Below are 72,089 nucleotides of genomic sequence, written 5' to 3' on the forward strand. Positions count from 1 at the left end.
TTTTTACATACTTTAGCCATAGATTAATCATGGTTCGAGACTCCGAAACGTCAACATTTTATATAGAACTCGATATTTTTTCTCGCGTACTGTAATGTAAGCTCGATACATCAAGGATACGTAAACGTTCGGATCGTCGTTTTAGGGGTTGAAAAGGTGTGATTTTGTTTGAAAAAACTTAGTGTTTTTTACCTACTTTAGCCATAGATTAATCATGCTTCGAGACTCAGAAACGTCAACATTTTATATAGAACTCCGATATTTTTTCGCGTACTATAATGTATTTCTCTCGCGTACTATAATGTGTGTACATCAAGGATACGTAAACGTTCGGATCGTCGTTTTAGGGTTGAAAAGGTGCCCGAAGTAAGTTTTGTTTGAAAAAACTTAGTGTTTTTTATATTATTGATCTTACTTGACCAAGCGGTATGTGTGATATTGACCGCCGGATACTTGACCGCGGTATGTGTGATGTTGACCGCCGGATATTTGACCGCGTATGTGTATATGTGGTATGTGATATGTGATAATATGATGATATGATCTTATACACCGAGTCCCTCGCTAGAGGCGGGACGCGTTTATACACCGAGTCCCTCACTGTAGGGCGGGACACGCTATATGTATACATGGTGATGATATAATGATTACGTTCACCGAGTCCCCTCGGCCGGAGGGCCGGACACGTTATATGTTATATGTGTGTGTATTAAAGTCCGATGTGTATTCAAGTATGAGGTGCATTCTGAAGTATGATATGTATTTCGAAATACGATGTGACACGAAGTCTGATATGATATGTGATAACATGATGGTATGATGATTATTTACTCATGGTTCTAAGTTCCCTGATGATTCGGATATGATATGGATATGCACGAATTAGGTTTTAAAAGTAAGTCTTGGTTTAAATTGCACTATTTTTTCGTAACTTACTTGGTTATGATCTCGTTTCGTATTTCCTTATATTTCCGTTTCCTTCGGCCGCGTCATGCCGCGCAGTACCCACACAGATGAGTAGATGATGTTAGCGTAAGATATTACTGATCTCGTTTCAAGGATACGTAAACGTTCGGATCGCGTTTTAGGGGTTGAAAAGGTGCTCGAAGTGTTTTGTTTCGAAAAAACTTAATGTTTTTTTACATATTTAACCATAATTAATCATGTTGAGACTCCGAAACGTCGGCATTTTATATAGAGCCCATATTTTTTCTCGCGTACTATAATGTGGCTCGATACATCAAGGATACGTAAACGTTCGATGTTAGCGAGTTAAAAATGTTCCGAAGTAGTTTTGTTTGAAAAAATTTATTTTTTTTCATATTTTAGCCATAGATTAATCATGCTTTTGACTATGGTTTTATATAGAACAAGTTTTTAGAGACTATAATGTAGGCTCGATACATCAAGGATACGTAAACGTTCGGATCGTCGTTTTTAGGGGTTGAAAAGGTGCCGAAGTAAGTTTTGTTTGAAAAAACTTAATGTTTTTTACATATTTTAGCCATAGATTAATCGTAGCCGAGACCTCGAAACGTCAACATTTTATATAGAACCTGATATTTTTTTCTAACTCATAATGTAGGCTCGATACATCAAGGATACGTAAACGTTCGGATCGTTGTTTTAGGGGTTGAAAAGGTGCCGAAGTAAGTTTTGTTTGAAAAAATTTAGTGTTTTTTTCCATATTTTAGCCATAGATTAATCATGCTTCGAGACTCCGAAACGTCAACATTTTATATAGAACCTGATATTTTTTTTTGCGTACTATAATGTAGGCTCGATACATCAAGGATACGTAAACGTTCGGATCGTCGTTTTAGGGGTTGAAAAGGTGCCCGAAGTAAGTTTTGTTTGAAAAAATTTAGTGTTTTTTTTCATATTTTAGCCATAGATTAATCATGCTTCGAGACTCCGAAACGTCAGCATTTTATATAGAACACGATATTTTTTTTCGTACTATAATGTAGGCTCGATACATCAAGGATACGTAAACGTTCGGATCGTCGTTTTAGGGGTTGAAAAGGTGCCGAAGTAAGTTTTGTTTGAAAAAACTTAGTGTTTTTTACCTACTTTAGCCATAGATTAATCATGCTTCGAGACTAAAACGACAATATTTTATATAGAACCCGATATTTTTTTTTAAATACTATAATGTAGGCTCGATACATCAAGGATACGTAAACGTTCGGATCGTTGTTTTAGGGGTTGAAAAGGTGCCGTAAGTTTTGTTTGAAAAAACTTAGTGTTTTTTACATACTTTAGCCATAGATTAATCATGCTTCGAGACTCCGAAACGTCAACATTTTATATAGAACGATATTTTTTTTTGCGTACTATAATGTAGGCTCGATACATCAAGGATACGTAAACGTTCGGATCGTCGTTTTAGGGGTTGAAAAGGTGCCCGAAGTAAGTTTTGTTTGAAAAACTTAGTGCTTTTTACATATTTTAGCCATAGATTAATCATGCTTCGAGACTCGAAACGTCAACATTTTATATAGAACACGATATTTTTTAAATACTATAATGTATTTACTGGCTCGATACATCAAGGATACGTAAACGTTCGGATTGTCGTTTTAGGGGTTGAAAAGGTGCAGTAAGTTTTGTTTGAAAAAACTTAGTGTGTTTTACATACTTTAGCCATAGATTAATCATGCTTGAGCCGAGACATTTTATATAGAACTTTGATATTTTTTGCGTACTATAATGTAGGCTCGATACATCAAGGATACGTAAACGGGATCGTCGTTTTAGGGGTTAAATGCCATAAAATGTTTTTTTTTCATGACGTAGATTAATCATGCTTGAGACCTCTCATAATGTAGGCTCGATATGGATAAATGCTTGGTCGGATCGTCGTTTTAGGGGTTGAAAAGGTGCCAGTAGTTTTGTTTTGAAAAAACTTAGTGTTTTTTACCTACTTTAGCCATAGATTAATCAAACTTCAAAACTCAACAATTTATATAGAACACGATATTTTTTGCGTACTATAATGGGCGCTCGATACATCGAGGATAAGTAAGCGTTCGGATCGTCGTTTTAGGGGTTGAAAAGGTGCCGAAAAGAGTAAGTTTTATGCACAGAAAAAACTTAGTGTTTTTTACATACCCATGGAATTAATCATGCTTGAGACTCCAAAACGTCAACATTTTATATAGAACACGATATTTTTTTCTGAAATGTAATGTAGGTCGATACATCAAGGATACGTAAACGTTCGGATCGTTGTTTTAGGGGTTGAAAAGGTGCCCGAAACGTTTGAAAAAACTTAGTGTTTTTTACCTACTACTTTAGCCATAGATTAATCATCTTGTTCTATATAAAATGTTGACGTTTAGTCTCGAAGTATGATTAATCTATGGCTAAAGTATATAAAACACTAAGTTTTTTCAAACAAAACTTACTTCGGCACCTTTTCAACCCCTAAAACAACGATCCGAACGTTTACGTATCCTTGATGTATGGAGCCTACATTATAGTACGCAAAAAAAATATCGTGTTCTATATAAAATGTTGACGTTTGAGTCTCGGCATGATTAATCTATGGTTAAAATATGTAAAAACATTAAGTTTTTTCAAACAAAACTTACTTAGCACCTTTTCAACCCCTAAAACGACGATCCGAACGTTTACGTATCCTTGATGTATCGAGCCTACATTATAGTACGCAAAAAAATATCGTGTTCTATATAAAATGTTGACGTTTCGAGTCTCGATTAATCTATGGCTAAAGTAGGTAAAAAACACTAAGTTTTTTCAAACAAAACTTACTTCGGCACCTTTTCAACCCCTAAAACGACGATCCGAACGTTTACGTATCCTTGATGTATGAGCCTACATTATAGTAGAAAAAAATATCGGTTCTATATAAAATGCTGACCTTTCGGAGTCTCGAAGCATGATTAATCTATGGCTAAAGTATGGAAAAAACACTAAATTTTTTCAAACAAAACTTACTTCGGGCACCTTTTCAACCCCTAAAATGACGATCCGAACTTTTACGTATCCTTGATGTATCGAGCCTACATTATAGTACGCAGAAAAAAATATTAGGTTCTATATAAAATGTTGACGTTTCTAGTCTCGAAGATGATTAATCTATAGCTAAAGTATGTAAAAAAGTGTGAAAGAAAGGAAAAAGGAAAGAAAGAAAGAAAGAAAAAAAAAAACACAATCCAATAACGCATGAAAATAGTGCATTATTGGGTTGAAATTATTGAACAGTCAATAACGCATGAAAATAGTGCGTTAAAGGACTTAACGGGTCCGTCTCCGTTAAGTCCTTTAACGTACGAAAATCATGCGTTAAAGTCTTTTTGTACTTTTTTTTCCCCAAGTTATTTTCGTTCATACCCTTTTTTTTGGGGTTATTTTTGTTCCGGTAAAGCACAGCACAGGAGATCAGGATATAGGCAGACCTTTGAGACCCGACTGATATGTTCCCAATAATCATTCTAGGGCTCCAATAAGATCGTGAAATAATTTCTTGTAAGGCTGTTAAAGAGGAAGCACAGGAAAATCCAAACTTAGGAAGACCTTCGAGAACCGATTAATACATTCATGTTTTTTATTTTTATTTTTCTCCCGATATCCAGAACTCACTTCGAGACTCGACTAATTTAAATTTGTGGCGAAAAGTTCCACCTTCAAACTGAGAAATATTTTGAAATAATGTCATATCTCAAAGAGAAAATCATAAAGTTTTTACATTTGTCATTTGGATGTGGAGATAAAAACACGTTTTGCTTTGTCATGTATGAAAATTTGATAGGTTATAATCAAAGATGCAACAACTGTTAGGTGATTAGATGTCCTTAAGTTGATTTAGTTGTTTAGGATGATGTAATTCTAGCCCGAGTCACAATCTAAGAATCATCTCTCTATTTTATATTATATCACAGACCTCAATCAACAAATAAAAAAAGTTTCTTATATTAATTTCAATAATATATTGGATATTAACAGATAACTGACAGACAATCATGAAGATGAAAAAGAAAAAGAATATATTTCATTTTATTATTATAAAGATTATTATGTAGGTTTTTTTTTTCCTTTCCAAAGATTGTGGCAAAATAACTTGGAGCAAATGACCATGTTTGATAATATCAAAAAAATTACGATTAGATATTTTTTTTTTGGCCAAATGAAAAAGATTTTATTTAACCACGTATAAAGTTATGTGCCTTATAAATGAATAATTTTAAAAGAAATGAACTTATATAAAATTTATTGAGAACTTATATAGTTGATCTCAAATTAATTTGAGATTCAAATGCACTTAATTGCTTGATCTATAAAGACATAAAATGTTGATCTATAATGACATAAAATGTATTTATTCTTGTGGAAGGGATTAATGGAAGAGTCAAGTGTAATGAATAGTGTCCCCAGTGATCAATAGTTTTATGCCACAAATGGTGTAATGCTGTCTGATGTTTTAGTAATATGTCCAAACATGAGAATAATCAAATTGCTTTGACAGTTATTGACACAAAAAAATAAATAATAAAAATTATGAAGAAGAATATAAAAACATAATATAAAGAAAAGAAGTATATCAAATTTAGGCATCCAAATTAAAGAAATGATCTAGTGTCAATGAAACTGGACCGAAGATTATTAGATAACAAGGTTCAAATTATTAAAACTAAAACTGTTAAGTAATATTTATCCTGATAAAATAGGTAACAAAAGATAATTCAACCACTATTGTTACAGTTTCGTCTCGATAGGAAACTACATGATCTTCACTCGTTAGGAATGTGATTCGGTTCGCGCCGGGAAGTCTCACATTTTTTTGGGGGGTGGGAGGGGGTGGGGTGGGTGGGTGGCGCTTAAAGCGCTCCCTAATAAACGCGATTCGATGCTTACAGGCTACTATTATAAAAACCGCTTCTTCTGAACTTTCCTCGAACTCTCGTACCTAAGAAAGAAGAAGCACTTACCACTCAACCACAACACTTGTTGGTATTAAAATGTGATTCATCCACTTACAGTCTTGCTACTATTATAAAAAACCGCTTCTTCTACTGATATATAATCTTTCCTCGGGTTTGTAGAGTTCAGTTTCTCGTTTATCTCCAACTTAAGAGCAACCATACAAACTTGTATGCCATTATTATAAAAAAACGGAGGAAAATCCAAATTTACGTCTTTACAATACAAAATAACATCTCTTAATTTTACTGTCGTATTTTGAAGTCATTCATACCCTTGATGTCAACAAATAATCTCGCATTTGCCCTTGACTCTAATGAAATTTCATCATGGATTGAACAGATTTCAAACCTTAAAATATTTCAAGAAAAATGTTCAAACTATTCCCTCTACTTTTGATTATGGTTTTATATTACTCTTTAGAGCATTCAACGATACGGTCAATTGGTCAATGAAGTGAGGGAGAATCATGACATTTCAGGTTCAAATCTCAATCGAGTAAAAAAATACCAGGTCCACTGCCTAAGTCTCACCCAATACATATACTGGTGGAAAATACTCAGTAACATAAAACTGACTTGAATACCATCATAAAAAAGAAATTCTTTGTAATGCTTTACGTTGTAGCCAGAGGTTGACCTACCTCTAGAGTAGGGAGGTCACGTGACCCCAGTAACTTCGAAAAAAAAATAGATGTATATATGGGTATATATCTTAAATATGAGGTATATATTTTGATTGAGACCCTCATTCAGAAAGGTCGGGAAGCTGCACTTGTTGATCCTTTAGTGTGTAGAGCTGGGCTAGATTCCCACTCCAACATCCACATAATAAATTTTTTCCGATATCTTGTAGCCACAAACGTGTCTACACTATTTTCAAATTTTGAGTTCGCCTATAATTGTAGCTCCATTAAAATTGAAAAGCAATAAATTTTAATTTATAGTGACAATAAGATATTTTGTATGATAAAGAAATATTTTTGACCTTTTTCCTTTTAAAAAATTATTAATATATATATATATATCTGTGTGTGTGTGTGAAAGTGAGCATAACAACTCTCCATCAAGGAAACATTTTCCATTTCCTTAAGTCCCGCTGTCACCTTTTTGGACTCTCAAAAATTCCACACACAACAAAATCAACAAACCAAAAGACCAAATCAAAACATCTCCTCAAAGTCTCCATTTTTCTCTTTTTTCTTTCCATTTCTCTCAATTTCTTCAATTTAGAAAGACCAAAAAAATTCTTACATGTTGTTTACATTTTTTCCAGTCGATATCTATACTGGCAGGGAATAGTAGCAAATATTTAATATCATAATCGATATTCGCACAAACTAACCGGGATACCGCCATCATAGTATAATCGAAGCAAATGATTTTTTTTTGTTATAATGACAATAAGATACTTCGTATGCACTACAACCAAATGATGTGGTGCAACGAATGAGACCGCTATTATTAAGTGCTCGGGTTCGTAAGACTCTTGTCTGGTGAATGATATAGAAAAGTCCCTGGAGTGGAGCGCTTCCCACACCCCCCCCCCCCCCCCCCCCCCCCCAAAAGGCCCCAAGTACGCGCGAATCCGGATATATTCTCTAATACCGATATCGAACACCGGATGAAAAAAATAAAAACAATAAAAAAATATTTCATAGGCTAGATAAATATTTTTGTCTTTTTTTCTTTAAAAGAATTATTTTTATCTATATTATATTACAAAGTATACCAGTAGTATTTATATGCAAGACAGCACAACAACATATAGACAACTCATCATGAAGAAAACTAAAACTTTCCTTTTCTGGACTCTAAAAAATTCCACACACAGAGAGAAAAAAACAAATTCAACAAACCAAAAGTCCAAATCAAACACATCTCCTCAAAGTCTCCATTTTTCTTTCCATTTCTTTAAATTTTCCTATCAATTTCTTCAATTCAGGAATACCCAAATAAAATCTTGGATGTTGATTTCTTTTTTTGCAATTTCTCTCACATCGGCGAGAAATAGACCATTAACGAATAGAGTTATTCGATATCTATATTGACAGAAAATAACAAATACCCGATATCATAATCGACATACTTACAACTAACCTTGACAACACCATCATAGTATAATCAAAGAAAGCTAACCTATCTTTTCTTTGGACTCTCAAAAATTCCACACAAATTCAACAAACCAAAAGACCAAATCAAAACATCTACTCAAAAAGTCTCCATTTTTTTTTTTGTTATGCTAGATAAATAAATATTTTTTGAGCTTTTACCTTACAAAATTATTTTTTATTTATAGTATTATATTAAAAGGTAAGTATACTATTAGTAGTTATATCCAAGACAAGCACAACAATATATAAACAAACTCATCATCAAGAAAACTAAAAAACTACCCCTTTTTTGAACTCTCAAAAAAATTCCCCCACACAACAAAATCAAACACATCTCCTCAAAAAGTCTCCAATTTTTCTTTCAATTTTGAATGTTAGTTCCATTTTTCTCACTTTCTCTCACATCACGTGCATAGCACGTGCCTACCCAAGATCTCACTGGCTTCAACCGGTGATACTTTCCGGCGACACCCTTTACCTTCCTCTTTAATGGGTCTTAACCCGATTGTCATTTCCGGGTCGACCCGGATCCGACCCGGAAGCAACAAGAACAAGAATGATCTTCTTTGTTGTGGTGGTGTTAGTACATATGGGGTTGTGTTTTTTATTGTGATGTTTGTAGTTTTGGGTTCAATTTCGGGTCTTTATGTTCGGTTTATGATGACCCGAAATGTTCATTCGGGTCTATCGGATATTGGTTGTAAAGAAGATGATGAAGGTTCTTGGTCAATTGGTGTTTATTATGGTGATTCTCCTTTTAATCTCAAACCTATTGAAGATGTAAGCTTTGCTTTTCACATTTTTTTTTGAGGTTATTAGTTAAATGGCTATTTGTTAAATGATCTTAAGTTGTTTTTTTTTTGGCTCAAATTTTCAATTTTGTACTGTTTTTGGTTTAAAGTTTGAATCTTTTAAGGTTATGGGTTTGATGGGTATTTGTTAAATGTGCAAATCCTGGTGATTAATTTGAATATTGTTGTACATGGATATCCTTATTACTATGGTGATTCTCTTTTTAATCTCAAACCCATTGAAGATGTCAGCTTTGCTTTTCACATTATATGATTTGTTTTTTTTTTTCTTTCATTTTTTGCTGAATTTTGGGTGAATGGGGTGATCTTTTTATGCTTAACTTTCAGTTTTGTGCTGTTTTGGTTTGAATTTTGGGTAAATGGGGTGTTTTTTATTGCTCAAATTTCAGTTTTGTGCTCTTTTGGTTTGAATTTTGGGTAAATGGGGTGTTTTTTTTATGCTCAAAGTTCAGTTTTGTGCTGTTTTGGTTTGAATTTTGGGTAAATGGGGTGTTTTTTTAATGCTCAAAGTTCAGTTTTGTGCTGTTTTGGTTTGAATTTTGGGTAAATGGGGTGTTTTTTCATGCTCAAAGTTCAGTTTTGGTTTGAATTTTGGGTAAATGGATTTTTTTTATGCTCAAAGTTCAGTTTTGTGCTGTTTAGGTTTGAATTTTGGGTAAATGGGGTGTTTTTTAATGCTCAAAGTTCAGTTTTGGTTTGAATTTTGGGTAAATGGGGTGTTTTTTTAATGCTCAAAGTTCAGTTAAGTGCTGTTTTGGTTTCTATTTTGGGTAAATGGGGTGTTTTTTTATGCTCAAAGTTCAGTTTTGTGCTGTTTTGGTTTGTATTTTGAGTTTTTTGAGGTTATAGGTGATGGGTATTTGTTAAATGGGCAAATCCTGGTGTGATTAATTTGAATATAATTGGAAAAGTCTGGATGACTGCATGTAGAGATATAACTTTTTGCTTAATTTGTGATGTAAGCTTGCTTTTCACATTGTATAATTTGTTCTTCTTTTCATTTTTGTTGAATTTTGGGTAAATGGGGTTTTTTAAGATGATCTTAAGTTGCTTCGTTGCTCAGATTTTCAATTTTGTACTGTTTTTGGTTTAAAGTTTGAACCTTTTGAGGTTATGGGTATTTGTTAAATATAATTGGTGTTTATTTTGGTGATTTTCCTTTTAATCTCAAACCAATTGAAGATGTAAGCTTTTTTTTTTTTTTTTTTTTTTTTTCTTTCCACATTGTATGATTTTTAAGATAATTTTAAGTTGCTTTTTTGCTTATATTTTCAATTTTGTACTGTTTTTGGTTTGAGGTTTGAATCTTTTGAGGTTATGGGTTTGATGGGTAGTTGTTAAATGAGCAAATCCTGGTGATTAATTTGAATATTGTTGTACAAGGATATCCTTATTAGAATGGTGATTCTCCCTTTTTTTTTTTTCCTCAAACCAATTGAAGATGTAAGCTTGCTTTTTCACGTTGTATGATTTTTTTTTTCTTTTCATTTTTGCTGAATTTTGGGTGAATGGGGGTGTTTCTTTTAATGCTCAAATTTCAGTTTGTGCTGTTTTGGTTTGACTTTTGGGTAAATGGGGTGTTTTTTTGGGCTCAAAGTTCAGTTTTGTGCTGTTTTGGGTAAATGGGGTTTTTTTTTTATGCTCAAATTTCAGTTTTGTACTGTTTTGGTTTGTATTTTGAGTTTTTTGAGGTTATGGGTTTGATGGGTATTTGTTAACTGGGCAAATCCTGTTGATTAATTTGAATATAATTGGAAAGTTTCTGGACGGTTGCATGTAGAGATGAGTGTACTCTACAACTTTTTGCTCAAAGTTATAAGCTTTCACATTGTATGATTTGTTCTCCTTTTCATTTGTTGCTGATTTTTGGGTAAAAGATGTTTTTTTCAGATGGTCTTAAGTTGCTTTTTTGGGTTGGGTTTCATTTTTGCTAAAATTTTCAATTTTGTGCTGTTTTGGTTTGAATTTTGAATTTTTTGAGGTTATTAGTTTGATGGGTATTTGTTAAATGAGCAAATTCTGGTGATTAGTTTGAACATTGTTGGAAAAATTCTGGATGGTTGAAACTTTTTGCTTAAAGTTTTACGCTTTTCATTTTGGCTCAAAGTTTCAGTTTTGTGCTGTTTTGGTTTAACATTTTAATCTTTTGAGGTAAAGGGTTTGATGGATATTTGGTAAATGGGCAAATCTGGTTATTATAGAATATTGTTGAAAATTTCTCACATAGATATGAGTGTACTCTACAACTTCTTTCTCAAAGTTTAAGCCTTCCATTTTGACTCAAGCTTCAGTTTTGTACTGTTTTGTTTTGAATTTTGAATTTTTTGAGGTTATGGGTTTGATGGGTATTTGTTAAATGTGCAAATCCTGGTGATTAATTTGAATATTCTTGGAAAATTTCTGGATGGTTGCACATACTTTATAGCTTTTTGCTCAAACTTTTAACCTTTTATTTTAGCTGAAATTTCAGTTTTGTACTGTTTTGTTTTGAATTTTGAATTGTTTGAGGTTATGGAGTTTTCGGGTATTTGTTAAATGCGCAAATCCTGGTGATTAATTTGATTATAATTGGAAAATTTCTGGAGGCTTGCACATAGAGATGAGTGTCCTTTGCCTTTAATTTTTGCGCAAATTATCAGTTTTGTGGTTTGAATTTTGAATCTTGTGAGGTTATGGGGTTTTCAGGTATTTGTTAAATGTGCAAATCCTGGTGATTAGTTTGAATATTGTTGGAAAATTTCTGGATTGTTGCACGTAGAGATGAGTTTCCTCTATAACTTTTTGCTCAAAAGTTTTAAGTCTTTCATTTGGCTCAAAATTTCAGTTTCGTGCTGGTTTGAATTTTGAATCTTTTAAGCTTCTATGATTTCGGGTATTTGTTAAATGTGCAAATCATGGTGATTATTTCGAATATAATTGGAAAGTTTCTGGATGGTTGCACACAGAGATGACTGATGAGACTCTACTCTTGTAACTTTTTGCTCAAAGTTTCAATCTTTTTTAAGGCTTAAGGTTTCTTGGAATTTATTGGTGTATGACTTTTGTGTCTGGAAATGTTTGGCAGATGAATATATGGAGGGACAAGAGTGCGGCATGGCCAGTAGCCAATCCTATTATGACCTGTTCTTCAGCCTCTGTGGCTGGCTTCTCCAGTAATTTTGTTGCTGACCCCTTTCTTTATGTTCAGGTAATCTTTAAGTCCTTGATTATGACTGGTGTAGTAAGTAATTAGTAGTAAACGTTACTCTACTGTAAGTTTGTTTTGTTGATTTGTGATATGGGATTAGCATGAAGCATCTTTAGCTCTTTTTATCATGCATGTAATCAAGATGAAATTATGGATGAGACCTGTCTGGATGAGGATTTAAATTAATCCTCTGTAATTATTAGCATCTTATAGTTAGTTGATGGGACGTTATGGAACTTGTCAGTTTAATCACCGCTGAAACGGATGATTTATAATCTTCTGTGTGTATAGCCTAAAAAAAAGGGCAGCCCGGTGCACTAAGCTCCCGCTATGCGTGGGGACCGGGGAAGGCCTGGACCACAAGGTTCTATTGTACGCAGCCTTACCCTGCATTTCTGCAGGAGGCTGTTTCCACGGTTCGAACCTGTGACCTCCTGGTCACATGGCAGCAACTTTACCAGCTATGCCAAGGCTCCCCTTCAATGTGTATAGCCTATAACAATGATTTAAGCTGGTGCTTGGCTATATTTTACATTTATCCTACTGTGAGTATACCAAGAGCTTATCAAAAAAATAAAAAGGAGAAGTATCCGAATTTTAAATTATAGCCGAATGTATCCAATCTTTCATGCACCACTTAAAGGCAAGGTTTTAATCTCATTAAATCCTCATCCTTCTGTTACATTGTAATGCTCCACTATTGACCGGTCTCATCTCAAAACAGCAGCATTTCATAAGAGTCAAAATTGTGGGACCCCATGTTTTTTTTTTTTTGGTTAACTGTTCAGTATCTTGAACTCACTAACCCGACTGGTCCAGATTTGCACTGCGTGGGGTGGAATATTTAGATTTCTCTGCTTTTCTGCCTACAGGATCTTGATTATTTTGTTGTTTTTTGCTTCACCTAAATATTGATTTCTCTTACATTCCGATCTGGTGTGGGACATCCTTAATCTGAGGTTTGATCATATAATTCAGGGAGATGTCTTTTACCTGTTCTTTGAAACAAAGAATTCAATCACAATGCAAGGGGATATTGGAGTTGCGAGAAGTACTGACAAGGGAGCATCATGGGAGCAGTTAGGTATCGCTTTGGATGAAGACTGGCATCTGTCTTATCCATATATCTTTGACTATAATGGCAAAGTAAGTTCTTGGCTCCGTGAACAACTTGTTTTCATGTAACTCAATTCCACCTGAAACAAAGTTTGACTTGATGTGTAAAAATCTTGAAGTTTATTCTGTAAGAATATGTGAGTGCTGTGTGCAAGGCTCATGATAGTATGTGAATGTTCATTTTAGCTTGTATTGGAGGCGCTTATTAATTGATAGAATCCTCTATCAGTAGAACAAAACTGGAAGACTAGAATTCAATCTTGAAAAAAAGATTTGCTCTGTATGATCTTACTAGAATTTTGCACAGTACTGATACCACGTAATGCTATAGATGGTTATGCTCTTATATTATGTCAATTTTGAGAACCTTCTTGGAAATTTACCAGTTTCAGAAAAAAAAAATTGAAAACTTTTTTGGACAGCACCAAATACAAAAGATACACAACTTTCTAGTACTTAATTTTCGGTCTTCTTGAGGTCATTATACATTTTAATGGAAGGAGTCTTTGCCGCTTAGGGGCTTACCAGCAATTGTGAATCTTGGGCACCATTATTTGTTCTTGCTTACAACTAACATTTTAAGTCTATTGTGCTTGGACGAGTGATTAATATTTTCATCAATTGTATTATTGTCTACAGATATATATGCTGCCTGAGGGCAGAGCAAAAGGACAACTTCGTCTTTATCGAGCTGTAAATTTTCCCATGGAATGGACACTGGAAAAGATCATAATGAAAAAGCCTCTTGTTGATTCGTTTATCATTCCACATGATGGGAAATACTGGCTATTTGGTTCAGATCATAGTGGTATTGGTGCAGAGTATAATGCTCAGTTGGAAATATGGTACAGTAGCTCACCGCTTGGTCCTTGGAGACCACATAAGAAAAATCCTATCTATAACACAGATAAGAGCATGGGAGCCCGAAATGGAGGTAGACCATATTTATTTGATGGTTATCTTTATCGTGTTGGCCAAGACGACGGTGAAACATATGGGCGGAGGGTACGTCTCTTCAAAATAGAAGTTTTGACCACTGATAATTTCAAAGAAGTTGAAGTCCCATTGGGCCTTAAAGAGTCAATTAAGGGATTAAACGCCTGGAACGGGGCCCGCAGGCATCACCTTGATGTGCAACAATTAAGCTCCGGAGAGTGGGTTGGAGTTATGGATGGGGATCGAGTGCCTTCGGGAGATGCTAGTCGACGTTTTCATTTAGGTTGTGCATCAGTCCTAGGTGTTGCAGCCCTGGTTATACTGTTCGGTGTTTTACTCGGAGCTGTTAAAGGTTTAGTTCCGTTAAGGTGGTGCCCGCATAATGTTGGAAAGAGGAGTGATTCTTTGTTGGATCGGGAAGAATCAAACGTGTTCTATTCTAAAATGAGACTGTTCTGCAGCCACTTAAATAGAGCAATACTTCGTGCCAGAATAAAACCAAACACCTGTAGTGGAGGCTTGGTTCTTACTTTAATATTTTTAGTATCAGTGGTCTTAATGTGTACTGGAGTTAAATACTTATATGGAGGGAGCGGCGCGCATGAAGCTTACCCGCTGCATGGCCAGTACTCTCAGTTCACTTTATTGACAATGACCTACGATGCTCGGATCTGGAATCTGAAAATGTATGTCAAGCATTACTCAAGATGTTCTTCGGTCCGTGAAATTGTTGTTGTGTGGAACAAAGGACAACCTCCAGAATTGAGCGAATTTGATTCTGCAGTGCCAGTAAGGATTCGAGTAGAGGAAAAAAACTCACTAAATAATCGATTCAAGGTTGACCCTTCCATAAAGACAAGAGCTGTTCTCGAGCTTGATGATGACATTATGATGCCTTGTGATGATGTTGAACGAGGATTTAAGGTATGGCGTGAGCATCCTGAGCGAATTGTAGGGTTTTACCCCCGGCTAGCAAATGGAAGCCCGTTGAAATACCGGGCTGAGAAACATGCTCGGAAGCACAATGGATACAATATGATTCTTACCGGAGCAGCCTTCATGGACAGCAAAATGGCTTTTGAAAAATACTGGAGCAAAGAGGCTGACGCTGGTAGGGAAGTAGTGGACAATCTTTTTAATTGCGAGGATGTGCTGCTAAACTACTTGTATGCAAACGCAAGTTCTTCAAGTACTGTCGAATACGTGAAACCTGCATGGGCAATCGATACTTCAAAGTTTACTGGTGTCGCGATTAGCAAGAATACGCAGGTTCACTATGGACTTCGGAGCAGTTGCCTTCAAAAGTTCTCTGAAATGTATGGGAGCATAACGAATCGAAAGTCAGAATTTAACTATCGGATGGATGGTTGGGATGTATAGCCAGAAGAAAATTCTAACATCTGATTGAAGTTAGCAACTTTTTTCCTTCTTTTTTCAGTCTTTCTTGTTGGTATAATTTTGGTTTGATGATTTGTCAGCTTTCCTTTACCCCTCCTGTTGTGAATTTTGCTAAGGGGAGGGACTTCAGTTTTAAGTTAGTTTTATCAGTCTTAAGTGTACATTAGTTTAGATGCATATGTTGATAGTTCTTTGTCATCCTTCTATCAGAATTGAAGATGTACTTTTCACTTAAATTTCTTGTTTAGATGCACATGTTTATAGTTCCTTGCCATCCTTTCTTTTATCAGAATTGATGTACTTTTCACAAAAATGTCTCTTTATATATTTGTGATCTGTTTCTCCCCCTTTCTTTGTATTTTTCTCCATTTGTGCCTATTCATTAAAGCCCACACTTTATTTTCATTTTGCGCTTAAAGTCCCAATGGACTTTGGTCCCACTGGTTTGTCTAGCTTGGGGCAGATTAATGCCTCAGTTTTTTGCTCATGTGGTGATTTTTTAGTCCAAAATTACCCTCTCCTGTTTTGATCTTTTTTTTTTCTTCCTGTTTTTTTTTTTATGGCGGTTGTTTTCGGGCTAGTTTGCGCGCACCTCGACTATTCCACGGTGTACCTGTTACCTTCTACCAGCATAGGTACTAGGTTATTCTGCGCATCGAGGCTTAGGTAGATAGGAAGAACCTGAGATTATGACTCTCCACCCACTTCATTGACCGCTCTAATTAGCTTCATATGCTTGATATTGTGTGTTCTCAACTTATTTGAGATGCTGAATTGTTTTCTTGTGGTTTCTTTCAGTGGAGGACTTGTGCTGGTGTTTTCATGCCTTTCCTCCCTATTGTTTGCTCATGGCCTTTGACAATTTTGTGGCTACCCCCCAGGATATATATATATATATATATATTTTTTTTTTAATAATAGTAGCAAAAATCATTCTCTTATGCTGTCCACATAGTTAAAAAATTGATCTTTATTTCATATTGGTGCAGCTCAAATAATATGTACTTACCTTGTTGATTAACCATACCTTAAACTATAACTAGGAATTACACTAGCTAGCTTGGGGCAGATGAATGCCTTCGCTCATGTTGTGACCTTAAACGCGTCGCCTGGCTTCATTGACCACCCTCCTGTTGTACTTGTGTCTTCTTAATTTCTTTGAGATGCTGAATTATTTTCTTGTCGTTTCCTTCAGTGGACGAGTGGTGATTTTTTCATCCCTTTCCTCCCTATGGTTTGTGGATGGCCTTCGAAAATTTTGTGTTTACCCCATTGAATCTCAATATTGTTATCTGCATGCTTGTCACCTTGGTTGTCATGCTAATTCAAGCCATCATACTCTACTGTGTGATTTACTGGAACACCTACACGCACTGACAGTTAGTTGGTGCCAAAGGGAAATTTATGATTGAGTTCGTTCCAATGATAACTGCTGCAGCCTGGCATCAGTTTTTGGTGATCAAGCTGGGGTTCTCTCTCTAGCGCACCTTTTCGAGTTCGAGTATGGGCCTATCTGTCTATTGCTAGGCTGCACCTCGTATTTCTATCTCCTTGCCCACGTCACAGAGCCTATGATATTAGTGCAAAGGACGTTATAGTGGGAATGTTAATGCACGTTCTTTGTTTCATGGTGTGCGGGGAGTTGCTTGTTAGAGTCGTGGTTTGGAGCTTTTGCATTGGTTTAAGTATATATAGATGCATCACATACTTTGCTCCTGCTGTGTTACCTCATCCCAAAAGGAAGTCCGAGCAGCTCCCTTGCTAATCCGTAGGTTTAAGCAAGTTAGAATACCTTATCAGTTATTTTCTCTCTTGCTTTGTTTGCAATCTATCTTGGTTCGAACATACTTTTTTCCACTCAATAGCTTATCATCTTAAGTGTACATTAGTTTAGATGCATCTGTTGATAGTTCTCTGTCATCCTTCTATCAGAAGTGAAGATGTACTTTTCACTTAAATTTCTTGTTTAGATTCATATGTGATAGTTCTTTGCCATCCTTTGATCAGAATTGAAGTACTTTCACCACAATGTCTCTTACATATTTATGATTTGTTTTGATTACTTGGATGAGTATGGAGGTTCAAACTTGGGATTACCTTACCCTTCTAACTACAAGAGGAAAACAAGATATTCCTCCACGCGACATTGCTCTGTCAGGCTTTGGCGCATTGCGCAAAATTCCATATTGGTGCCTTCCGTAGGAGTCTGGACCGTGTCTTAATTCTAGTGTTGCAGATCATCCTATCGGACTAGCTACTGTCAAACTATTGCCTCACCAACTTGCTAATCGGGTGTGAGCCTCTCATCAGGTAGATCTCTCATTTTGCTCCTCAGCCTATGAGAGGTATTAACAGTTTGTTTACTGCTGTTTCCCTCCCAAAGATAGGTTCTTACACATGATTGAGAAAACAAGAGAATAAGATATTGTTAAGCACTTAGGCCTCTTGAAACCTCACAAATTCGCTCTTCTTTCGTGAGCATATAAAGAAAACTAGCAATTTCTTTTTCTTTCGTGAGAATATAAAACTAGCAATTTTTTTTCCCTATGTCGACGTTGTTGGGTAGTCATCAGTGGCGTACGCAGAATTTTTCGCAAGCGGTGTCGACTTTTAAAGAAATGAACCAAGGTATTTTTAATAAGAGGCCTACTTTTTATCAAACTTTTGTTTATAGTGTATACCCTTAACAACACAAAGTCTTTAATTCCACATAATAATATTATTGCTATTATTTATATTAGTAAGGATTAATTCAAGTTAATAAGATGTTAACCATGTGTTTGTAATACAATCTGTAGGATATTGTTGTATAAAATTTATTTACTAATATGAAGATGTGAGTAGTCTAATGCAAAATTCTAAAATATTTTACAATAAAAGTAGACAATTTTTCTTTTTATTTTTTACTTTTTTATTTTTCTAAACCTACAATATTGTCTAAGCGAAGATTAAAATCACGAACTTGACAATTAAATAAATAAATAAAAAATTGGAGCCTCAAATTTTTAGGGGCCTAAAGCGAAGGTTTCACTAATCTCCCCATTGAGCCACTTCTGAAGTGAACAAATGGATAAATCACTATAAGGACATCATAATTTAGAAAAATGCAATTCAAGTATTAAATTACAACTCTCCTCGATGAGCTTCTATTTTTTGAAACATATCCATAACAAACTCATTAAAAATATTACTAAATACTTTTTTTTTTTAAAACAAGTCACAAAGCAACTACTCAGAAGATAATCAAGGACAATAACTTATAAATCATTATAATGACATCATAATTTAGAAACACAATTCAAGTATAAAATTACAACTCTCCTTGATAAGCTTCTATATTTTTGAAACATATCTATAATAAACTCATTGAGAATATTACAAAATACCTTTTTTATATAAGTCACAAAACAACCACTCGGCTCATTTTTTGGCAAATATATGAACGTGATGCATGTTGATTCACTTGGTTTAGAAACTGTTTTGGGTAGGCATCAAAGGATCAAGATCTGATGCCTTCAGTAAATTTTCCAAACAATGCTAAAAAGAATTTAAAAAGTCATTAGGGTTGACCAGATTCGAACACTCGACCTCAATAGTAAAACTAAAGGTCTAAACTAGAGCGCCAACGGAAGCGCACTTTCATCGAGTAGTGCCATTTTATTTATATATCATCAGTATATGCTTTGGTTCGCCAGGTTATTTACATATATATAAATAAAAAATATTTCCAGTCAAGCGGTGTCGGGTGACACCCTTTAGCGTCACGTGCCTTCGCCCCTGGTAGTCATACTTTCCTTCTTCAAAGGGTTGGTTTGGCCCCTATTTGGTTCAGTTTCTAAAATTAAGGGGTCAACAAAATGAATCCACAGAAATAACTAATGCCCCTCAATTTCAAGCAAGTTAAGATCGGTTAAATAGATATAAGAGAAGAAAGATTAAAGTACAGAATTGACATAATGGATTATGTTTATGCTCCAAGCTAACCAGGCTCCAAAATACGAGAATTAACAGCTTGCTTCAAAAATTAAAAAGTACCTAAAATTATATTCCTTCCATTCAAGTATTAAAAATTCATTTGATATTAAAAGGGAAAATTTACGGCACGTAATTCATATTTTGTGTATTAACACACGATTTTCAATATATTTGTGTATAAACACCTTTTATACACTATTATATACTTTATACAAGGTTGATACACTATGTTTAATGTTTCCGACACCACCCCCCCCCCTCCCGCCCCAAACCGGTTATAATATTGTATATTGGGCTACGTGGCGTAAATATTTTTAAAAATCCATTGATTAATGGCAAGCTTCTCCGGCTCAGTGAGTTAAGTTATCGAGTACAAACGAGGCAGATCGTCCTGACCCTGTCCTATGCACGGCCCTGCGAAAATAAAGAAATTTTTGTTAAGATTTCTTTATCAGACACAAAGCAGTATTTCATTGTTTTGTAAATACTAGTTTAAGTGTACGTGCTTTGCGCGTGATCAAAACGCGTACCTTTTTTGACAACAAACACTACAAAAAATAATTGGACTCATCTATGAATTAGTTATGAATTCGTCGTTAATCCGCAGATGTAGTATATTTCAAAGATAACACCAAAGGCATTATAATTTTCAAGAAATGTATGATGAATATGTTTTTCTTTTTCTTTTCTTCAACCCCTAGGCTCCTAAAATTTCATATTTTAAAGAAATTTAGAACTAATTGCAACCAAGTATGCAGCAGTTGACTTAAATTCTTCGACATATTAATATATATGTGAGTGGTTTTAATAGAGATAATTTGATCATTTATTTGGACTGCTTTTAGTTACAGTTCTGTTACATGCCACGAATAAGGAAAGAAAGTACATAAGATAAAATGTTAATTGATTTTAAAGGACTTTATACATAGTTTAACTATGAAAGATTTAAAAATTAAAATTTTAGTTGATTTTCAAGTCCTAAATAACATGAAAATAATTAAATTATAATTTTGTGCAATATGAATTATAAGGATAAATGATCGAACGATATTTTGCCAACGGGTTTCGTGCTTTTATATATAAATAAATAGATTAATTTATTAAATTAATTACAAAAAAATCATCGTGTAAACCTAAAAAGGCTACAAAATGGTTGATACATCCCTTGTGTAAATTGAAAATGACCAAAATTTAATACCCCTAACGGAGTGGACAGTGAAAGCTTTATTAACAAAAAATAACCTCAAAAAGTGAGCGAAAGTGTCCTATGTGAATTCGAAAGTGGAAGAATTATAAAATTGGAAGGAATATAAAATGAAAGTATTAGAAAATAATTAAATGATTATTCCTAAAAATTAGAAAAATAATCAAATAACTATTTTGTCTTGTCTGAACTCTATGTTAAAGGGGTAAAAAAAGGTGAATGACGTTTCACTAAGGAGCTTCTTGCTAAATATTAGAGAAATAATTAAAGAATTATATTAAAATATTAGAAAAATAATTAAATGACTATTTCTATATATTAAGAAAATAATCAATGACTATTTGTCTAGTCTGAATTCTATTTTAAAGGGTACGCCAACGACATTTCATTAAGGGTTTCGTGTTTTTATTGGAGTTTTGTGAAGAACTCTTTAAATTTGAAAAATTAATATAAACCGATTTTTGAAAAACTTCTTGCCAAATTTGAAGTGATAATTTGACATAATGTATAACGAATAGATATTTAGAACAAAACAAATTGAATTAAGATACGTCATTAGAATCTTTTATTGCTAAAACAAAAGCCCTCTTGGGTACCTATGAGTTTCTTTATTCCCTTCCTTCCCTTTTCCTTCTTTTAGTCGATTTCTAGAACATGTGTCTTTATTTGTGATCGGTAAAAAATCTAATGACAAAAAGGACTATATAAACATGTGCTAATATATGAGGGTAAAAAGAACTCTAATTCTAAAAGGAAAGTGGGCGAAACTTTTACTATAAAATACATGGAAAAAAAGACTTCCAAACCGAAAAGATAGAGAAAGAAATCTTAGATTTTAGAGAAATAATGAAATAGTTATTCCAAAATATTGGACAAAATAGTAAATGACAATTTTATCGATACACGTGATGCGCGTGTATTTTAGTCAAGCATTGCATTATTCATATCTAAAGATAAATAATTATTTAGTAATAGCTATATTTTAAAAGCAATTTTTTGACTTGTAATAGAAGTAGTAGTTTTTTTGACTAAGAGCCTTTGGATGGGCTTATGACTTATGACTTATAAGCCATAAGTCATAAGTTAGGAATCCTAACTTATGTCTTTTGGCTTATTTTTGTTATTCTGGCTAAAAAACTAATGCTTACCCAAACACTAAAAAAGTGCTTAAAAGTTATTTTGACTTAAAAACACCTAAAATAAGCCAATCCAAATAGGCTCTAATTTTATTGCTTCTACATTTTTAAATTTCTGACAATATCAACCATATGTTAATAGATCCTCATCGCAAAATTTGATAGTTTTTATTTTTATTTTATTGAACAAAGACTTTCATCTTTTCAATAAGATCATTAAAAGACGAAATTTCTAGTTCTGTAAGAAGCTAATCAGAATTAACGTCATTAACTGAACTATATATAATTGCAAGAAAATTAATACAAACGTAAAAGAATTTTAATCTGTTCATGTTAAAGCCATCTAAGACCATCATTTATGCATTCCGTATGTTCTTTGAATTCATTAATCATTCAATATTAAATCAAATGAAAGTTTTCAAAACTAACAAAAATTGCACGTACAAAGTTCGATCATGTCAATCTCCCAACAACTTAATTTACTATAACATTTGTGAACTTTCATGAATCAAATTTTCCTTGATGTTTACAAGATATAAAATAATCTCTCATAAATTGTATATAAATAATAAAAGTAACAGTAGTAAACAGGCGTGAACTCTGAAAATATATAGTTTGAAAAAAGTCCCGTTCCTTGCAATTGGCGTTAAATTACAAAGGAAAAGTATTTAGAAAATTTGTGAAAAATTACAGTTTGAATAAGAAAAATGAATTTATTCATAGAGTAAATAATTAAACCAATCAGGGCATGTATGAGATCTAGAACATCGTGTTTTATATATTTCATGTGTGTGTATATATAAATTATATAGAATAATGATAATTAGTATGATCAACTTATGTCTCAAGAATCTTCACAAGCCAGAAATCTCATTTTATTTCAGTTTTTTGTTTTTTTTGTTTTTTTTTTTTTGTAGTCTTTTGTTTATTTTCTTCTATAAAAAATTATACAATCAAAAATTGGTTGAGAACAAGATAAAAGATATCACATATCTGAATAAATAGTTATGAAAATGAGAAAAAGTTGTAAACAACAAAGAGTTTAAATATATGATTAAAACATGGACCATAAATTAATAAGGTTATGTTAACATGCCAATTAAAAAAGCTCATAAAAACTAAAGAACATGGCAAAGTAAAAACGCTCTAAAGAAAATTGAAAGATGAATAAATATCAATAAAAAAAACATAAAAGAAGAAAATTGAACCTAGCTATTATATTTTTCGGGGTAAATAGAAGATGAATTGAGCAAGGATATTGAGATTTCAATCAATTCTTTGGTAGCAAGCAATAAAACTAAGATTATTAGCATGAATCTAACAAAGTAATTGTAATACTCTATATAAAAATAGAAACTTGTAAAAACTGTAAAATCTTACCAGTTCAAGAAAGTTGAGGTTGTTTGAGAGGGAGAGACATGCGTGAAGTTTTTTTGATTTAAAAAACGTTGAAGCATTGCCCAATTAAAATAGTAAGTTGCAGAGAAGTCTTAATTGAATTGGAATTCTAAATAATTTTGGTTTTACAATTCTAGAAAATTAAAGCAAGAAACTGAATAGGTAAAGGAATTCTAAAAGCTAAAGTTATATTAATTACAGAATCCTAAACGTGATTTCTTTCCTTTATAGTAATATACAAACAATTTCGGTAAAGGAATCCTAATGTGACTTATTTTTTTCTTTTTTCCAAAAATATAGTATTAATAGTGTTTATTTACTGTAATATATTAAATAATAATATGAGAGAAATAGTAAATGATTATTTTTAAAGCGTATAGATTATTATTCGCAAATATTAGCCGTACACTTACAAAAATACTAATACTAGACTTTGATATTGGTTTAACCATGAGTATTTGTAGGAATATAAACTTAACTTGAAAGAGTATCCTAATTGAAATACTAACACCAGTCCTATCCTATGTATTCTTTAGGGGTGTCAAATATAGTTCATCAGAATATGACCCGTTAAATCTGTGCACGTTTGGGTGTGTTATTTATTCGTCCATTTATTAATAACTAGTTTCCCTGTCAATCATAACAAATGTTAGGTAATGTTATTTGAAATTATATGGAAATATTAGCTGTATACTTACAAAAATACTAACACTAGACTTTGATATTGGTTTAACCATGAGTATTTGTAGGAATATAAACTTTATTCAACTTGAAAAAATAGTAGAATAATTTAGTATCCTAATTGAAATACTAACACCAATTTGGTGTTTTGCTATCCTATGTATTCTTTAGGGTGTCAAAAAATTATTCACTTTTTTCGAATTTTTTTTCATTTTTTTTCACTTTTGGGAATATGACCCGTTCATTCGTGCACGTTTGGGTGTGTTTTTTCATTAATTCGTCCAATTTATTAATAACTCCAACTTCATGAAAAAAAGTGATTTGTTATGTTATTCCCTCAATCATAACAAATGTTAATAAGACTTCAAAAGTAATGTTATTTGAAATTATATGGAGTATTATTTATTTTATGAAGAAATACTTTAAATAAGAGACTATTAGATCAATTGTATCCACATATAATTCATATTACAATTTATCATATAAGATGTTTTTGGATAAATAACTCCTTTATATTCATGCTTTTAAAAAAGTACAGATAGCTTTATGGCTCGTCCAGTTCAATTTCAAAATATTTTTGACCCGCCAACCTAAAGTAGCTAGCTGAAGAAGTCAAATTAATCCATTTTGATACATAGGCTTCTCTGGTATGAAATGGACCGTCTTAAATATATTCATTGTTCTAACCCAAAATACGTTTAATCCAGCATGAAATTGAAACTCTAAACGATTCATTTTGGACTAAAAAACAAGGATGTGGTTCTTGTATATCTAGTTCATTAAAATTCCATCCAATAAAAATCACACATAATTAGGTTAGACAGGCATGGGAAGGTAATCTGAATCCCTATTGACACGATATGAGACTCATTTGCTGACTGTAATGAACTTGATTTTGAAGATGAATCTTTTCTTCGGAGCTGGAACAACGTGTTCTTCCTGACCCGATCCAATGCCAAGAAATGACTTATCCCTACCATAAAGTATTCATATGTATTCTTTTCTGTCATTTTGAAGTTTCTTCGGTTCGATGCTTGAGATACCGTACAATCTGTTTAGATCAATTTCAGTTGCTAAAGAAATGGAATATGAAAAACTCTCCGTCTAAGTGGCTATAAAATTTAACTGATATTTATTCCAAATTAATCTAAATAAATCTTGTCAAACTATTATCAATTTTTCTTTTGTTTGATCTGTTATATATCGTCATAGTTAAAAAACTATTAACTAATTGAAGAATTCTAAAAAAAAAAGAAATTAAAATTTAATAAAAATTAGAGGGGCGGACAATGACTCATTTTTATCCCATATTGACGTAGTTTATTTTAAAAACCTAACCCACCCATTCATTAGCCAATCCATTTAAGCCCATCAATAAATTGACTAATGAGAAATCTTTTCAATTTTTTTTTTATTTGATATGTTATATATAGTCGTAATAAAGAAAAATAATATTTTATAAGGTACTAAAATATTATTATAAAAGAATAAATAAAGCAATTAAAACTCTTATTAAGAATTGATACGGTTGAGTTAGGACCCACTATTTTAGCCTATTTCGGTCCAAGTAAACTTCTAAATGGGCCAATAACCTGCTAACTCAACACATTTTGACTAGTCCAAATTCAGTCCAAACCCTCATTTAACAATAGTTTATTTCAGTTGGTGTAATGTTTAATCGTCCAATTTAACCCATCAAAATTAGAGAGCTACACTTGAGTCGTATTCGTATTGCATGGCTTCCTCTCAGAGTAACGTCGGTTCAATAATTTCCTCTCCATTTACTCGTGACTTTAAACGTATGAATTATGATCTTGTAAGTCGTAAGCGAGAAGGACAGCCTTGGAACCAAAGGACATGACCATTATCAAGTATGATTAGTGATAAATATCATGTAATAAGAGTTTCGGAAGATTTTGGGACTAAGCAAATCAACGAAAATAAGTTTGTCGAAAATTTGGAACACGTTGGCGAAATTAAGGACAGAATTTTGGGTCAACATTGGAGGGGTATATCTCCAGGTATATGGGGAGTTTTAAGGTGTTTCAAAAGCTTAAAATGAAGTTCGTCGAGTCTAGTTTCCAACGCAACAAACCACTCATCGATACGTCATCGGAATAGTGAATTATGGACGTTACAAGTTAGGCGGGCAGAGCAGGGTGGGCTGCTACAGTGATGCCGACTTTGGCACCCTATATAAGGGGCAAAACCCCATTTTTTTCTTCACAAAAATTTCCCAAATGCTCTAGAAAATTCAGCCACATATGAGAGCATATATATAACATAAAAGCGAGGATTTTTAAGAGATTTCAAGTTACGGAGTATTAATCGAGGTCCGGACAACGTGTAGTCACGATTATAGTATTGTCTTGCGTTGGAATTGGCTTGGATTCAAAGTAAATATTGAAGATATTGCTGCTCTAGAAAGAATAAGGTATGAATCTCTCGTTATTAATATTAATTTCAGTTTATTTACGGAGATAAAGTTATTACATAGTCGTATAATAAGTTGGATAGTTGAGAAACTTGGAAAACAACGTGTGAGATGTTTTATGGAGCCTATTGGTGTTGATAATATTGTTGTGATGTTGGTATTGTTGTTGTTGGTTATTGGATTGTGATTTCGGGCTAGGCATATAAACAGGGGAGATGCTGCCCGAATTTCGGTAGATTCTAAATGGATTTAAATTAAGGGTTTAAGACGAGCGTATGATGATGAGCCTAACAATAGTATGAATGGTCGTATATGTAGATTATGAGGCTACGATTGATCTTAAGTGAATTGCAAGACAGGAAGTAAGTTGGAAGTCGAGAAATTATCTTCCAGGTATGTTAAGGCTAAGTCCCTTTCTTCTAAAGGCATGATTCCTTTCTTATGAATCCAATAGATGTTTTCCAAATGTCCCATGATCCCTTTATGTGAATCCATAAATGTTTTCCAAGAATATTCTTATTCTCAATAGCTAGAGATTCATGATTCATAAAGTTCTTATGATACTAAAGACAAACATGTTTTATGATGACGATGATCCTATTTCTAGAAACTCCTATGTTATAATTCCCTACATATGTTTCATAACCTCCTTACTTCCAAAAGTTAGAGTTCATGATTCAAAGGCATGACTTCTTTCTTGATAATCCATAAATATTTTTCAAAATGTCCCTATTTTCCGAGTCAAAGATTTAGGATTCTATAAGTTTTTATGACAACAACAACTGAGATGTTTTTACAATATGAATGACGATGCTAAAGATGAGAATGTTTCTATGAGGATTACGATGATGATGATGATTTCATATTTAAAAGTCCCAAGCTTATGATTTCAATGTGAATATGAGAATGTTAGAGTTATTTTCGTGATTTTCTCGATTTTATTCATTGTTGTTGACCTCAACTTATAATAATTGTTCCTTCAAGGTGAGATATAGCGATGATGATTGCTCCATAATATAAATCGGAGGTTACCGACCCTTACGTCACTCCGATGGAGTTGTAGCTTTTATTTGGCTCTCATGCATGCTTTATATATATATATATATATATATGTATGTATGTACTTTCTCCACCGCCCCGCGCTATCGTCGGCGGCATGGCACGTAGATGTGCACACCAACCGTAACGGGGGCATGTTATGATATTTCTCCGGACACGGGAGGCCCGAACGCGGGCTAATGATGATAACACCGAGCCTTAATGACCGGGCATGATACTATATATATATGACACCGAGCCTTAATGGCCGGGCATGGTACTATGTATATGTATAGAAATATTTTTTTTAAAAGCTAAGCATGCATGACATCCGTCTTATAAGGCATCTAGATGTACAGGTTATCTCTCTTATGCCATGTTACCTTCCAAATCTATATTATGTTGTTATTCATGCCTTACATACTCAGTATATTATTCGTACTGACGTCCCTTCTTGTGGACGCGGCGCTACCCCGTGTTGACACCCAATTTTGTCCCTCCTTTATTCTAATTTATTTCTTAGGGCTTCTAAATTTATTGACGAGTTAAGTATTTTATTTTTCACTACTATTTCTACTACTAATCATAATTTATCATAGTATACTGCAGTCTAGTTATTAAATTAAAGCTAATTAAATAGGGAAGGAAATACTCAACAAATGCAGCCCATTTTTGGACTAAAAGTAATTCAGCCCATTTCACAACTTACCCGGACCAGCCCATATTTTCTACCCGACCCAGCCCAATTCCTACCACTAAGACCTAATTTCCCTAATCCCTCATCTCCTTTCAACAGCCGCACCCTTCATCTCCTTCCTTTTCCTCTCTCTTCTTCGTCTCTCTCCCTCCCACTTCTAGAAAAAAAAAACAGTTGCCTTTAGCCATGGCAGAACCCGCGCCCTATTTTCGTGCAATACCTCCCTTTCTCCTCGTCTCTCTCCTCCGTCTCCCTCACCCATTTTCAGCTGCGTTACAACCACCCTTTCAACACCACAGATCCATACCCTCCACTTTCATGCAATACGCGCAGTTTTCCCTTCCTCTCTGCGCCTCACCCTCTCTCTCATCTCTATCTCTCCACGTGAATAGCTCTGTCAATGGCAGAGCCGAGCTTGGCTTTATCCCCATTTTGGAAAGTTCGACTCTCATATATCAAATCACAAGATGGTGAATCTTCACCGCTGAATCATGGTAGGCAAGTCAACCTGTACTTTAATTTGGTTCCAGTCCCCTTTAGCCGAGTTCGAGTAAATCTCTGCTCATCTCTGCTTTTCTGACTTTCGGCCAAAAACCCAACGTTCCATTCAAACGACTTGAAATAATTCGTTTTCCCGCTCTAAAAAAACCTAGCTTTTACCTATAAATGGGTCTCTAAGTGCTCAGCCGAAGAGGGGGTTGTTTTTTTGTTTGGGAAGGCAATTCCAATTTTTCTGAAAAAAATACAAAAGAGAGTCTCACTCGAAAAACAGCCAACAATTACTCTATTCTTCATTTTTGAAACTTTACTTTAATCGAGGTTCGGGTTCATTCGAGTTCGAGCAAAAATCGAGACCTTGACGCCCCAATTCACTGCACCAACAGAAGGTAAACAATCCTTCTTTAAATATTTAGTTTCAGTTTCTAGTAATTCAGTAAGTGTTTACGTTTTCACACATGTCTGTCGTTTCAGTCAGTTTCGTTCATTCGTGTGTGTTCTGTCGTTAATTAATCTAGTCTTAGCTTGATAGGTTTCAGGTACATTTCGTGTTTAGTTAATTGCAGCTTAATGGTCGATAATCTTCGTTCTTGGTTTAATTTCAGTCATACTTTCTTATACCATGCTTAGTGTAGTGGTCGATTGGTATGTGTTCATATTCATTTGGGCGTGATTAGTTCGCTATTAAACTCATGTTGATTCAATTCATGTTAACTTGACATCTATGTACATGTGTGATCATTGCTTTGTGGTCTACCCAACTCTTTTGAAATTTGGATCTGTGCATGTTAATCTTTCCCTGCGAATTTGAATAATATGAGACTAGGTTATCATTCCACATGCTTGACTCTAAATCAAAGTTTGAAACGTCAAGGAAAATGCTAATTCTGTCTACCTAATTATTTGTCCAACTGTTGGCAGCCCAGTAGCTTTAGATCAAACAGCCCTTCTTAGTCCTCTCATCTGTATTGCCTGGAATTATTTATTTGTGTGTCTATGTTCTAAAACTGCCTAACCACTGTTTTGTTGTTACACTTTGATTATGTTTAAACCCCTGCATTATAGCAGTTGTCGAATCCATGAAGTCCACAATTCATTTGTCTGATCTCAGAGTCTGTCAGCTTGACCTAGCAGCCTGCATATATTCGAAACCAGTTTAATACCTGGGCTTCTTCCCAGTCCAAACCAAAATGACTCTTATCCCAGTGTGTAAATATGACAGTATATGTCATCTACCATAATTCATGTATAAACTCTAAGAGTGTAATTGTGTTACCAAACTGCTAGCCTGCCCTCTCTGTTTGCTTAAGAGGAATCACTGAAATAAACGGAGGAATTTTTACTAACTACATCATGGGTACTTTATATATACTTGAATAAATTGAGGGTCATATGTGCCTGCTTTAAGCAATTCTTGAGCGTGTAATGGTTTTTCCTTCGCTAACATAGTTGCTGTCATGATATGTCAAAGAGGTCACTGTAGCATTTATTCCCTTTAATTTCTATAGCATACTTCACTTCTGAGCTCTTTCTACCTAAATAGTCAATATTGTATGTAGTGTCTTGCAATGCTCACTGCCATTGCTGGGCAGATTGTGTGCCTTAGTATGTAGCAAGTGCTTTAATGCTGTTAAGGCAGTGAGATTGTGCACCTATGTATTCTTGATGTATGCTTAAAATATACATAGAATATACAATCTGCATTATTTGTTTTGAGTTCATATGTTTAATATAATTCATTGATCGTATACTAATTTTCTTTTTTCTTTCATTTTTTTTTGCATGAATTAGAGTCCGAGAGACTTATATTTGGTGTTGGAAAAAATAATTCCTCCCGTGTCGGCCAATCCGCAACCAAACAAGAAAAAAAAAATGGGGCCCAGAAAGTTAAATAGTTTGCTTTATTAACAAAAGAAAGATACGGGCCCAATAACATGAACGAGGATCCCAAGACGATTTTAATACAGGGCCAAGCCCAATTACTTTTTACTCTCTTTCCTTATTTTTATTGTTGTGTATTTATTTGATAATTTTATCTAGTATTATATTTAGACATTAAAGGGGTTTAGAAATGGGTAGTTAAACCATTAATTAACTCTACAAGCTTTATTTTTCCTTTTTACATCAAAATGATTTAAAATGCTTATAATATTTACTTCTAGAACCACTGATTTTGTAAAACTAGCATGATTATATGTTTTAAGCTAAAAGAATCAAGATTTTCTCTAACTATCTTAAAACACTTGAAACACGTCTTTTTTGTAAAAATACCAATCTTGCAATAACTTTACAAATACAATTTGATTTGATAGTAGCATAATTCATATTTCAAATACATAAGAACACTACACATTCCGTGTCTTTTAGTTTATTTATAATTAAACTTTTTATGCAATCACTACTTTGTAAGTTTTACTTTAAACAACATTCTACTTCTATTTATAACTTTAGCAATACTTTCAAGATGTTTTCTTAAATACCTAAAATACTATATTTACATTTAGCCTAATTAATCCTAAGTCCCATTCGGATTAACCATTGTTAATGGAGTTAGAGGATGCCTAATACTCTCAGGTTATTTTTTTTGCGTAGATTTAAAACAAATTAACTTTAGATAATAAATTAACCTTAGGTGCCATAATTCACCAAAATAATTAGGTGGCGACTCTTAACTTTAATTAACCCCGAATCACCTAATGTTGTAACTATTTTGGCCGGTTAAAATAGGGTATAATGCCTCTGCAGTGTAGGTGTTCGATGGATCGATAAGGTGTTCTATCGGTAGATTTCACAAGCACTCCACTTACTTGAGGTCAGAATATTTTGGATTGTCCTTAAGGATCATGTATTCTATGTAGATCTCGTAGACAAATTAGTTAGATGTTTTATAGCTCAATTCTGGCCCATATTGTTGTATAATATTTTTTTGTTTGGCCTTTTCTCCTTATTTTTAGCCTTGATACTTTATCTTAAATTTTTCGGGGTTTAAGATACGCAGGGCAAAAATTTTCCACCCCATATTAAATATACGGACACCCATATTTTTTTGGTTTTTCCCTTTTTTCGGATTGTGTTTTTTAGATTTTATAAGTTTTAAAAAACTAAACAAAAAAATTTTCCCACCACGGGGGTTTTTCTCCGTCAAATTTCCCCCATAAAAAAGGCCCTAAAAAACGCTTTCCCTTTTTATGCCCCATTTTAAGAAGCCAATTTTTTTTTTTCCTCGAAGAGCAAGTCTCCCCCAAATACTCCAAAACCCTATTTCAGGCCCGGGGGAATTTAATGAATCAAGAGAACCAAAACGGAAAGGAAGGTTAAGATAGAGAAATGACGAAACATTTCCCCCATTTGATGCTTTGATCGGTTTTAGCTTCGTAACCTTGAAAATTTTTCGGACATTGAATTTTAACTCTCAATTAGGAGATATTAGCACAGTAATTGAGATAGAGATTCAAACTTTTTAGTAATCAAAAAATTGACTTAAGTACCGCATTAATTACAATTTTGAAATTTAGAATTGCGATTATCAATTAACTGATCAATTTGTATAACCGTTTCCGATACCACGTTAGAATGTGATTTCATCATATCTCAGGCATTTAATTAGAGAGAAGACAGCACTGTAGTAATATGAAAGATCAGGAATAGTAGTTTCCCCTCTGATTTTATTGATGAAGGCAAATGTATATATACACTTCACAACCAACTTAGTGAAAGAAGAGAAAATATCTAGACTAGTTAAATACACATGTGGGGTCCACTATAACTAACTTCACTACGACTAATCACCACTTAGCTGTGGATAGCTATAGCAACCAACAGATTATATCGAACTACTTTTCTAACTACAAAGCTAATATAGATTTCAAGAAAGATAGACTATTAGCTATGAGATTTTTTATTTTTCTAAATTCATCTTATGAAATTAGCGATGGGTTTTTTTAAAATTTCTTTTGACTTTTATCAGAAAAAAGGGAAAAAATTCATTAGAGGTAATATAAAAAAGAAACACGATTTTTACTCTTGGGTAATTAGAATTATAGAAAAAAAAAGGATTTAGAATAATATAAAAAGGAAAGTTAAAAGTCTGCTTTATTAAAAGCATAGAACGTGCAAGAGCTCGGGTTGGATCCCAAAACCTTGAGGAAATAAACACAGCCCCTAACCAAAGGCTCCACTCGGCCTAATTTGACCATGTGTTCCTTTAGATAATATTAGATATATTTTCAGAATTATACACATAATATATCGAGTTTAGTCGAGTGACCATATGTTCACGTGACCCAAAATTAGTACATAAATTCGCCTCTGAAGCTAAATACTCCACTGATATACCAAGTATACTCGACTGATATACCAAAAGTTCCAATAAGAAAGCTAGGCCAATGAGCGCCACTTTTTTGGTAAGTATCATCTCTAGGCTCTAGCTAATTTGAGCTATTTTGTTTGCCGATTTTTTAACGTACGGGTATAATTAAACAATAGTAAGATTCCCCGCTCATTTTTGTTTGCCGTTTTTAACGGATGGTATAATTAAACAATAGTAGTACTCAGGTCATCTCTAAGCTCGTATTGTGTTTTTTCCAGGTCTCAGGATAGAAACGGCTCCATTGATCATCCGACTTTTTTTTTTGAGTGAGGTTTGAACCATTAGATCCGTAAATTACGGACCATAGAAAAAATAATCGTCGCGTTTCGCCTCCGGATGAGGGAGTTATGCCCATTTTAGTGCGAATCGATATGCCGGACAAATTGTAGTAATGCCCTATTTTAATCCCCTAACTCCTACCCATTATTTCCAAGACCCCCAAAGTCGGGCCAAGAGAAGAGGCAAAATTCATTCTATTCATTGGTGAAAACATCTTGGAGGGTATGTCCCCATCTTTATTTGTTCCTTTTCCTTTCTTCTTCAAGTTCCATGATTAGTTTAAGGTCCACCCTAGAATTAGTAAACCCTTAAATAATTGGTGGGTTGTTGATTTTATTATCGATTAATCATCTCGGAGTATATATTATCACTTTCTAGGAAAGGAATTTGATTTCTCGGTCGAAATCGTATGTTGATCTTAGTTCCGTTAAAAATGGAAGCTTTGTTCTAAAATCTATTGGAAAGGGTAAAATTGATTAGAAACCCATGAATTGAAGGCTAATGACCGTAGAGATAGAAGTTATGATAAATTCACCATTAAAGGATGGTTTCGTCCATAAAAAAGGGTACAAGTTAGTGGGTCTTAACTTCCCCAAATTATTGTTCTTGTTTAAATACATGGTTTGTTGCTTACTTATTCATCATTGTTAGACTTTGACCATTATGAGGCGCTTTGGAAATAGAAGACTCGTGTGGAGTAGTTCGTGGCTCCTGTTCTGCATTCGAGGTAGGTTATGACTTACTTTAGCTAGACTTTGATTAGCGAAACGTATGTATTGTGTATAATGGACGGGAGAAAGCATGATTAGGTCTTCAGATATGGTGTTTACTATATAGCTAGGTTGGTATGACTTCCTCGATTTTGCGGACTCGTCGCCATTACTTTATGTACTTTAAATATGAGGTGTAGTTGTATTCATACTTGGCGATTCGGGATGGATTTCGATTAGGTTGATTGTTGTTGATGGTGGCTGCCTCGTTATTGTGATTAGACTTATTACCCTAATTGTCGTGTTGTACTCGATTCTTTTATTGTGACACATATCATCGAGAGAACGGAAGGAATGCGGGTTTAGACTCGTTTGATTTATATATTTATGATAATACGTAGAGGAAACCCTTGATGTATGATTTCTTGTTGATGGTAATACATAGAAAAGTGGAGCTGGTTTGACAGACTTGTGGTACTTGCTCCGTATGGGAAGTAAAGAGGGACATAACTATTATGTTGGTTGGAGGAACTGATTGTTGATTCATTGATCCAAGTCTTGATATGACTTGTGGTTTTGTGACTTGTACATTTATGTTTGCATTGATTTACCGCGTCACTCATTTATGCATTCACATACTATGGAAATGGTTTGGAAGACTTGTGGTATGATGCCTTGTGTTGACATTGATATTGCTAATTGTTCATAGTCCACATACTATAATGTGTTGTGATGTGTAATTAGTGAAGAAGTTAATGTAATCATCTTGTTGAACCTCTGATGCTATTTGAGGCTAGTTGTGAACTCGTGGTCCGAGGTTCGTTAGAAAATGAGTGGTGTATATACATATATATATATATATATATATATATATATATATATATATATATATATATATATATAATGTAACCTGGATTATGGGCTCGTGGTCCGAGGTCCGTTCCGGAGATGAGAGGTATATTGATATGGCCGCGACCGAGGTTCTTTCCGGGGCGGAGGATTTATGACTCGGGTCCGAGGAGTGGATCCGGAACGAGGGTACATGGACACCATGGGTCCCCAAGTCATGACTGCGGGCTATGACATCGAAGCATTTGTGTACGGTGTGTATTTGCCGATGCATTGCATTACATTGCATTGCACATCATCATATTTTATTCTGCATTATTATATGGCTCGTTTAGTTCTGATTTTGGTGTGTTTGGTGAAAAGGCTGTTGTGGTATTGATATGATCATTGACTCGGTTAAATTGTGGATTAGTGACTCTAACTAGGGAAGTAACTTGGGCTTGTGATTATCAGGTGAGATTCTTGAAACTTGACAGACTTATGGGTTAGAAGCTTCATCTTAGGTTGTGACTCTGTTATGGGATATTCTGTGACTTGGATTTGAGTATTAAGTGCCTATCTGTTTATCTTGTTGATTCTATACTTATATGCTTGAACTAATCTTAGTTGGCCTATGATGCTTACCAAGACATACCGTTTGTACGATACTACCTTCTTTCGCACCCTTTTGAGTGCGGATTGTGTTCCGTAGATTTCATCCGTATTACATCTCTAGCTTGAAGCTAGTTTGCTCGATCAGACCCGAGGGTGAGCTTTTATCCATGCCATGCCACCTGAAGATCTCTCTTTCCAGATGTCTACTTTTATTCCAGACATTATGTGTTATTATATTTGAGATATACTTCAATCTTTAGACATTGTTAGTTAGAGTCCTTGTACGATGACTTTCAGATCTTGGGGGTGTAATAGTTAAGACTTCCGCACTTACATTATCTATTAATTATGAATTGCTTTTTATTTATTTATTTATTTGTTTATTTATTTATTCATTCACATGATCATTGATTGTTTAAGCATAAATGATTAAAGAAGTTAAAATTGGCTAATGATTAATGGGTTAACGGTTAAGGGTTCGCCTACTAGTGATAATAAGGTAGGTGCCCGCACGATCGGTAATTAGGGTCGTGACAATGATGCTCTTTAAAAATGACGATGGGTGTGTGTCAGATCCTCCAAAAGTAATGCATTTTTTGAAGGACACATAGGTGCGGCATTAGTTTTGGAAAGTCTGAGCCAGGGGCGGATCTATTAAGGTCCGTGGGACTGCCACGCCACCCGCAAGCTTTGGTCGAAAGTCTATGTATATATGTATGTATATCTAAGAAATAATATAAATAGTGTACTTGCCACCTATAATAACAAAAGCAACTATAGTGCCGGTGGCCGTTGTGGAAGGTTTCTCCTACGGGCGACAATACAAAAAAATGGGTAATTTGTGGAGGATGAAAGTTGCAATTCGCGGGGGTTTTGCCCTGATTTTCTTATCAAATTTGAGTTTTACTTTTCCCTTAAAAAAAGCCAAAGTATTACCATAATTGCTTTTACTTTTCCTGAAAGGAAAATATAATTCTCTTCCATATTTGGCTAATCCTTGTCTTGGAGGAAAAGTTTTGTACATCTATAAATTGAAGACATCCTTCCCACAACTAGAACACACAAAAAAGCATCCACAATGTAGTCACTAAAAAGTCTTGTTTATGGGGAGATTATTCTCTCCATACTTTTTAATGCTTTCTTTTAAATTAGGTTTTTTTAATATGTAGGTCACTTGACCAAACCATATTATAATATTATGCTTTTTAGTATATTTTCTTTGTTGTCCGATTTATCGTCGTTCAAGGTTTGCAACTTATTAGCTTCCGCATGACGCCCTGATTATTTCGATCCCAACAAGTGGTATCCGAACCGATGGTTCAACGCAATGGTTCAATGAGGTTGAAGTCATGTTCAAGGTTTGCAATTGTCAGCTTCCGCATGTTGCCTTGACTATTTCGATCCCAACAGTTTTAGCCTCTTCTAGCAACTAGCAGAGGCTAAAACCTCCACGAATTGCAACTTTCAACCTTCTCAAATTGCCCTTTTTTTGTAGTGCGAGAGTTCAAACCTGTCCAAGATTTCTAAATTTTTGCTGTGTGTTTCATATAGAGAACACATGTTAACACACGGTGAGTTATTTTTCCTTAATTCTTTTTTACCAGCTTTTAACTAATCTATTAGTTATTGTTTACTAGCTTCATTTATTTATTAATCTCATAAAATTAAAACTCAAAATAACATAAGCTTCTACTCCCAAAGTCTTCTTTGTAAGTTTTATGCTTTGCGTAATATTGTCATATTTATTACTACATTTTTCTGTTTGATCGATTTGTCTGAAACCGAAAGTTGATCAAGTTGGTCAGTGTGGCACCCGGAACCTCCAAATTCTGGATCCGCCTCTAATCCGAGCAACATGGCTTATAAGCAGTTTTAAGTTACCAAACGCATAGATAAGTCAAAAAATGCTTAGCTAAACACCCTCTAATTTGTCACAATTTCTTTTTACGGATTTTGGTTTGGATTTTGTGGATCTCGCGATAGCATTTGTTGGGTATATGAATAGGAGCAAAGCATCGCAATCAAATGGTGAAATGCGAGTTTCTAATTGAGAAAGCTAGGCCAATGAGCGCCACTTTTTAGTAAGTATCATCTCTAGGCTCTAGCTAATTTGAGCTATTTTTGTTGCCGCTTTTTAACGGTTTAAACAATAGTAGTACTCCTTCCGTTCATTTTTACCTCGTTTTTTTTTACTTTGCACGGTCCTTAAGAATTAATAAATGAAGTATATATTTTATCATAATACAAATGGTAATTGGTGTATAGTTTCAATATACTTGAAAAATGTAAGGGTAAAATAAGAAAAAAAAATTGTCTTTCTCTTGATATGCTAAAGTAGACAAGTAAAAATGAACGGAAGGAGTAATTTTGAGGGAAAATTTTGAAATTTTCCATTTAAGATATTCTAATCTTACAAAGACTCAGAGAAGACTTCATATTGTATATATAAATAGTTCTGCAAGTTGATGGACCAGTATGGCATTTTAAGATACTCTAATGCAAAAACGACAAAGAGGTACTGTTGTCAAGATTACTCGATCGGTACAAAAGATTTCTATAAATATAACAAGCTCTATTCGTTTTGGTTTTGTTGTTCCTCACAGGTAAATTTTCTTTTGGCATTTTTAATCTGTTTAATCAAATACATTGTAGGAAAAGAGATGTTCTAGGGGTTGGTGTGGGGTTGTTGATCACACTCTCAAAATCAATGTAATAATAATACAACTTGGCTTCAAGTTGGGCCACTTGCACCATGTGAAATGGATGAGCCTGAGATCTGTATATTTATTTTATTCTAAAACAAAGACTAAGCAAAGATTAAGTCAAGATTCTTAATTTCTATATAATGTTTCACCCGGAGAAAGCAAAGGACTCACAAGATCAAATAATTATATTGGAAGAGTTTGGAAATCAAAAGGATGGATCCAACCTTGTATAATGCTGCGGTGGAAGGAATTATCATAGATGGCGATTTTATACTTGCTGATGTTCTTCAAAGGGATGAAGAAAATGGTTACCAGGTCACTCCAAAGGGCAACACTGTCCTCCACGTCGCATCCTTTTATGGCCACTCCCATTTTGTGGGAGAAGTCCTTAAGATTACTCCGGCATTGTTATGCTGTAAGAACAAGAAAAATGAAACTGCATTTCACTTAGCAGCTAATAAAGGGCATGAAGGCGTGGTGAGGGTGCTAATTCGCATAGCTGGAGAGGGGAATAAGGAGACACTCATGAGGATGACAGATGACAATGGAGATACAGCCCTGCACACGGCCGTGAGGTGTGGATGTGTAGACACTGTCAGACTCTTGGTGAAAGAAGATCCTGAATTTGAGTTTCCAGCAAACAGTGGAGGGGAGACACCACTATATCTGGCGGCGGAGTCTGGTTCTTATGACTGTTTGTTGGAAATCTTGAAATCCTCCATCAGACCAACATATGGCGGTCCATGTGGTCGAACGGCTTTGCATGCGGCAACAATTCAAAGAACACTTGAGTAAGTAGTTTGGCTCTTAAGTTGAGTTTAAGTTATGTGTGTAAGTGTGTAGATGTTTCACACAATCAGGTTTAGTTGACTTACAAGAATCATATCAAGCCTGATAAGGTAACCGGAAAAATAGAGTAATAACCTAGCTCCTATAGTTGATTAAATTGAATTAATAGTGTCTATTCGACTTATAGTTTCAAAAAATATCCTGTTTAAGTTATATCTTTTGTTAGACAAGTTGCACTTGAATTAACTTGTTATAGCATGTTAATTAACTATTTATTCAAGGTCACCATCAATGCTTATTATATAGAATTGAGTTTAAGCTTATATAAACGACAGTGTTAATAATTTTTTCATTATCAGATCACCTTTACCTGTCGGAGAACTGTAGCAAGTAACTTGTCTTATTTTCAAGATTACTAATCCCACCTTTTATAGAGGGTTACCTGTATATATTTATTGAATGACTTGACGGTGTAAAAATTCTTTACATTGTGGGTATACGTAAGTTAGATTCTTTCGAATTACCTGTAGTTTACTGGTTTGAGCCGTGGAATGACTGCTAGTATCAGGGAAGGCTGATTTCACATGAGAGATTGACTTTTTACAAAAAAAAAATATTTGACACATCCAGATTGTGCGACATCACTATGGCAATGGAATAGATCGTTATGCAAGGAATCAGACAAATGGGGTTGGAATCCACTGCATTATCTTTGTTAAACTAGGATTGAAAGGAGTAGTTTCGATATGTTGGGGTGGAAGAAATCCTTAGTGTACCTTCCGAAAAAGGAAAATGATCGGACGACAACAATTCACATTGCGGCGTGAAGGTGACGTAAACATGATAAATCATCTATTAAATCCCTTGTCCGGATGGTGCGGGAATGCTTAACAACGGGGGGCCAAAATTTTCTTCATGTTTCCATATTGAACAATCGAAAAAGTAGTTAGACTCTTGTTAAAACATGAAAAGTGGCATATCCTTGGCCGATGAGCAAGATAATGATGGCAATACTCTCTTCATTTGCTTGCCGCTCTCATTGGAGCCTTGTGCCTGTAAGATTAAGAGAACATCCGAGTGCAAAGAAGATGTCATTTAACAAAGCAAACCAGACACCACTTGACGTAGCATTTTCGCGCACGGGGACAACAAATACGGTAAGCACCAGGTTGTACATATATTTGATAGAAGTAGAAGATAGCTACTAAAGTTACATGTCTTCCAAATATGTAAACTCAACTGGCTAGTAATGCAAATAGGATAAACGGATATTCAAGAAGAGGCTCCGCCATGGTCAACCGGGACGACGTGACTTCGAGATAAAATGTAAGAACACACAGAATCAACAGAGGGAGAACAAAGATAATAGAGATTTAAAAGGCAGATTGCAAGACGTTATGAATCTAACTCAAGTACATCTAGTTGTGGCCGCTCTATTAGTGACGGTCACCTTTGCGGCCGGCTTCACATTGCCGGGAGGCTTTGACAATGATCCGGCCCTAATAAAGGGATGGCAATTCTAATCGGAAAACGGCATTCCGTGCATTTGTTGTTTCGTATGCCATCGCCTTCACATGCTCGGTAGCACGGCGCCGTATTTAGCTACTTCCAATAGTAGCACTTGTGCCATGGAACAACAAAGAAATTAAAACTCTCTATCGGCTTTATAAGATCGCAACTACTTTGCAAAACATTGCGGGCCATCGTGTTGTAATTGCATTTGTAATCGGTATGTATGCTACTTTAGCACATTCAGCAAGTCTCGCCGCCAACTCCGTGTTTGTGTCATTGTTGCATCTCTTTCCTCCCAAACTACCTTTTAATTTTGATCACAAAGAAAGAATGGTAGACTACTAGCTAGAGGAAGAACATGAGTAGACCAATAGACATGAATGCTATTTGTTTTACACTATCAATTTACTCCCTTGTCCCAATTTATGTGACACACTTTCCTTTTTTGTCTGTCCCAAAACGAATGTCACATTTCTATATTTAGAAACAATTTAACTTTATGGAATGATTTATAGCCACACAAATATCTAAGACTTATTTTGGACCACAAATTTCAAAGTCTTCCTTTCTTTCTTAACTCCGTGCCAAGTTAAATGGTGCCACATAAATTGGGACAGAGGAGTATATAATTTAAACTTGTGACAAATTACTTGGAGAGAAGTATATGATGTTTGGTATGGTTTGATGTTGTTAATTTATGGATTGTGGAGTGAAGAGATGATGATGAAGCCGTAACATAATTGTTGATCGTTGGGATGGACGTGGTGCAGAATTAATATTTGGACAATAGTCCTATCGGTTGTGGATCGTTCTAATTAATCCGCTCTTCCCAACTTCTATTCTTGCTGATCATCTCTCATTATTTCTAATGAGCATTTATTTGTCACTTTTTTTCACCATTTTGTTTTTATTAATTTTTTTTCATCACTTACAGAATACGTTAAAATTCATGATTATCCACGTGAATTGATACGAGTGACACATTTCTATTATATATATAAGTGGCTAAGGTGGATCAACACAAAGAATACCTATTTGTACTCAAAGCTTTACAAATTGTAGACGTAATGAATGCTTGTACCAAAAGCTATATAACTTGTACACTTTAATCAACTGCTTTTTTTATCCCACGTGGACATATGTCATAGTGCTTAATATTTATTCCCTTCTCATGTATAGACGTATGCACTTCAATTTTAATTCTCCGACACATTTTTTTCCTCCGTGCACTTTTACCTGTTCACTTTTGACTTTTCACGTTCCTGCTGAATATTTATTCTCTTCTCATGTATAGACGTATGCAGTTCAATTTTAATTCTCCCACACAAATTTATTTACTCCGTGCACTTTTACTTGTTCACTTTTGACTTTTCACGTTCTTTAAGAATTAATAAATCCCACGTGGACATATGTCATAGTACTGAATATTTATTCTCTTCTCATGTATGAATATTTATTCTCTTCTCATGTATACATGTATGCACTTCAATTTTAATTCTCCGACACATATTTATTTCCTCCGTACACTTTTACTTGTTCACTTTTGACTTTTCACATTCTTTAAGAGTTAATAAATGAAGTACTCCCTCCGTCCCATATTACTTGGCCACATTACTTGACTTTTCACGTTCTTTAAAAATTAATAAATGAAGTACTCCCTTCATTCCATATTACTTGGCCACATTACTATACTTGAATTTTCACGTTTTTTAAGAATTAATAAATGAAGTACTCCCTTTGTCCCATATTACTTGGCCACATTACTAAAAAAGTATATGTCTATTTTTCTATTCTACATCTTTCTTATATTTTTTTATAATTCTATTATATATAAACCCCCAAGGTGGACAAACACAAAGAACAATAAGTTGTACAAAAAGCAACTGAAATTGTACTGCTGCCAGGACTAACGTGTGTACATTTCGTAAGTTGAACATTAATTCTACCCCTTGTGTGTTTACTTTTTTTAAGTCCCCACGGTCCGCAAATGTCTTCAATTGTCCTTTCATTTCCTTCATTTGGCATATACTCCCTCTGTCTCAATTTAAGTGTCTACGTTTGACTCGACACGGAGTTTAAGAAATAAAGATAGACTTTCAAATCTTGTGGTTCTAAATTAAAAATGTGTATAACATAATAAAATATCCTTTGAATCTTGTGATTATAAACATGACATGTAGGATATTTAAATTGTCAACTTACTAAATATAAAAAGAGGCGAACATAACCAAAATAAGACAAATTTTAACAACAATTGAGAAATTAAGGGGAAAACAAGAGGGAAAGAAAAAAAAATATGGAGACTCACTAAAGAAAATCGCAGTATCCTTTGCAAAATATACAAACCATAAAGACTAGGGATAATTTCAGAGACCTCCCTCCAGGTTTGGCTTCGTTTTACTGACCTCCCTTGTGGTTTACGATATTACGCTTACCTCCCTTATTTTCATTTTTTTGTAACAATTCTTTTAACCTATGTATTATTAATATAAAAAACTATGATCTGACCAATTTACCCTTTATAATGTACTTTATGTTTAATTAACTTTGTAGACAATCTTTTAAATTTCCTTAGATGGTAGATTAAAAAAAATTCACAAATTCACCATTCAGTTTTAAAGCAATCCCGTTTGGTTAATTAGAAGCTAGATTTTTCTCATTATGCTTAGAGATCAAGAGCAGCATCAATATAAATTTCTGCAGCAACATTTTCAATGGAAAAGCCGAATAAGAATTCTCTAAATTTAGCATTGATATTCAACAAAAATTTGAAAAGACAAAAGAAGTTAATAGTTGATGTATCAAGCTTGAAATTGCTGTATTAATAGGGTAAAGGATAAGTAATCCCATTAACCTCCAAAAGTTTCATCCTACATTGGTGTTTGTCACAAGCTCAAACCCATGAAATTCTACTACCATTACATTATCCAATGTTCTAATTTCTTTATCAGATTGACAAGTTCTCTTTAAAAAATTGGAAACCAAGTGAAACTGAAACAATCAAGGAACTCAAGCAAATACTATGATTCCCAGGGGATAGCATCACATCATCATTTTGGAGAGCCATTGAAGGTGTTTTCTATGTACTTTCAGCGTAATGTAATTGGGGATCGAAGGAATATTTTTTTTAACAATATGTTTAAGAAATAAATTTAACAAAAAAAGTACATTGTAAAGGGTAAATTGGTCAGATCATAATTTTTTATATTAATAATAAATAGGTTAAAAGAATTGTTACAAAAAAATGAAAATAAGGGAGGTAAGCGTAATATCGTAAACCACAAGGGAGGTCAGTGAAATGAAGCCAAACCTGAAGGGAGGTCTCTGAAATTATCCCTATAAATTGAGTAATCAAATTAATCATGTTGGGCCTAGTGCATCGCACGGGCATAGTTTGCTAGTATAATATAAGAGTCTAACGTTTATTTTGTTGGGGCTTGACTATTTTTTTTTTTTTTGGAGTTAATAATCAAAAACACACCTAAACTATTACTATTTCGCGAGTTTCACACGCCAACTATCAGTTGTTCTCTTTTCCTAACAAAAAAGTAATAGTTCAGGTGTGCTTTTGGCCATTATCTTCTTGTTGTTTGATATCCCTTGATCTACACTATCAATTACCCTCTCAAATCCGATACACCACTGCCTCGCTGGAAACTTCCAATAAATGCCGATTGCTTTGCTGAGTTATCGTCCTGGCGACGCTGTGCCAATGTTTGATGCTGCAATTTGGATGGGTTGTTTGAAGAGCAAGAAACCAATAGAGAAAAAAGAAAAAAAGATGGCGCTAAGTTTCAACAATGGTGGAAGCCCTTTTCAGAGCATTTTGTTGGTATCCTTCTATTTCCTCCTCCTCCTTTGTTTTTTGTCGATTCTTCAATTCTAAATTAAGAACCCGTTTGAGTTAGCTACTGATTAAAATAGCTTATTAGCATCACGTGTTGAAATTAATTTTATAAATAGACAGTTACTTGTTTGGATATAAGTGCTGAAATTGATAATATGTATTGTGTATGCTGATAAGCAGGTATTTTTGCTGCCAATTTCTAACAGATGGTATAATTAAACAATAGTAAATAAAAATTATTGAGGGGAAAATTTGAACTTTTTCCATTTGACGAAGACTTTATTAAGAATGTATATACTTCTGCAAGTTGATGAACTAGTATGGCAGTTCAAGATGTTCGAATGTAAAACAAATCCGACAAAGAGTGCTTAGATTAATCGATTTTTATTAGTAGAAAAAGTTATCTTCTTTCTGGTTTTATTTATTTTTTGACCCTAAAAAAATTTATGCTGGTCGTTGGCCATACCACGTGAAATGCATGAGCCTCAGACTTGTATATTATGTATTCTAAAACAAAGACTTCATCGAAAGTTTTAATTTCTTATATAATTAAGGCAAACTTACCAGAATAACTACTTTAAAGGTGGAACTTACCAACCATAGCTATCTTTTCTAATTTAGAAGGCGTAGCAAACATACACATATAAGCTGTGTATTTTCGCGTGTATTTGGGCAAGGTTCTCCCCTTGCCCACCCAGGTTCGAATCCCACCAACAACATTACTTTCTTACATATTTTTTTCTAACTTCTTCTCCTTGTATTTTGAGTGTATTTTCATCTATTGAATGTATGTGTAAGAAAATAAATGTTGTTGCAAGAGTCCGAACCTGGGCGGGCAGGGGGATAGCCTCGCCCAATACCACTTCAGCCACTCAAACATATGTATTTGGGGTAATTACGAATGGTAATTTGCAAAATCACTATAGCTACTAATTATAATTAAATGAAAGAGTAGTTATTCTTAATAAGTAGGTTTTAAAAGAAGCTATAACAAATAAAAATTCCGATAATTAATTGTCCAAAGAAGCTAAGGTCTCACAAAGTCAAAATTGGAAGACGTTAATCTCAATAATGTCAATACCACACACAATATAAAATGGACCTGCCTGGTATCTTAATATTATATTCTAATACAAAGACTCAACGAAGACTTCATTAAGAAATGCTTCCTTTTTCCTAAAAAGATTATCTTAATTTGATTTGACACGAAATTCAAAAAATAAAGTAAGATTTTAAAATATGTGATTCAAAACAAGCATTAGATATTTATGTGACAGTAAATTAATTCATAAAGTTAAATTATTTTTAAATATAAAAATATGTCAATTTTTTTGGGAACAAACTAATACAGAAAGTAAGATAATCTTTTCGGTATAGAGGGAGTATACTTCTACAAGTTCATGGACCAGTATGGCATGCTTTTTAAGATGTTTTAATATAAATTTCATCAAAGACTCCAATATACACATACAACTCTACACGTTTATGTACCAGCCTGGCACATTAATTCGATATAATTATAATAGAACTGCTTGGGTAGTTTGGAGTTGACGATGACTCTGTCAAAGTCAATGTTATTATAATAGAAACACTTGGCTTTGATATGCATTGCTTTTGGTTATTATTTTGAAAAAAGAAGTTGATGAGTGAGGAACGAAAGGAATTACTATATAATTATCTTTTCATTTAAGCATTGCTTTTGTATTTTATTACTTTGAAGAAGATTTGGTTACTTAAAAGTTTAGACATGATTATATAGATAATAAATAGTAATTTTATCATTTTTTTTTTATGTGGACTAATTAATAAAAATATTGACTCACTAATACATTTTAAAACTGCGCGAAGCGCTGGTAATTTAACTAGTATATTAATAAGAGCACAATTTTATAAAGGAAAGTCAATAAATTTTATTGTATCGTATCGTATCGTTAAATTCATCGTTATGTAACGGACGAAAAGTCTCATTTTATATAACGACCGATTAAGTGTGATCCCGTCGTTACCTCATTTTTGTTTTCTCATTTTGTCTGTGCTTATAATCTAATAATTCTACTTAATCCTTACCCTAACTTTTTATAATAGTGTTACTCCGTACCCTACTTTTTTTTTTTTTTTTTTTTTAAGTTTATACCTCAAATTGCTTATGTGTGGTATTGTATAACGACGAGAAACGATACTATCGATTCAAAAGTTGTATCTTGTATTCATCAAAACAATACAGTACAATACAGGGGCGGACCCACATGGTCTCAAGTGGATTCATATGAACCCACTTGTCAAAAAATTACAGTGTATATATATGTATATTTATTCAGTTTTTGAAACAATAGACGTGTATATTTATTTTTTGACTCCACTTTGAACAAGTGCGATGGTCAGCCCGGTGGCTAGTGGGTTCAAAAGTTTCTGAGTGGTCGCGAGTTCGAAACCCGTATACAACAAATGAGTAATCTTTTTTTCTTTTAGTCATTTAAAATTAAAATTTCACCACACAAGTAATATTATAAGTATAACCTGTGAGCAGCATTCGTCCCTTACTCCCTTTTCCAAATTTTTTTCAATTTCTAATATAATAGAACTTAAAATAACAAAAGGACCCAAATCCCAATCTGAAAAAGTATTGAAAAGTGAAATCCCCAATCCCAAACCCCTCGCTCGTCTCTCTCAAGTCTCAGCTGAAGCGAATTTCATCATCAAGTTCGGCTCTTTCATCAACACAACACCAAACATCGATCAAGTTCGCCTCTTTATCCTTTACTCTGTACTTTCAAATAAATAAAATTATTGTGCCTGTTCTTTATTTTTTCACTTGAGAAAAACCCTACCACTTGAAATTGAAGAAAATTTCAATTGATTTCGGGATTTTGGATGCTGAATACAAGCATGTAATGGAAGGAATAGGTAGAATGAAAACAAAGTTTTCATAATAAATAGTTCTCACGCATGATGCCATTTTTTCTACAGTTACACTAAAACTCTATAATAGAATAGAAGAGTTAATGATAATGAACCTTTTTCCTCTGTCTTTGCTTTTCCTTGCTGCCTCTCTATTCTGTTATATTGAACCCGCTTGGTGAAAATCCTGGGTCCGCCACTAAAGACAATATGTCCACTTGATGCGTAGAGCCTATGATATTAAAGGAAAATACGTTACGTTGGGATTAGCAATGCAAGTTTTTTGCTTTATGGTGAACGAAGTATTGTTTGTTAGAGCCACGGCTTTGAGCTTATGCTTTGGTTTAAGTTTCTATAGATACATGACATATTCTGCTCCCCTTGTATTATCGGTGCTGCCCGACTGATCTCAAGCTGTTAGCAGATGCCTTTCTGTGACTTACTTTCAATTCAAATGTTATTTTGGACGTGTAATTTACTAGGATACCTTAAATTTTCAGTCTTTTGCTTTGTTTGCAACCTATCTTGGTTCGAACATATTTGTTCTACTCAATAGTTTGTCCTCTTGTGCCTCTATCCTATGTATTTATATATGACATTTCATATGAAGAGCCGTTTAGACTCTATATGATGGGAGGTTTTTTGTCGTCCCGTATAACTCATTATGGACGATGTATGCAACATGATAAATGCAATATATCATTATACAAGAATAACATAAAGTGTTGGTTCTTCAGCCTCATCATATAAAAGAAACAACGTTTCATTCATTGTTTAGATAATGAGTACCCATGACATATACAAAATAAGCCCAAATTATGTTTATGAAGCCTTTATGACAACTGAATGAAGGATAAGCAGATGTAACTTTAAGTATATCTGCAACAAGCTAGACCAAGTATACTACATGGAAATATCTGATATTGGTAATGAAAATAGCTAGAAGAGCTTCACCCATTCATCAATTTATTTCCCAAATATGGTGCATCAATCGATCATAAAAGTGTCATTGCTTGCTGTTAAGTCAAGCTTGTGGATTCATCTACCAAACAACCAATGAGCGCACCAGATAATCGTTCACAAAATAAATTAGGAAGATGATAATCTAATAGAATCAGACATTAAATGAAACTAAATAACCAAAGAGTTGGAACACAAAATCAGTTTGTATAGATAAAACACCGAAATCATTTTTCAGTAAAGGTTCTCTAATATTTGACTGAATTCCCACAAAACTACACAAGCTAGGATTCTACTTTTCAAGCATCTTTGAAGAAGTATTCACTTGAAGTGCCTAACAGATCACCCTTTTCCAGAAGAAATTCAGAAGTCTTCGAAAGCTGCTGATAAGAACTCTTTTCTGGACCAACAGTCCACTCACTAACTGGAACCAAACTTTCAGTATACTGATAAGCACAAACTTGATTAAAGAATAAAGTATCAACTACTTCACCAGGCAACTCGCGGACTACTTTAGCAGTTTTAAGCACTAAGTTGTAGGCGACCACCTTCCCGGGAATAGTAAGCAGTAGGACTGAATCTTCTTCCTTCTCTCCTCGAATCACAGACAAAATGGAAAATGCATATTGTATGCCATATGATGTCTGCTGAACCATCTCAGGGAATGTTGAAATTAACTGAGCAAGATGAACATGATACTTTACTGACCACTTCCAGGTATCTTTATCTAATTCGAGCACATTGAATTTCTTGGCATATCGGCTCTGAACCTGAATAAGATGCAAATGGCCACCCCATTCCCCGAAATACCTAATCTTTTGGGTAAAACCTCCCTGAGGCCTTGGTGGCATACTTATCTCTGCAACCTTCTCTGATTTAACATCAAAATAAAAGGAGGAATACTTACTGATCCAGTAAATTGCACCATTCCAAAATACTCCACTATCAAAGGCCATTCTGGGTGCAGAGAAATGACAACAAGATCTCCATGAGTAACTCTTTGGCACATAAACACTCACATCGATATCAGAATACCCGTAACCCATACGAGTAAGACATAAAACTTTGTAATAAGGTGGCTCTGAAGGATCAGATATCAGATTATAATAAACAAATTGATCGCACTTCTTATAGGTTGGCAATAGACAGCACTCCCCATTTGCAGGATTGTAAACAATACCTTTTTTGATAGTAATTCTAGTAGTACTCGCAGTGAATATGCACATTAACAGGCCATTGCAAGACTGTGTAACCTTGAATTCAGTAACTGTATCACCTCCTATGCTTGAATTGATGAATTGGTCGAGGAGTGGAAGAGGAGGGAGGCTAGTTGCATTATCAGCAAGCGGAAGGGATATAATTTTTTGGTAGGTTAGATAATTGTAGAAGTAGATCCCGGAAGGGGAGAGAGCATTAGAAAATGCAAGAGAACGACAGTGACTAAGCCTAAATTGTATACCGGTAATGATTGAGCACCAAAGCTTGCATACTATACTGAATCTGATGAGAGATCTTGCAGGCAGACGAAGTAGAATTTCAGATAAAAGGTCAACATTTCCAGCAATGACATTCACCGCTGCGGTAACAAGAAGTTTTTTATACATTTGGCTATCCTCCATCGTCGGTCTAGGATTCACATAGACCTGATCGTTAAAAAGATGACAAATAATTAGCAAATATGATAAGCTATTATAGATTAAAAAAGACTTGAATTAAAAAGTTTACTTGCAGGCTAAAGCTGTAGCTTAAACGGTCATCACCCAAAACACCAATTACTAGAACAAACCAACACAAGCCGAATGCAAAACTGATGTTACTACTACGGGAAGAATCAATAAGAAATGACTAAATATTAGTCATTGACTGAAATATTTATAATAAAACTAGGCCTATATTAAGAATTTACTTGTTGACTCAAGTTGTAGTTCAAATGGACGTCACCTATATCTTATATTGCTCAAACTCTTCAAAGTGGAGATGTGTGTGTATCGGATCCTCCAAAAGTAGTGCATTTTTGGAGGATCCAATATGAGTTTGGCAGCCTTTCTAGAGAGTCCGAGCAACTAAGCCTAAAATACCAATAAGCAGAACGAACCCAAAAAAGCCAAATGCAAGAATGACACTACTACTAGGCTAACTTGAAACTTTGCAACACTTCATTGTGAGGGTGGTTGTCCACTTCAAGCAAAGAATCAACAATAAATGACTAAAGATTAGTGTTGGACTAAAATATTGCAATACAATTGTATCAAACTAATAGCACATTTGTCAAAATCTTGAAATAAAATATTTTGGATGTGTTTGGTATAATATAGTGTATGTTATCTTAAATCATTGAAGTCTTTTACTATTCCCACCAAAAAGGGAACTAATGAGTTACTTACGAGGAGAAGTCATTTTCATTTTCAAATATCACAACTTTACACTGTATCAAAAGATTTAACCAACAATTACACAATATTCTCAATCTTTAAAATAAAAAAATGTCATAAAGACACTATGATCAATACTCTATCATAACCAATGTCACCTATCTTTGTACTTAACCAAACACTTGAAAATGATCTAAAAACAAAAAAATTCCCAAATATAGCATCAAACACACCCTTTGTTGCATGTAATAAAAAGACTATCTTGTTATTAATTAAAAGACCATCCTTTTGGTGCTTAAATCAAGAACTAAAATTTTATGTTTTTGTTTGCAAATAAAAGGGAAACCAACAGCTTAGTGGGAAGGAGGGGGAAAAAGAACCGCGAATTAAAAGACCATCCTTTTGGTGCTTTTAGCCTTTCATGATGAATCAAGTTATTATTGGTGTTTTGAGCCAATCACACCATGTGTATATGAATTATAACATGATTTTAACGTATAAATTCCTAAATTGGGGTTTAAATCTTCAAGATTGAATTTTGGGGCTAAGCTTCCACGAGGTAAGTCCAACAACTCAAACTCACTTAGTACGATATTTATGAAGGTTTATAGAATTTATTGCTAATTTGAGGTGGTTGGATCTTAGTATTAAGAAACTTTAGAAATGGATCATAAAAAAGAAGATGATGAATTATGAGGTGCAGGGGTGTTCATGGTTCATTTTGGGTTGGTTTTCCTTAAAGGAAGCTAACCAGCTAAGTTGGTTTTTATCGCTTTAGTCTTTGTCCATTTTTTTTTTTTGGTTAATTCAATTTTTTATCGGTGTTTTTTTTTAACTATATGACAATATACTCTCAAGCACATATTAAATTGATTATTTTCTAGCATAACACTATCAAAATCTATGGCCAAACGGGAGCTTAACCATTTTCGAGGAACTTAATAAAATTTCTCACAATTAACTGTTTTGTGCAAAAAATTAGGGATTTTTGATTTGGGGTTCTTACCCATATGTACTATCCCAAAAAAAAAAAAAAAAAATCGTTTACAATGAGCATAGCCCAATATATGTTTACATCTAAAAATCCAACATATGTTTACATTGAATTTTATGAAGCCAAATCTATTTTAATGTTACCTTTTTTATACTTTCTTTTCCAGCTACCATATAACCCTCTTCATTTTTCTATTTTTTGTTTTTAAAATCTGTATACCATGATGTATATACGCTTTTATACACTATTATACATTACATATACATCCTTATACACTCTTATACATTAGATATACATTGTATAGATAATGTATAAATAATGTATAATCCTTATAAACTATCATACATACATATATATTGTATATATAATGTATAAATAATGTATATGCTTTGTAAAAACCATGTATGAACACTGTATAACTATGTATAACAATGTATCTGCATTATTTTACAAGTTTTGGATTAAGAGTTGGATGCATTTGAAAATGAGATTGTATAGAAGGAAAAAATTCATCCAAGAAAGAATTACAAAATGAATAGCTCATGCACTACATTTTTCTTATCATTCCTTTGTAGTTAGTGTCTTAACATGCCTCAAATTAAAATCGTAATCTAATTAAAGATAATTCAGATTCTTCCTACAGATTATATAACTCACATCTTTTCGTCGCAAGAGAATACGAGATCAGAATAAATATCGAAAAATCGAAAGCTGGCGACTCGCCGAAAAAATCGATTGTCGTAGTTCGTACTGAAACCGATGCCAAATGATAGATCTATTCAAGATCTATCCATTTATGTAGGTTTTGTGTCGTGGAGACGAGTGTAACTTCACGAATTTGAGAAGGAAGAAACTAGGGATTTCAAATATTTTAAAATTCGTGAAGGAGTGAGTTTTGAGGGTTTTGGGTTATATATCTTAGTAAAGGAGAAGAAGGCAATTCGATTTGTATAATTCTAAGGTGAACGGAGGTTGCGGTGATCTCCGGCAAGGAGAGATAAGGCGGCAAATCGCGATTAAGAACGGAAAAAGAAGGTAATTGGGCCATATCTAGTAAACTAGATTGCGAATGGACATGGGGCTTAATTTCCCCTTTTGATTTACCAAGATATCTTGACGATACTTGAATTAAACAATGATGAATAATTAAAGGACTCAAAGATAGTTAACATGAAATAGAATCTTAGAAATATTTAAAGATAAAGATTAAGGTGAACTTACCAGTCGAACGAGCTCATAAAACACAATGGAGGCAATCGATCTTCAGCAACAGACACAGGAAGTCATAACACCGATGAACAGATCCGTGAACACTCCTAGCAAGATGTTGATATAAAAGAAATTGTTCCGTATTTTTTTGACTTGAATTAAATCAATAACTTAATATTGAATGTGAATATCTAAAAATCACCCTAATGACTTGTCATGCCACATCATTTTGATATGTGGCAATGTTTCATTGGCCTTAAATTTGAATGTGATTCCATGTCATTAAATATGTGGCATTCGTTTAAGCCTCCATATAAAGTAGATCTTGAGTTTCAAACTAATAAAATATGGTCTTAGGGCCTACTTGGATTGGCTTATTTTAAGTGCTTTTAAGTCAAAATAACAAAAATAAGTCTAAATCCATAAGTTAGGATTCCTAAATTATGACTTATGCTCATAAGTTATAAGTTATAAGCTCATCCAAACAAGCTCTTACTTAATTTGTGTTAAGTCCAAAACCAAACTAAAAGTTAAGAGTCGTCAGTGCGGGCTAGCCCACTAGTGACTGTCCAACCCAGTTGGTGATTTGATTGGGCTGGAATAAAACAATTTTGATCCTATTTAAGAACAAGACTTTTTATCCCCGTCTAATTAAGCCTGTCGGCCCATGGGCTTGAGAGAGGCTGGGCTAGGAGAACTTGTGGGCCAAAAAGTAATATTTAATTTAAAATATATAAATAAAGATGAAGCAGAGTACTAAGAATCACTGGAAGAGGAGTCAAACTCAAAGTCTATATAATTCATCATATTTTTATATTGCAAAGTAGTAAAATCCAAATACAGAGTTAGAATATAGCTATAAAATATGTAATTAACAATTTTTAAGTTCTAACAAAAGCTACAATCAAATCTTTACTTGAAGCCAAACTTGAATCGTAATCCATCAAACTTGTACTAAGACCAACAACACGATAAGAGACATCATATGCAACAATACCCCTTATCTCATACTAATCTCTCGATAATATAATGTTTTTAAAAAAATACAAAAATTGTATGGAAACTAATAATTCAACACGAAAATTCTCTATGTAATGACATTACTAACAATTTAAAGCATTAGATAATTTGTATTTAATTGTAGTTTGAGACTTGGTTAGTAAAACTATGTAATATTGTCTTGTAAATATTTATGTTAGAATTTCGATTAAAAAAATTATGAAAAAATATGTTTTAGAAAAGGTGGGTTGGACCTTGCATTAAGATAGACTGTCTACATCACGTAAAGGATTCAGGCCTTCCCCGTACCCTGCTAACACGGAATACTTTGTGTGCCGGGCTGCACTTTAAAAAAGGTGGGTTAGCCCATCCTAGCCCACTGCCCATATAGGCTGGACTGATAATTTTAAGGGGTAAATTCGCAGGAATGCCCTTATTTTGGGGTGGTCTTTAATTTTTTCCCATTAAATTGGTGGCCTTTAATTTTTTCCCTTCGTTAGAACCCCCGCACAGTCAAAAAAATTTTAAAAAAATTCGCAAGGCAGAATTTTGCAACTCTATCCAAAACTTAAGGTAGAGTTTTGGGTAAGGTAGAGTTTTGGGTAAGGCAGAGTTTTGAAGATAAAATTCTGCCTTGCAAAATTCCTTCTTTTTTTACTGAGCTGGAGTTCGAACTCAGAACCTGAGATATTAGGCAAAGGACAAAAATTAAAGACCACCAATTTGAGGGACAAAAATTAAAGACCACCCCAACAGAACGACAATCCGCGCAAAAAAAGATTTTATCGCCTGTCACCATGATGGGCCGACCCATCGCATTGCAAAGCCGGCGTTGGTTGCAGTGACTTGTTTACATTGTTATATATACCTACTGCTTTATTCTATTACTATTATATATAAATGCTGATATTGGATTTTTAGTCATCGTTACAGGGTTGGGATCATAATTTTGGTTGATTCTTTAATGCAATCAAGTGGCTACACATGGCTGGCAGTGAGTCCCAAAACCCAATATGTTTGTCCTCTTTCTTCGTTCACGATGAATCTTCAGCAACCATACCACAATGTGCAACCTGTGTGGGCCACAATGGATGCTTGTCATGCAGAGAGACTCTCACACAACTGAGTCACTTTCTCAAGACCACTTCCATGTGGACCTTTTTTTTATTGGAAGTATAACTTTTTGTAGATCTACCTTTGCCTCTTATTTTGTTACACCTCCATTTTAAATTATTTATCGTGCTATTTAAAATAGTTGTCTCAAATTATTTATTATTTTAGAAATTCAAGATAAAATTAATTATTTTTATCCATTTCACCCTTAGTAAAATTTTGTCATTAATAAAGATGACACATAATAAAATAAACATTTTACTTTGTTTGTCCTTGTACATTATCGTAAATTTAGGCAATGTTACAAGTCTTTTTTTCTAACTGAACCATTTATCAAATCTCATTATACCAACAATGGTTGGTGGCTGGTACTATTCCATCCTTAATCAAGATCTCGAGTTCGAGCCCCCTTGGGTACGGAGTCACCATTGTTAGGGAGTGCTTTGCCCTACAAAGTGGGACTACCCGACACGAATCTGGATTAGTCGGGCCTAATGCGGCTACCGGATACCGGATGGGAAATCAAAAAAAAAATACCTCATTATAGGTTAAATATATCTCACGTCATCCATACATGTTTTTTTCAGGTTTTTTTTTTTTTAATCCATACATGTGGTTGTAGAGATCTCTCTTGAATCATTTTCAAGCATAATTTCAAAAAGAAAATCATTTTATAAGTTTTCTTGAATTATTATTATTATTGTACTTATAATTAGATTTATTTGAAAACATACATCTTGAAATTTTTGTTATTACGTGTAATTGTTACTTATTATTTCACTCATTTCGTTTCAAATACCTAATATGTATAATAAATAATGAAAGAAAAAATCATTAATGAGCAATTTCTTATAGAATTGAAAATGAAGCCGTTATAAGTCAATAATTAAATTATCTTAAAAACCTCTAATTTGATTAACCAATCAAGTAATCTTTTTAATCATAAAATATATTCGAAGAACTAAATTATTTCTTGAGGTTCATTTTAATGATTAATGAATTTAAGTTTTTATTTTATTTTTATTTCGTCTAAATTTAAGGTTAGATCATCATATTTAACTAGCATAAATTGTTGCCACGTGAAATTTTGAGTGAAAAAGTACACCAACCCCTCCACTGCCACCCCACCCCACCTCACGTCCCCATTGTGTATTATTTGATTTTTTTTAGTTGTTTGCACACATATTAAGAAAGTTATTTAAAATATAAGTTAAGCATGTTATGACTATATTAACCTTTAGCTCTTTTCAAATTTACTCATAGAAAGTACTTTATTAGGAAGTTTTTTAAATCATCTATTAGCAAGGGTAACTTTAGAAAGAAAATATTAATAAACATCTTTGTAAAAAAAATTAATTAGTTTGGAATAAATAAAAATTCCTTAAAATGAAATTAAAAGGAATAGAGGAAGTTATAAATACCAAAAGAGTTTACTTCTATGTACAACGAAAGAATTATATGCTCATAAAATCATAAAATGCCAACATATTTTTAAATTTATGAGCTTCGCCAAGTTAACTTTGTTTTTCTACAAAATAATGTTAGTTTATTAAATATCGAATCACTTGTGTCTTCAATTTGGTGTTTGCTAATTGCGTACCAAACTTGCTTCCTAAAAAAATCTTTAAATTATTTTTTAATTTCTCATCCGGCGTCCGGTATATGCTTTGAAGCCCGATTAATTCGGATTCACGTCGGAAGGTCTTTTCTTTGCTGGTAAAACACTCCCTACCAAAACAACTCTATACCAAGGACTCGAATCCTAGGCCTCTTGTTAAGAATAAAGGAGCACTTACATTTCGTCACAACTTTAAAGATAAAAATTATGTAACTAAGAAATTTTAATAATTGTTAAGACTTATAAACAAGACAAAATTAACATGTCACTACATTAAATTAATTATAACAAAAAAATATGACAAAAATCACACTTCCTTAATCAAAGTTACTACTCTTATATCATGAGTTTGGGCCCGGGCTTAGCACGGACCTCTTGCAACTAGTAGATATATAAAGTAAATTTTACTTGGCATAGCTTACTATGTTACATATTTATGGAACATAACTATACTTTTTAATAATTAAGTTTAGTAGCTATAATATTATATTTTTACAACTTATAGCTACCCACTTTTCTACCAATTAACTTACCACTCCCCACACCCCTATTTTTTAGCTGCACACTTTCTCTCTCTCTCCCCTTTTCCTAAATATACACGTTTCTAACTCCCCATCTCCCCTAATTTCGTGCTTTTCAAATCAGTTTCTGATTTCTTTCACTTCCTTTTTTACTCTGTATTAACCGCTCATTAATTTCAACCTTTTACCCCAAAATTGAACTCTATTTCCTAAAATATGTAAGATTCTCTCGTTATTTTTGTGTTCTCCCTCATCATCTTTGTTTCTTTTTGGGCTTTACTAAGCCACATTTTCATCTTTCCCTGTATTCAGTGGAAGTTTAAAGGTTTTTTTTTTTGTTTTGAGGGATCCATGTATCATTCATCCTCATGTCGTTTTAGACCACCGTCTTCTTCGGCGTGATCTGACCGGCGTCAGTCGTTTTCTCTTTTTCGATCAAATCTGTAGCAATTGCATGGTCAGATCAGTAGCAATTACAAAGACCGGCCTATTTGACATGGTCAGATCTGTAGCAATTAAAAAGATCATCCTATTTGAACAGAAAATATTAAAGACCAAATCATTTAACTGCATGATTGTTCTAGATGCCCTCCGCCGCGGCCACCGGAATTTTTGAATACAGATCTGAAGTTTTTGTTATTGGACAAGAGTAAAAATATTCATGTTCTCCAAGAGGTATTTATTCTTATTAATGATTCACTTCACCAGATATGTATTTTACTTGCATTTTAAGTATATTTTTATCGTATTTTTCGATGAACTTCAGTTAATTCCCGTTTTTTCAATTCACCAGATCTATATTTTGCATACATTTTAAGTATATTTTTGTCGTATTTTTTATTATTTCAATTAGTTTGTGTTTTGAACTTCAGTTAATTCCTGTTTTTTCAATTCACCAGATCTGTATTTTGCGTAGATTTTAAGTATATTTTTGTTGTATTTTTTATTATTTCAATTAGTTTGTGTTTTTAATTGTGTGTGATATATTTTTCTACCTAATTTGTTACTTGTAAATTTATGTGATTTTGAATTTGTGTTTACTTTTTATCAAAGTATATTTTGTAGTATATATTCAGTGTATTTGAAGTGTATTTTTACAGCACAGTCACACACTGTTGTAGTGAAAACCACAGTGCATTTGACATTGATATATTTGCATTATATTTATAGTATATTTCAGTATATCTTGAATGTGTTGTTATTTATTGTGGTTAATTTGTTATTTTGTTATTTTTTCATGTTTTGTTAATGTAAAGTTTCAGTATATCTTGACGCATTCCAGCTGAAATTGATGCAAAGTTTCTCCGTATGAGATACGACGCAAATCGACAAGGCAACCTTGAATGCATTTATTGATAACGAGCAACCACCAATACCTGTCAAGGCTACCGTTGATTATGATGCAGTGATTTTAGTAGATGTTCAGGAGTAGATTTGTAGACAGAACAGTTTATGTTTTAAGTTATTTTTTTTTTCTCCAACTTTTTTTTGATGTATAACATCACTGTTGCGACATTATTTTTATGAAGATTTTAGAAGAAGTTTTATGTATTTTGGTAATGATCCCGCTTGTTGTATAGTCTAATCGTAGATTTGAATTCGTTTTTATTACATTTATATTTTTCTTGTGTAGTTATCGCTAAAAAAATTACAAAGTGCATTTCAATATCAAGTTTGTATTTCCTACATGTTTTCACGATATTTTATTGATGAACCAGGAAGAGTTCTATGCATTTTCTCTATATATTCATGGTACACTTGAATTCATTATTGAACCATAAAATCCATTTTTCTGTACAATATACTTCAAAAATTAAAGAACAATTTTAATACTTCTAAAATACATACAAAATACAAGTGAAATATATTGTAAATATATTCATTATGATTCAAATCTTACGGATCAATTAGAATACACTAAAAAATACAATCATAATATAGATAAAACACAGTGAATCAAAAGCCACCCTTAGGGATTAAAGTTTTTTTTATGGAGTCAAGTTTTCCCATCTTATTAAAGTTACTAAATAATATTCAATATCGCTTATTGCACTCAACAACTAATATTTTTTATTTTTAATAATGTAATTTCATTGAATATTTTTAATAACGAACACAAAATCGATGGTCATAGCATCAGGAGACAATCTCAACTTGTCACTATGCAATTCAGTTGATGAACAAATCAAGCTTTGCATGATTTATGGAACATTAAAAAGAGATTTTTTTTTTAAGTTATATTTTGGGAAAAAATATGAAGAGAGTTTTTGAATTCAAATTTTATATGAATGATTAGATGTTGAATGAGATATGTGATTAGATATGGAAGAGAATGAGATTTGCGTGATTTATGGAACATTAAAAAGATTTCTGTTTAGTTTGAAAAAGATTTTTTTTTCCTTAAATAGAGGCATTATTTGCTCAACAGTTCCATGTATTTAGTCTATATTTTGGCTATATTTATGCGACGCGTCCAGGACCAAAATATAGGAAAAACCAGCTACGAGTTGTAAATAATGAACTTGTAGCTATAGCGAGTTGTAAATAATGAACTTGTAGCTATAGCTTGTTAGAAGCAGCTAAAAGGCAGCTATTTGTGAAAATTTTACATATATAAATACAGAAGATTTGTTTTATATTGTAAGGAAACGTGCGAGAATGAAAATGTCATGTTGAATGTTAAAGGATTTTGTGGGCTCCAAGAAAATTTAATTGTGAATTTTTTTAATTTTATATTTGCTTAAAATATTAGAGTTTGTAAAAAGAAAAGAGTAGATTTTTATAAAAAAAAAAAAAAAATAAAAAAAAGGAAGAAGTGTTCACTTTTTACAAATAGAGATCTTTTTAAATTTTAAATTAAACTACTCAAATCTTCATATTAGTAAAGAAAGTTCTTGACAACAAGATCCATGGTAATATATTACAAACACATGGCTAACATATTATTAATTTATATTAACTATTGCTATATAAATTATTCCCTTCAGTTCATATTAAGTGTTTTTTCGCCTTTGGAACAACCTTTGAGAAAATACTGACTCCTAGGAAAACAATATGCATTTTGACTGACTTACCCTTAATTAAATGGTACCTATTTGATATAGTTTCTTGATTACATAAAAACTCACTTACACAAATAAGATAAATTTCAAAGAAAGCAATTAACATCTTCTTGATTATGTAAAAAGACACTTATTTTGGAAAGAAAAAAAAAAGGCCAAAATGAAATTTACGGGTTGCACCATGATAGTCATCTTCAAATATCTTGTGGAGAGTGAAGTACGTGTATGGTTGGCTGTCAGTGTTCGAGGTTGATGCAAGAGACTAGGAGCCACTGCTTGTTCACGTGTCCTATTTTTTATACAGATTACGTTACATTATTTTCTATTTTCTTAGTATAGCAATTCTGACTCAGTTCCAGCCGGACACGTACATCCCTGTCCAAAAAAAACCTGAAGATTACTATTGCGGTGCAACCCGTAAATGTCCTCACCCATACATATATGTCCACGTCCTCCCACAAAAACTCCTACCGAGTTGAGTAAGCCATGATAAGTAGCAGGAATGAGGTCTTTCCGCTCTATGAAACCCATCTTTACCATAAATGGACGAACAAGAAAGGGCAACAGTATAATATACAAAACAACACTGCGATGAAACTTCCACTTATGTGAGACAGACTGCCGAAGAAAATAAAATATACTAATCCCGTAAAGTACCAAAGCTAAAGAGAGAATGCAAGCGTCTACACTGCTAAAGGGGAGCTTACAAGAACGAGCCATTACGAAAAGTTCCAACTTTTACTACAATGAAGTGTGGAAAAGAAAGGTTTCACTTTGGCAACAATGGAGGTGTACCGACGGAGTGAGCGCTTAATTACTGTACGTTCAAATGGAATTGTTTAATTTAGGCCCTTTAACTAGTAAAATTGAGTAAAAATGCCCCTCTCTTAATAGTTTGGTCAAATAATGTCCCAATTATGATTTTTTTGTGCGGAATGTCCTTCAAAGGCACTAGTCTTTTATTTTTTCCCCTCAAATTGATGTTCTTTAATTTTTACCCTTCGCTTAAAAAGGTGACTGAAAATACACAAGGTTCTGAGTTCGAACCCCCGTTCGGTCAAAAAAAAAATTGCATTGTAAAACTAACCCGATAAGAACATGCACGTAATAAATGAAACTGTGAATTATATTTTTAAAGAGGCCGTTGAAAATGAGGGCAATTTAGGGCCAATAGGTTGAGATCGAGCGCATTTTAGAGCAGATAGGTAAACGGGGTGTATCTTTATAATCGAGGGTAATTGAATAATAAATTTTAATATCAACTCTATAATTATGCAATGAAATAAAGTTCGTGATTTTATAAGCCAAATACTTCGCTATAGATAAGTTACTTAATTATTGATTGAAAAATCATATATGTATGTTTGATTAGTGATATCGGATGTCAAAGGGTAATCTGGGTATTACCATGGTATATCTAGATTACTTAATTAATGATTGGAAAAATTAGAATAATTAAGTGACTCATTGTAATCCAAATGAACATTAATAATATAAACTATTAAATTCACCTTAATTAATAGTAACTTAATTGATTGATAATATACTATAAAATATTCATTTTAGCTATTAAAGTAAGACCTTCAATCTAATATAATCAATCCATCATACACTAATAAAATGGGTTTGATTTGCCAAATTAACAGTGACCAAGGGTGTCAAGTGGGCCGGGCCGGCCGGGCCATTGAAACGTGGGCGACAAGGGGTCGGGTCGGGGCCGGGCCGGGCCGTAAGTTAAGGGGCCGGTCTGGGGGCCGGGCTTGGAGAGAGAAAGGGTGTCCGGCCCAACCCACCTCAGATAGGGGCTACACCTCGGGCTAACCGAGCCCGTTAGTGGGCCGGGTCGGGTTTTAGTTAGTTGGCCGGGCCGGGTTTTAGTTAGTGGGCCGAGCCGGATTTTAGTTAGTGGGCCGAGCCGAATTTTAATTATTTTAAAAAAAAATCTAATACTAAAATTTATTAAGTTTGATACTTTAAAATCTAGTTGTTGTCAACTTTATTTTAACCATCAAGTTCCTTAAATTATACTTTGGCCCTATTTTCAATCTATAAATACATTCATTCTTCTCCATATTATCTCACAATTTCCTCCTCTCATCTTTCTCCAAATTTCCTACTCATCTAAATGGGAACTAAATGGGAACAATGCACATGAGTTTTGATACTAAACCAAAGTTCTTAATTTAATTATCTCATCTGATCCTAGGTCCTAATGTCATGTGCAGATTGTCACCTCTCCATCATCGGCGGAGACATTTCAATACGCTAAAAAATATTTAATTATTATTATATATAAAATATTTGAAACTAATAAGATTTTATTAATATATTATTATATATATAACTAATAGTTTATATTATTATATACTGTATAACCTATTGAAATATTTTTGAACTTGTGTAAGCCAATAGCAAGATAGTAACTTAAAAGGGGTATTTGATTTATTTCACGGATCGATATTTCGAGGCTTGTCATTTCACCGATTTTGTCGCCCATTATAATGTCTTGTTGCTTTTGGGCACTGATCAATGTTTGTCCCTCCTTGCAGAAATTTATCTTGGAGTTGTTGCTTGTGTAGGATTAGTTTTACACAATTACATTTATAGTTCTATTTTGACTGCGTACAGATTATTATTCTTGTAAATAAAATTATAACACAAATTTGAAAAGAAATTCAAAGGCTCAGTGAGCCTTTAGTTTTATTAATCGATAATTGCAAAGTCGAATTTAAACTTTAAAGCTTACAAACTTACAGCTACTTTTCTTTGATTTCGTAAACTTAAACTAGAAAAGAAAATTCAATTTGACAACTCTTCAAATTTAAATCTACATATTTTCCACCATTTTATTCAATTCTTCCATATTAACATTAGGAGGAATTGGCTCAAAATTTTAATAATCGACATCTCCATACATTGGAGATATTTGTACCGATGGATCTCCAAGTGACATTATATCTTCAAGTTGCTGGTCTTCTCTTGGATCTTGTTCTCTTCCTTGATTTCTTCGCTCTGATCTAATCCAATCTCTGAAACATACTAGAACATTCATTGCGTTCTCGCCCATGAATGTCGTTCGTTGTCTCTAAGTCGCGCCTTCCTTGGCTAAATGCACTTTCCGATGCAACTTGACATTGGAACATTTAGCACATCTCTAGCCATTGTTGAAAGAACGGGAAATTGTCTTCCGTTGTTCCTCCACCAATCCAAAGGCATTAACTCCATCTTCGAAAGGCTCCAATGGCTGTCTCAAAAAAAATTGAAGCTCATCAAAGTTTGTATTACTTTGTTGAGGTGCTATTTGTGATAAGATTCAACCTAAGGAAACTCTAAGAATAACAAAAGAACAAAAAAATCAAAATAAAGGAAAACAAAGATAGATGAAGAATTAGGGATTAAGGAGAATAGAGGATAGATACTTGATCCAAGAGCAAGAAATCTATGGACAAGAAAGGATATATTAAACCCTAACCCTTCCAATCGGATTTACAAACCCTAGAACCTAAGCAATTCAAATCAACAAACGACTCAAATGAATCCACAAATGAGCAACATTGAATTCGATGGAAATAAGCAATTCACTTCACAACTAGGAAGTAACACTTGGTTAACCAACCAAACAATCTATATTAATCTAAAGCTATCCACTACAATCTCTCATAAGAGTTTCTTCATTCAACATAATCTAAAGATGAAAATAACCTAAGTCTAGTATTTATACTAAGAGACTTAAGAGCTAGGCTAGTTATTACAAGAATGCCATTAATGAGGCAAGGGCCTTTTTTGGCTAGTTGGATGTTGGCTTGAAATCCGACAAAGGCTCCTCTTGCACATATTGCCATCATCCAATCCTCAAGCTTGCAATTGTGACCCTTTTGCATCTATGGCCCTTCTTTGCACATCTAGCCACATTTGCATTTATGTCCCTTTTCGACTCTAGCCACTTTGAGTGTTGGCCTTCTTTCTTGTAGCTTCTTCTTTCATTCCCCTCCAAGCTACTTTCCATACTTCATAGGCCTTCTTATGGGGCTTTTGTGCCTCTCCATGGGTCTCCAATGCTCCTTTGGTCATCCTTCTAGCTTGAATGGATTGGAGTCATATGCCTTGGTCTTCAATGTGAGCCTTCAAGCGAGGTGTGCCTAGTAGGGTCATATGATCCTCCCCTTCTTGAAAAGGATTCATCCTCGAATCTGAACCTTGAAAAAGCCAGAGGAAGATGGAAGACAACATACTCCTCAAAGATCGAGGGTTAGCACATACAATAATAACCACATAATCATGCCAAGGATGAACAAATTTGTGGTACAACCACACATCAATAGTAATCATGCATAGAGAGTGCATACATGGGATTTCAACAAGGTGAATTCCCCAAAATTCAAGAAATAACTCACTCCCAAGCAAGTTCTACCTTCATTTTGACTAAGTGTAAGATGTAAAGTAAGGTCATTCCAACCTAAAGCCCAACCTCACACTAGTCTCCTCAAACAATGGTTTCACTACCAAGATATAACAAGAGGACACTACACCAGGGTCATAAACAAAGATATGCCTCAGGTCATGGTCTACATATCCCACTTGAAAACCCATCATAAACTTAAGCAACAACATACAAAGGGTTTTATAAGTAAAGAGGTCATAAGAAAAGGTATCACACAAGAGATGGTTAGCAATTTGCAGCCAAGTTTTACCCTCCTTTTCCAGATAATCTCTTTTAGCAATCAAGTCAAAATCCCTTAAGAGGAGGTTTTTCTCACTAAGAAATGGATCATCATACCATAGTGGAATTTTAGTGACTTTGTGATTCCAAAGAATGGATTCATTTTCAACATCACAAAACACAAGGTCATGCATTTCACAATCATCCACTATATCATTATCAAGCAAATTACCATCCTTGAAGAGAGTATGCGCAATCACAAGATCATATCTAACATAAGTAAGTTCACTCTCAAAAGGATCAATATCAACACAAGTGCTACCACTAGATGGACACAATTTACTCTTGCAAGAAGAGTCAATATAGTCATCAAAAGGATCAACTAGTGTGTAAGCACTTTTCACCAAGACATCATCAATTAACAAAGGGTCACTAATTCCCACACAAGGCAAAACTTGACCTCTACTCAATTGTTCATCAAGCACAAAGTGATCCACATTTGCTAAAGTAGAAGGGTTAGCTTTGTTACCTCTTTGTTGAAGCACATCACCTTTGTCAATTTAGTCAAGTTCCTTATATTGGCCTTCCTCTTTTGAAGAGGGTAGCACCACTTCATCCTCCAAAGGAACTTGGAAACTTGGGTCCATGTCTTCTTTGTGGTGATCATCCACATAAGTACCTACAAAAGGAACAAGACAACTAGAAGAAATAGAAAGGTTAGAGGGGTTAGCTTGACTTGGCACCAAGTCCTTCTCTTCACCACACCTTTCCTCTCCTCCTAATATTCCTCTAGCGACCATACACTTCTTACGCTTCCCTCGGGTCGAACCTTGTCCTCCTTGAGCAACTAAGGTCTCCTTTTCACTCACAACCATTTCCTCCTTTTTCATCTTTTCACGTAACTCCTTCATGACTCTATAGTCTTCACAGACTTCATGGGGAGTCAATGGAGCAAGGACATACTTTTTACCTTTGACCACAAAAGAATACTTGTTGGTCCGCCCACTATGTTGAGCATTCACATCAAATTGCCAAGGTCTTCCAAGCAAAATATGGCACGCTAGCATTGGTACCACATCACATAAAATTTCATCCTCATATCTTCCAATGCTCAATTGGATAATCGCTTGCTTGGTCACCCGCATTTCTCCACTTTCATTGAAACATTGAAGCTTGTAGGGGTTAGGGTGTTTTCTTTTGGGGACTTTCATACTTTCAACTAAGAATTGGCTAATTGCATTAGTGCAACTCCCACCATCAATTATCAAGGAACAAACCTTGTCCAAAATCTTACACCTAGCATGAAACAAGTTCTCCCGTTGGTCACTCTCTTCCCTAGCTAGAGCTCTCATGGCCCTTCTAGCAACAATAGCATGATTCAAACTCTCCTCATATCTCAATTCAACTTCATCCTCGGAATCACCCTCACACTCACTACTTTCTCCTTCCTTATCATGACCAACCCCGCCTTCATTTTCATCATTGGTTCGATACCCATCCCTCACTATAGTGATAGTCCTCCGGTTGGGACACTCACTTGCAATATGTCCTCTACCTTGGCATTTGAAACATTGAATGGTAGATGGACGAGGAAAGTTAGGTTTAACGTTGTTACCTCCTTTGGCTTGGTCGTCTCCTCTAGCCTTGTAAGCAAACTTAGCTTGAGGAGTGGGAGTAGTGATCTTGGGCTTCTCCCAAGTGGATGGCTTTCACTTCTCTTTCCCTTGGTTCCAAGTTGAAGATATTTTGCTTTTGTCTTTGTAAGACCTCTCTTCTTTTAGATCCGCTTCAACCTTGGATGCATCATGGAATGCATCTTCAAGACTATTATAAGTCTTAAGCCTCATCGGTTTAGAGATGTCCCGATTCAAGTTGGCTACAAATCTTATAATAGTGTACTTCTCATGCTCTTCTATCTTGGACTTCATCCGCAAGTCCTCAAACTCATAAAAGTACGCTTCCACACTTTTCAACCCTTGCTTCAACATGTACAACCTTTTGAGTGCATCTTGGTGGTATGTGGGTGGAAGCCACCTTATCTCCATGAGCTCAATCAAGTCGTTCCAAGTTGGGAGATCATAGATGTGTTGTTGAGCTCTTTGTAACTTTTTGGATTCACACCAAGTAGAAGCGTACCCTTCAAATTGAGTGAGGGCATACTTTGCCTTCAATGCCTCGGACACATTGTTTGTGAGGAAGATGAGCTCACTTTGCAATTTCCATTCAAGGAACTCTTCCGGATTGCTACCTCCTTGGAACGTGGGAAGGTTCACCTTGATGGTGTTCAAATTCTGCTCATTATCTTGCCATCTTCCCCGGTCCTTATAACCTTGGGCCTTCCCTAAGTCTACATGACCTTGGAATCTAGGGTCATGGCCCGGAAACCTCTTAAAACCTCCTCTTCCTGCCCTCCCCCGGTTATTCATTCCTCCACGCCGCCCTCCTTGTCGGTTATCATCCCACCACCTACCTTGTGGATAGTCATCATACTCCTCTTCATTCATGGGGTATTGGTAGTGGCGTTGGTATTGGTTTTGGTTAGGAAAGGGATCTTGTGTTTGGACTTGGGGTGGAGCTTGGGGTGTTTGTTGTAAGGTTACTTGAGGGATTGTCTTATTCGGGTTGTGTTGGTAAACTTGGGGATAGGTTTGTCGATTGGTGTTTTGGAATGTGGAGTTTTGGGATATGAGGTTGGTTGTTTGGGGTGGTGGAGCTCTTTGGGTGGAGGTGGTTGTGGTGTTGGGATTGCACAAGGCATGTGCTTGTCCCGGAATAATGGTTGGAGTGGTATCTTGTGTTTTATTCCCATTACCTTCATTCCTAGAACGGGGAGTGCCCATTCTACTCGAACCCTCCATTTGAACTTTCTCAATACTCACCATCCGTTCATCCATACCCTTCAACTTCCCATTTTGTATGCCCAAGATTTGATTCATGATCATAGCCGATGAACTTGCTATGGATGACATATCTACCACCTCTTGCGTCCTATCACCTTGTTTAGACATGATGACCTGCAAAACTAGCAAACAAGATTAGCAATAAAAGTCTCACTTCACTCGTATTGAATTCTCAACCTTACCACACGTCGTGCTTTTTCGAAGTTGTTGATGAATAACTCGTCCAATCGAATTCACACGTCACTTATCCTTTGTGGTAGAATGGATTCTTTTTTAGATGAATGACGGACGACTCAAAAGCAAAACGGATGAGAGCCAATAAAGTTTCAAAGAAATAAAATGAAGAAAAGCTTGAAGGAAATTAGCACGAAAGAAATGCGGACACAAGAACTAGTAAACACATGTAGGAACAACTACTAAGTGGCTACTAGTTGAGAGACACAAGAAATTGAAATGCTAAAATCGAAAAATAAATGAAATTTCAAGCCCAGGTAGGTGATAATTTGAAAATGGGATCTTGAAGCCTCAATTGATCCAATGCATCAATTTGAAATAACGAATTTTTTTTAAAATTCTACACTCTTTTTTTTTTGGTTCCGTACTTAAGGAATAGGGAAACAATCACTTACAATCAAGGCTCAAGAAGTTTTTGAGAAATGAATTGAGATGAAATGAAAATTTGGAATTGAAAATGTACCTCAAATTCACGGATTGGATTGTGGAATTTATACGGTCCGTATATAATTCACGGACCGTAAAAGGTGTCCGCAAAACAGGGACAGAAACTCAAAAATTTGGTACCAGATTTACGGACCAAAATCTACAGGTCGTAAAATTTTTACGGTCCGTATTTTCCCACCGTAAATCACTTACAGAATGTAACTTTTGGGCCTCCAATTTTACGGACCAAATTATACGGACCGTAAAATTTATACGGTCCGTATGTGGGACCGTATAGTGGCTTCAGTGGTTTCATATTGAACTCGTGCTCCTCGAAATTTGGACCGAATTTTCTTGGATCTGATGACGTCTTGGGCCCCACACAACCTAGGACTTGCCCTTTTTGGCCCAACAAACAACTTTCCACTTGTCCTTGGAAAAACCTTTGGATCAAACCATCTTCTTTGGTCTTCTTCTCCACTATGAAGATATGAATGTTCTTAAGAACACCCAAATGCAATCTAGGACCAAATCAACTTGTTTTTGCTCCAAATTTCAGATCTAAGCTCCTTATCACTTAGAGAACAAAGCCCAATATTCAATATGCCTCAATTGCTTCTCAATCACTAAACCCACTTTTGAGTCTTCAAGCTTTGATGACGCTTCAATGGTGAAAACTTCAAAACCCACCCAAACAACTTCAAATTCGGATTTAGACGTTTTCCACCTCAATAAACTCAAATCTAACTTCAAAAACAACAAAATCAAACCACAAAACAATTTTTGAATTTTTTTTTTTTGGATTTTCGTTTTTTTTTTTTTTTTTTTTTTTTTCGTGATTTTCAGATTTTGAGCCTAGGATTAGAAATTGTGGGAACAACACTTCTTAGCCTATGCTCTGATACCAAATGATAAGATTCAACCTAAGGAAACTCTAAGAATAACAAAAGAACAAAAAAATCAAAATAAAGGAAAACAAAGATAAATGAAGAATTGGGGATTAAGGAGAATAGAGGATAGATACTTGATCCAAGAGCAAGAAATCTATGGACAAGAAAGGGTATATTAAACCCTAACCCTTCCAATCGGATTTACAAACCCTAGAACCTAAGCAATTCAAATCAACAAACGACTCAAATGAATCCACAAATGAGCAACATTGAATTCGATGGAAATAAGCAATTCACTTCACAACTAGAAAGTAACACTTGGTTAACCAACCAAACAATCTATATTAATCTAAAGCTATCAACTACAATCTCTCATAAGAGTTTCTTCATTCAACATAATCTAAGGATGAAAATAACCTAAGTCTAGTATTTATACTAAGAGACTTAAGAGCTAGGCTAGTTATTACAAGAATGCCATTAATGAGGCAAGGGTCTTGTTTGGCTAGTTGGATATTGGCTTGAAATCCGAAAAAGGCTTCTTTTGCACATATATCCATCATCCAATCCTTAAGCTTGCAATTGTGACCCTTTTGCATCTATGGCCTTCTTTGCACGTCTAGCCACATTTTCACTTATGTCCTTTTGCGACTCTAGCCACTTTGAGTGTTGGCCTTCTTTCTTGTAGCTTCTTCTTTCATTTCCCTCCAAGCTACTTTCCATACTTCATAGGCCTTCTTATGGGGCTTTTGTGTCTCTTCATGGGTATCCAATGCTCCTTTTGTCATCCTCCTAGCTTGAATGGATTGGAGTCCCATGCCTTAGTCTTCAATGTGAACTTTCAAGCGAGGTGTGCCTAGTAGGGTCATATCAATTTGAGACCAAATAGATAATCTAGGAACACCCATGATAGGTACACTTTGTGCCTGTCTTTTAGAAGATAAAGTTTCGCTAGAAGGACCACACGGGATAGAAGTCGGTGTAGCATTATCAGGTAATGTAGAATAATGGTTATATAATTGCTGTGCGTAATCATTTGCATCACACATAGCCTTAAGAAGGGATGGTTCCTCATAGTTTTAATATCTAAAGAAGTATATATAATACGGGTCAATTCTAACACATTAATATATTTAATACACGGATTTAATATAGCACCAACTAAGTAAATAGGAGGAATAGGAAAGAAACACTTTTTGAATTTAATAATCATTGCAAGAATAAAGATCCAGGTAACCTTCTTTAAACTTATATTCTTTAAGCAAATAAGAGATATCGACCTAGATAAGCTAAAATGTTACAAACGAGGATAATAAGCACCGAAAATTTGAGTAGCGAAATAAAAAATTTCTAAAAAATCTACAACATCCTTAATTTTGATCCAATCAAAATCACTTAACATTAACTCGGGATATCCAAAGAGCAAATTGGTTAAAAGTTGCAATATAGGAACTTTATATTCAACACAAGTTTTTAAGAAATCATAAGTAGAATTCCACCTAGTGTCTATTTCTTCGTGCATAAATCTTGGTCTAAGATTATTTTGCCTCGCCTTTATTTTTAAATTGAAAGTCGCTTCCTATTATTATTTCCTTGAATAAAACCAACGCGTGTCTAATTTTCTCAATCACGGAGCTCAAGAAAGAAAGACCATCTTGAACAATTAAATTGTAAATATGACAAGCACACCTCTATGAAATATTTCGGGTAAAGGTGGAGACAACTCGATTTTAAACTGCCGATAGCAGATGTGTTGTTAGAAGCATTATCAAAGGCCATACATAAAACTTTGCTTGTAAGACCATAATATATTGCAATGACAATACATGTACGTATATGAATTGTGCGAAGATGTCTACGGTCTTCGTCATATTGAAAAGCTAAAATACGTTTTTGTATATTAAAATTATCATCTATCCAATGACAAGTAACTGTTAAATAATCATTTCTATTAACAGCACGACCAAGATTCGAGGTGAGAGAAACTCTACAAGGGAGATATGTCAATAAATAACGTAGATAAAACAGATATTGTCCATGAAGTCTAAAAATATCAGATCTACAAGTAGTTCTAGGAATACCGCTAAACATAGGATTATAAATTTTTTGTATATAATGAATAAAAGCATCAGAAGAAGCAAAGGTGAAAGGAAAACAACCCACAACTATCATTTTCGCTAATTCTTCGCGGTCCTTCATTTTATTATATGATCCACTTAATTTACCAGTCTTTAGGTTCAGTCTTGTTTGGGTTAATCTCTCGGTGGCACCCTTAGCTTCTGCAATCTCTTCTTTCCAATTTGGGTGATTGTTATCCAAATGTCTAGTCAATTGACCCGGCCCCCCTTTACTACCCCCAGTGCTATGCTTATAAGGTGTCTCACAAATTTTACATGCAACATAACCCGGATTATTTTCTAATCGGGAAAAATAATTCCACACTAAGCTAGTTTTTTTTTTTTTCGAGCTCCTTCGTGACATTGGAGGACGACCACGAGCCGAGTTCGAGACCGAGCAATATCATTAGCGGGACTACTCGGGTGTACTATTGTCATTATCATCATCGTCTACTTGTATCTCAACTTCATTCTCATCTTCTATACCGTACGTTTCTTGTAATTCTATATAATTCATATCATGTGCACCCACACCTATGTCACCTATTTCACTAGGTGGTGCTTGCGGAACACGAGTATAATTTCTAGCACTAGTACTACTCCTACCACTACCACTACCGGATTTTTTATTACCCTACTACTACCACCGGGACATAAAGCTTTACCGACTCTTTTTAGTTGTTCCATTATGCAAATTAAAATAACAAAAATTAAAATTAAAATGCAGGAATTAAAGTACTAAATAAAAGTAAGAGATGGAACGAAGGTACCAAATTCTCGGAGATAACGAAATAACAACGTGATCGTAAATTGATGAATTGAATACTTGAAACCTTCCACTTGATCTTGTTAATTGCAAGTTTGCAAAAACAATTAAAGTAGAATACTAAAATTAT

At 34.2% G+C, this 72,089-nt stretch overlaps 2 protein-coding genes across 5 annotated transcripts; one reads left to right on the forward strand and one right to left on the reverse strand.

Moving 5' to 3' along the window:
• Nucleotides 1-8,312: 8,312 nt before the first annotated feature.
• Nucleotides 8,313-15,856, forward strand: LOC132068097 (glucosamine inositolphosphorylceramide transferase 1-like). Of its 3 annotated transcripts, none has more exons than XM_059461569.1 (4): nucleotides 8,313-8,839; nucleotides 11,936-12,058; nucleotides 13,037-13,204; nucleotides 13,814-15,856. In XM_059461569.1, exons 1-4 carry the CDS (start codon nucleotides 8,549-8,551, stop codon nucleotides 15,488-15,490), a joined length of 2,259 nt encoding a protein of 752 aa, XP_059317552.1. In that variant the 5' UTR covers nucleotides 8,313-8,548; the 3' UTR covers nucleotides 15,491-15,856. The 3 variants fall into 3 exon arrangements, with proteins under 3 accessions (XP_059317552.1, XP_059317553.1, XP_059317554.1); XM_059461570.1 differs by lacking the exon at nucleotides 8,313-8,839 and adding an exon at nucleotides 10,255-10,314; XM_059461571.1 differs by lacking the exon at nucleotides 8,313-8,839 and adding an exon at nucleotides 11,823-11,841.
• Nucleotides 15,857-48,227: 32,371 nt separating this feature from the next.
• On the reverse strand, nucleotides 48,228-53,018 carry LOC132068098 (F-box protein At5g07610-like). 2 transcript variants are annotated; one of them, XM_059461572.1, is made up of 2 exons: nucleotides 52,669-53,018; nucleotides 48,228-49,724 (listed from the first exon to the last, which is right to left on the reverse strand). In XM_059461572.1, the coding sequence occupies exon 2, from the start codon at nucleotides 49,698-49,700 to the stop codon at nucleotides 48,381-48,383; it is 1,320 nt and encodes a 439-aa protein (XP_059317555.1). In that variant the 5' UTR covers nucleotides 49,701-49,724; nucleotides 52,669-53,018; the 3' UTR covers nucleotides 48,228-48,380. The 2 variants fall into 2 exon arrangements, with proteins under 2 accessions (XP_059317555.1, XP_059317556.1); XM_059461573.1 differs by lacking the exon at nucleotides 52,669-53,018 and having other exon boundaries at nucleotides 48,228-49,407; nucleotides 49,541-49,704.
• Between the last annotated feature and the right edge of the window lie 19,071 nt (nucleotides 53,019-72,089).

The sequence above is a fragment of the Lycium ferocissimum genome, chromosome 8 (assembly GCF_029784015.1).
Source record: "Lycium ferocissimum isolate CSIRO_LF1 chromosome 8, AGI_CSIRO_Lferr_CH_V1, whole genome shotgun sequence".
Taxonomy (NCBI): Eukaryota; Viridiplantae; Streptophyta; class Magnoliopsida; order Solanales; family Solanaceae; genus Lycium; species Lycium ferocissimum.

What these genes read in the sequence shown, in the direction of transcription:
- LOC132068097 (XM_059461569.1), top strand. Translation starts at nt 8,549, where the DNA reads ATGGGTCTTAACCCGATTGTCATTTCCGGGTCGACCCGGATCCGACCC. An exon ending in ACCCCTTTCTTTATGTTCAG is followed by an intron (nt 12,059 to 13,036) that starts GTAATCTTTAAG and finishes CATATAATTCAG; the next exon opens with GGAGATGTCTTTTACCTGTT. An exon ending in TCTTTGACTATAATGGCAAA is followed by an intron (nt 13,205 to 13,813) that starts GTAAGTTCTTGG and finishes TATTGTCTACAG; the next exon opens with ATATATATGCTGCCTGAGGG.
- LOC132068098 (XM_059461572.1), bottom strand. Translation starts at nt 49,700, where the DNA reads ATGGAGGATAGCCAAATGTATAAAAAACTTCTTGTTACCGCAGCGGTG.